This window comes from Barbus barbus, assembly GCF_936440315.1.
Source record: "Barbus barbus genome assembly, chromosome: 28".
Taxonomy (NCBI): Eukaryota; Metazoa; Chordata; class Actinopteri; order Cypriniformes; family Cyprinidae; genus Barbus; species Barbus barbus.
Window position 1 is genome coordinate 11,211,559 of NC_136756.1, and position 66,909 is coordinate 11,278,467.

Here is a 66,909-nt window from a genome sequence, read left to right on the forward strand (position 1 = left end):
GTTCCCTTATTATTTCTCTTGTGGCTCCTACAGTGAAAAACATGAGAAGAAACGTATTTCGCGATAAACAGGTTGTTTTTAAAAATCGGTGCATGAAATAAAGCTTCTCTGAATTGTCATTGATGACTGCAGTGTTAATAATTTTAATTATAGGCCTATAATTCATTGTATAAATTAATAGACCTGTTTTTAAAAATCAAAAGTTTTTATTGAATTGAAAAAGGAAAAAATCCCAACTTTCTCTCTTTTCTATATTCATTCATAAATTATATTACTTTGTAAGTGTCCTATTTGGCAGTTGGCATTATTACTAATAACAGTGGATAAGTTTAATACCACAGAAAAAAAGTACAATATGCCTTTTTTGAAGCTGTTGTATAAAAAAAATGATGTTCATTACTTTCTCTCCGGTCCAGTTTCATAAACAGGGTTTAGGCCATAGTTCAATTAGGACATTTAAGTAATTTTTATAAACATGCCTTAGAAAAGAACATTACTGGTGTGTATCTTGAGACAAAACAAAGGCACTGACATGTTTTAAGATCAGTCAGTGCAAGTTTATTTTTCAGTTGAAACAGCTCAGATTTACATTTTAGTCTAGGACTAGGCTTAAGCCTTGTCTGTGAAACCGGGGGTCAGTTTAATTAGTTTTTTAGCACCTCCTCTGAACTGTTAAGCCCCCCCTAGCACCCCCAACAAAAAAAAAAAAATCCTGGAGCCGCCACTGCTCAACAACAGTAGCCCAAAACTAGCCAATTGCATTTCAACCAGGAAAAAAAAAACGCGTTCTGGGGGTAAAATACACGTTTTTGGGCAGAGTTCCTCCGTTAAAGTTCGCATCCCAGGAGCTAAATATGTCACGTTATTGGGGTCGCTTCAACCCGCGGCAACAGTGTTAAAGTAGCCTAGGCCAGTTCCGCGGGAAAGCCGCGGACTTGCCAACACTCAGGTGAAGCAGGTATTTGGACCAAAACATTGTGAGGCAAGGGAGGGGGAGACTCAAAACCTTTCTAAACTTAAAACGCATTTTTGCCCCGTTTGTATTGCTTTACTACTTGCAAGTTATTTAAAGGATTGTTTTCTTCTTATTTACAATACAATTGTTATTATTTACAATGCTACAGTGTTAACATTATTTACTATGTTATTTACAATACCCCACCCCCTGGGATTTCCGCCTATGGAGGAGGCACAGGTGTATAAGAGCGCGCTCTTGTGTGATGGGATGGAGTGTTCGAATTCTACGCGCACGTGCCAGACTGACTCCTCAGGATGCTGCTGTCTTTGCTGTCGCTGCTGCTGTTGCAGCAATGCTCGTTACCGAGTGGAGCCACCGATCCGTAAGAGCCTTTATGATTATCTTCACAAACACCAGATAACACAAGGTAGAGAGTAACGAGGAAAACCGCAGGTCGAGGACCAGACGAATGTCTTCCACAACTAGACACTGACGAAAAGTTAGTCTAGGGCCACTTTTTAGCCCCAGTCCACCCCTGCATACAAACACAACACCATCTGTATCACATATAACACTAATTAAAGGTAAACTAATAGCTAAGAATACAAAGTGGTATCAAATGTCAAGGTTTGTGCAGGGAATATGCCCAATAAATGATGACACTTTACCTCTTATTAGTTTGCTCTCCAAGACTGCATCAAATTCAGAAAAGATGATAATATTGTGAAATATTATTGCACTTTAATAGATCTATTTTCTATTTGAATATATTTTAGAATATAATTTATTTTGATGCCAAGTTTAATTTTCAGCAGGATTAAGCAATTAATACTTGAGATTATATTGATCTTAATACTATTCTGAAACGTAAGTTTATCAAAAGTGTCCTCTGTTTTCTATTTCCATTAAATGCTGCTCTTAAGCTTTCTGCTCATCTAAGAAAAAAAGCATGTTGAACTGCAATACTATATTTTTAATAGAGCACCGATAGTTAATAAACGATTGATTTTTGAAGGGTCATGTGACACTGAAGACTGCAGTAATGGCTCTTGAAAGTTACCCTTTGCCATCATAGGCATAGTTATTTTAAACCATAATACAATTTTGTAATATTACTGTTTTTGATCGAATAAGTGCAGCCTTAGTGACTGACTACTTTTCAAAACATTAAATCATTATTTCCAAACTTTTAACTGGTAGTGCAAGTAAAATATAAATTTAAATTGTTTTGTAACATGACACTTTAAACGCATTGCCTGGTTAATTTTTTTTCTATGTTCTAAGGTAATTGATAATAGTGCCACATTTATACTGTACCAGCCACTCTCACAAAGTTTTTAATTTTTTTTTATTATATTGTACTGAGTGCACTTCCATAAAGGCATCCAGTGAAGATTCTAGACTCATTCATAGAAATTCCAAGTCACTGCCTCAACTGTGTATTAACCCAAAACAAACCTAGGCTCATGTAACGCTCAACTTATGCTTTTAAAACACTTTATTGTCATTGGATGGTTTATGCGAGTCTCTAAATGCATATCATTGTGTTTTGTCATCTTTCAGCATATACCTGGTGACCGTCATGTCCCAGGTGGTGGGTGGCAACACAGAGACTCTGTGTGCACACATCAATGAGCCCAAAGAGATTCTTTCAATAGTGGTAACTTTGAGGACTAACAATCGCAACCTGACCATTCTACAAGAGAGAGCCAATAATTTCAACAAATGCGTTCCTTTTAAGGTCAGTGCACTCCATATACTGTATCACAATGTATATGACCTTAAGGTTAAAGGGCTTTTCCATAAGATGTATAATAGTTAAATTGTAAGTAAAACCCTAAAACTTGCGTTATCATTCATCTTGCATGTTTTTCACTACTGAATTGTTCAGCGACCCCTGCATTCTTGATGTTGCTTTCAAACTTGCGGTCTATAAGTGGAGTTATACATTCAATATTTTCTTGATGTGTTTTCCAGGTCCCTGTAGTCACTGTGGAGTCTGTGGCATCCATCAATGTTGCAATCCGAGGGACCAAAACATCCCTGAGCAAAGCCACAGACATCCTCATAAATCCCCCCAAAAATCTTCTTTTCATACAATCAGACAAGCCGATCTATAAGCCCGGACAAACAAGTAATGTCTTTGTAAATTTAATACAAAACCGTTAAGGTTGTCAGTACTCGTTTGTTCTTAATGCGAGCTTGAGTCTTTCTGCATTGCATATTATTAATTGTTTTGTTTTTCTTCCCCAGTTCAATTTCGCATCGTGTCTCTGGATACCAATCTCTTGCCTCACAATCAAGTGGTAAGGTTAATTAAATTTTGAATTCTTCTTTTTTTTTTTTTTTTCTTAAAGTGCTGGCAAAATCTTTTGTTCTTTTGATCCAACTAAAATCATCTGTCTTACTCTTGCAGTTTGGAACTGTAGAACTCCAGGTAAAACCCTTTGAAGCTGTTCATTATTTGTTACTAAAGTGCATGCTGATTCCACTGTAGGCTTTTTCATAATGTGCTACTCTTTAGGACCCTTATTCAAATCGCATTGGTCAGTGGTTGAATCAGACGACAAGGATTGGCATTTTGGATCTGTCCCACTCCATGTCTCCAGAAGCCGCTCAGGGTTACTACACGATCACCGCTTGGGATGATAAGAACCAACAAATATCACACAGCTTTGAAATTAAAGAATATGGTCAGAACCAGGATTTAACTTGTCGGTCCAAGACCGATCCGCTTTTTAAAGTGTGCAATATTATAAAGTCCCCCTCCCCACGTCTCTTTTAGTTCTGCCAAAATATGAAGTGAACATCGATTTTCCATCCGTTATAACCGTCCAGGACAAAGAGGTCACTCTGAAAGTTTGTGCAAAGTAATCATTTTTGTTGTTTTCCCCCATTTCTTTGCAGATAAATGAGATGTTAGTGAGGTTCAGCGTGGCTTTATTTTTCTTGTCTTTAGATACACTTATGGCAAGCCTGTGCTGGGGTCTGTGAATGCTGAAGTGTGTGGGCACAGCTATAATTACTATTGGAGGAGACCTTACCCTGGTCCTGACCCTGGTGTGGTTAATGTATGCAAGAAATATTCAATGATGGTGCGTTACCCTTTGCGCGCACACACAACTGTTACATTTTGGGCTTGTAACCCTAAAAACACTAATTAGCATCTATCCTCAACATCCTTTAAATATCATAGGGTCCCAATTACAAGAAATGACAAGCTGATATTACTGTATTTTAATATTCAATATTAGTGTATGTATTTTAGGGGTACTCCTTATGTGCCAATGTTTAAACCCATATTCGAATTGCATTTAGGCAACTTCCATAATGCTTGTGTGCTTTTGGCAGTACTCCAGTACATTATAGAAATCAACACTTTTAGCAAGGATGCTTTAAATTGCTACAAAAGATTTCTATTTCAGATATGCTGTTCTTCTGAACTTTGTTCAAAGAAACTTGAAAAGTGATACTCTGCCGTTTTCAACAATAGTGATAATACCCTTTATTTTTTTTTATAAAAAAAAAAAGACTGATTAATGAAGGATCATGCTAAAAATTCAGCTTTGAAATCACTGGAATAAACCAGTTTTAAAATGTATTCAAAGTAAAGCTGTTTTATATAGTAATTTCAATCTTACCGCTTTTTCTGTACTTTGGACTTAAGCAGCGTAAAAAATCTTCCTGGTCAAACTTTTGACTGGTGTGTATTTCTGTAATGAGTACTACTTTGACATTACATGTATGCCAACGTGTACTTTCTCACAAGTGTCCATACTGCAACATTTTAGAAGTCCATAACATTTTCTTTTTGTTCTTTATTCATTCAGACTGACAAGACTGGCTGTGGGTCTCGGGTGATGCATGTGACGGAATTTGGAATTAGTTTCAATGGGTATTTTGAAGTGAATTGTAATGTGGAAGAGACTGGAACAGGTGAGTGTAAAACAAACGACCATTTTGACGAATAAAAATGAACCGTAATGAAAGATGGTCTTTTGTTCCTCCAGGGATAACTATGCAGGTTTCTGCCTCGGCTGAGTTTACCAGGAGTGATGTCCGTGTTTACTTTGAGGACACACCAGATACATACAGACCTGGCATGCTCTTTAAGGGAAAGGTACCAGCTAGCTTGAAGGTCATAAGCTTTGCTACTAATTGAGCGAATGCTCCAAAAGTAACTTTACAGTCCACGTGTTTTTATAACCATCTTCATAAAAGGTTCATAACTGTACCATAACTGATTGACTTTGTCGACTTTGTAAAATGCAACATTTAATAAACCAATCTGTTTATCAGTGAAAGCAGTTATCATAGCCATGCTGTGTACAGGAAGTTACTTTTGTTTGTGAGGTAATTATTGGCTTTTATTTATTTTTTTTTTTTTAAACAGTGTGTGGTCACTAATTCACAGTCCAGACCAATGAAAAATGAGCCAGTGGTTGTATATGCATATTATGGTGATAAAAGTGTCAATGTGACCCTGACGACAGACATCAGTGGTACTGCCCACTTCTCCTTCAACACTCTGGATTGGTCAGAAAAACCTGTGCAATTACAGGTTAGTGGTGTTTGTTTTCTAACATGTTTATTATTCGGGTATAGATTTTCAATATTAATTTACTTTTTTAATAATAGGTCCATCGTGAGGGAGAACCGACTGATTTCCAGGACTATGCACATTACCCATCAGGCTATCTTTACGTAAGACCCTTTCACTCCAAAAGCAAAAGCTTCCTGATGTTGATAAAGGCTCCGGGGAAGCTCAGCTGTAACAGTGATGCAACCGTGATGGCCAGTTACATCATTCAGGGCAATGCACTGAAAACGGGCCAGAAAACCTTGGCTTTCTTCTACATTGTATGTTTAAATTTAATATTTTTTGAAGCATGTACCATATTTGTTATTAGTCTATATTAAATATTTATTTTATTTAATCTATGTGGGTTTATATTAGAACCTTATGTATAACTTGTATGCTATTTAATGCCTACTTGCATTTAATTTTTAAAAACTAAAAAAAATGTAGTAATGCTGATAAAGGTGTTTTTTTTTTTTTTTTTTTTTTTTAAGCAAATGTCAGTTTCATACTGAACCTCATTACTACACTTTAATAAAAGTTATTTAGACCAATAGGCCAGACTTTTAATATTGACCATTTACTGCTGCCATAGTATGAAAATAATTAGCAGGACTGGACAGAATTTAGATCTGTGGTTTTCTTGGTTTCATAAATCTTGTAGACATAATCGCACGTGAAAAGATTAAGTCACAATGCAAGAAGATTTTTATGCATTACATTGTCATCCAGTAATCATCTACCTGCACTCCAGGTCTTGTCCAGAGGCACCATGGCTCAGAATGGTAGACTGTCTGTGAGTGTGGATGCTGAGAAAGGTACACAGCTCTGTTAACAATCACTTTGTTGTCTAAGTGTATTTTTATGGTTTGTGTATATTGTGCTTCAGCATGCATCTGTTTCCACATGCTCTCGCTTTCATAAAAGAAAATGAAGGAGAACTGACTTTCACAATCAAGAAGACTGCAGCTCTGACTCCATACGCTCAGGTGGTGGTTTACACAGTTCTACCCAATAGAGAAGCTGTAGCAGACAGTATGGATTTTCCCATTGAAGAATGTTTGCCAAACAAGGTCAGAAAATCCCACATGAAATCTCATTTCAGAACTCTTGTGCCTTTTTTTTTTTTTGTGGCTTTTTGTGATGAGCGCATGCCTGTGCTCATATAGGTGTCCTTAAAGTTCTCGTCTCCCACTGCGCTACCTGGAGAGAAGACATCTCTTAGCCTGGAAGCCAGCCCTGGCTCCTTGTGCTCCGTGCGGGCCATTGATCAGAGTGTGCTGCTGTTGAGACCAGAGGCCGAGCTGGATGCAGCCTCTGTATGTTAAACCATAGTCTACATTACAGCTATAACTAGTAGATGAGGGTTTTTTTTTTTTTTTTAAATGGGTCAGGGATGCAGCACTACAAGTATCATTTTGATTTAACTTGCAAAAATGAACCATTTAACCACTTCAAATTTAATTCACAATTTGTTAATCTACATGTATCTCTTTAGAAATGGTGTAAATAGAAATCTTTTATTTGAGAAGGGAAATTCAACAGTTCGACGCTTTTTAAAAGAAATCATGGTGTTCAGATAGATAACCCATTTTAGTTTTAATGTCATGCGCTAGGTACACCACGTGACATTAGAAATATTTTTATTTAATAACATTTTAACATTGCTTCACTGCTTGGTAATATCTTGAAAAACAATTCATATTGTGTAACGTTATTCAATTTTACTTTGTGGATACCACGTGACATTTTTAGACTCACTAAATCGAATTATCATTTATTGTTTATTAGGAAATTGCCTTGTCACTGCTACAGCTCAATATCTGTTATTATTCTACAGGTCCTTGGAATGTTACCAGTTCAGATTTTGTCAGGTTACCCATACAATGTTGAGGAGTGGGAGCCTAACCCCTGCCCATATCCCGGGGGGATAATTCCATTTGCTGAACGCGCAAGACGCAAACGCTCCCGCTTCTATTATCCTCATTACAACAACAAAAATGATGTCTACAACATCTTCAGAGTAAGATGCACAACATGTTCCATTTCTTATTTCAGTGCTCCTCCAGTTTCTTCCTGTACACAATCTTAAACACACCGTAACATTTGCTTTTTCTTAGGGAGTTGGAATCAAAATTGCTACCAACTCTGATGTGAAAGCACCTGTTGTTTGTCATGAGACTCTGATGAGGGAACGTAAGTGCAACTTTCTTTTTTTTTTGGGAAATGCCCTTTTTATGATTTGTATTTACGAACTATCGATTCAAGCAGCCTCTGTGGATTTGGTCGTGCCAGAAATGGCATTTGGTCCAAATGTGGAAAAACTTACTCGGAAGATACGCAAATTCTTTCCAGAAACCTGGATATGGGATCTTATACCTGTGGGGTATGTATCTTGCATTATGGCATTACTGTGTGTATAGGGTAAACATGCCTATTAAGCTCACCAAAATCTACATTGAGAAATTTAGATATTGGTTTCGGTACAAAGTTATTTTATTTTAAAATGACAATTATTTAAGAGATGCAGTGTTGGGCCCCTTCCTGATTATTTTTTTGGATGGCACACTTTAATATTTAAATTAGTTTGCTCTGAAACAGTAATCAAAGATAATCAGTAAACAAGTTTTTGAATGAATTGTTTTTTTTTTTTTTTTTTTTTTTTTTTACGACAGGTTTCTGATGGATGACATGCCTCTTTCATCTTTAGGCATAAACTATAGTTGTCTATTGTCATAAAGCTAAGTTATTAGACATTTTATAAATATTAACTGATGGTTAATGAGAGAACACTGAGCTTAATTGGAGGAGCAACAACTTTTAATATTTCATGTAGTAATGACAAGATTTGGCTAAATAAGTGATCTAGTTCATGTATTAAGTTTATACATTATTTTAATATGAACTAACAATCTCTATGAAAAAAAAAAACCCTGCTTCAGTGTGACCAAGTATAATTTTATAGTGCACCCTTTAAGCTCATCTTAAAATATGAAATCTTTACAAATTATAGCACTGTAAAATGACAGACCAGCAATAAACTGTCAATTTATAATATTATGACTGTAAAAGTACAAGCCGGTTAATATTAGCGTAGCACGCAATCTTCTACAGCTAGTCAGCTAACGGTGTTCTGTAGCTGCGCTATGTTACTAAAACTCTTTTGGATCTAATGTAATTTCCCACATCCAAGTTCCAGGTTATGCAAAAGTCTGAATATTAATCTCTTTTACAGTAAGTAGTGAAACTTGCCCAAAATAAAGGCTTGCATATCTAAAAAAAATAGTTTAAAGGGCTCCTGTTTTGGTGAATGTTTTTAGACCGCTTTCAAAATGGCCACCAGACAGTGTGAACACATGGAGACTCATATCTCAGTGTGCAATGATCTGATTGACAAAGTTACAGGAGGTATGTAGTAACCAACAAACCAATTGGTTAAGACATCAAGTAGGACTTCTTTTTTTTTTTTCCTTCCTCATAATCGGAGCTCAACAATGAAAGTGTGCTTAATGGGTACATTTATCCTACTCTATGCATTACTTTTTTTTCTGCATAATTGAGCTTTAAAACTGCTTCAGCACTTTAATATTTTTAATTTTTAAATTATTTTTGTTGACCCAGGAAATCAGGATCTGTGGATGTTGCAAAGACTGTCCCGGACACTATCACTAAATGGGCAGCAGGGGCTTTCTGCACATCCCGTGTGGGGTTTGGAGTGGCCCCCAAGACTGATCTCACTGCTTTCAAGCCCTTCTTTGTGAGCCTCACTCTCCCTTACTCTGTTATTCGTGGGGAGATGTTCACTCTCAAAGCCACTGTATTCAACTACCTCCCCCAATGTATCAAGGTAAGCCCCCTTAATGTGTTTACTACAAACGCTTGCAAAACCGCTCCAGGACAAGCAAGTAAAGGCAGTTCTTGTACAAATCTGTCTTTTTAATAAAGGTGAATATCACGCTGGTAGACTCTCCACAGTTCACCGCTCCGCCGTGCACAGGCTGCACTACTCAGTGTGTTTGTTCTGAAGAGAGCAAAACCTTCCAGTGGACTATTGCACCCTCTCAACTGGGTAAGCCAGATGCTTTGACATCTGTATGAGCAAAAACAATTTAATTCAATTTGGTTCCCTAAACTAAAAATCTTTACATCTGATCATGTTTGTATCAGGACATGATATTATGCTTATAATGAATTGGGGATTGTTCATCCCAAAATGAAAATTGTCATTTATTCACCCTCATTATTCCAAACCTGTATGAATTTCTTCTACTGATACAAAATATATTTTGAAGAATGTTGGTAACCAATCATAGAAAGACATGGAGGTGAGTAACTGACCATTTTGTGTACACTTTACCACATCCTGCCTTGACTGTCACAGATTTGTTTACTATTGCAGGCCCCAGTCGTACTTTGGTTACAGAAGAAACGTTGTCACTGCCCTAGTGAAAAAAATAGCACAAATTAAATGCATTTCAAATACTCGAAGTACACTACGAATACATTTATGTGCATAATAAAAATACCCTTCAATTGTACTTGGTGTACCAGTTTAGTATACCTAAAGTCTGCAAAATTGGAACAAATTTCTAAATGCATTAAGTGTATGCGTGTATATCCTGAAGTTTGATTTGTGCGTGACCATTGCTAGTATACTTTAGGTACACTTTTAAATGGCTTTCATTTTAAAGACTTTGTTTTACAGGAAAGGTGAATATTACAGTGTGCGCTGAGGCAGTGTGGAGCCGAGAACTGTGTGGAAATGAAGCGGTGACATTGCCAGACAAAGGCAAAGTTGATGCTGTGATGCAGAGCGTTCTGGTGGAGGTACGTGACTGTATGTAACTATTTGAGCTTTCAGAAAACGTGTCACTCTTTAATATCAGCTAACAAGTCAACAGGAAATAATGTACTATAATTACTTGATGCGTATTTCTGGTCATAACTGCATTGAAATGGTGCAAAGTATTCAAAAGAAAAACACTTGGCTATTTAATATAGCTAATAGACATTTTACCCAAATAGCTGTTAAAATGGCTATATTGTTTTCAGTCTTAATTTATCTATCTGTAAATGTCAATTTTATTTTTAAAGCAAAACAGCACACTGTTGTTACTTGCATTTTCTCAGGCAGAGGGAACCAAACAGTCAGTCACTCAGAATGAACTCCTCTGCTTAACAGGTTTGTGTTGTCTATTAGAAGAATAAATTTAAATTATTCCAGAAGCTGACATGTCATTTTACCATACCACAGATAATTTTGACTTCAGTGTGTAAAATTGAAGCAAAAATCATTTACAGTAATGCATTTTAACGAAGTCTATGATGCAAGGTATTGCACTGGATAAATGATACAATTCTTAACATTTCAAAAAGGCTTCCTTTTTTTAATCTGTGAATACACGGGGTTTAAAAGCTGGATTTGGAAGCGTGTTCCATTTTTAATTTATTTTTTTATAAAGTACATGATTTTTACCTGACGTTTTTTGTTCCATTAGACCGTCCACAGGAGAAATCCGTCTCTCTCACTCTACCCAAAGACTTTGTCGAGGGTTCTGCCAAAAGCTTTGTTACTGTTCTGGGTGAGCCTAAAAATATGCTGGCAAATTTCTCCATAATACAAGTATAAATGCTTAATGCTCTGTAATCTGTAGTATTGCTCTCATTGAGTAGTTCTCAGGTTTTAATATGATGGTTATTGCTTTTTTTTTTTTTTTTTTTTTTTTTGACCATAGGTGATCTGATGGGTCGTGCTCTGAAGAACATCGGTGATCTGGTGGCCATGCCGTATGGCTGTGGAGAGCAGAACATGGTGCGTTTTGTCCCCAATATCTACGTCCTTCAGTACCTGGAGAGCAGCGGGCAGCTCACTTCTGAGATTAAAAACCGAGCCATAACCTTCCTGGAGAGTGGTGAGAATAGTTTGCTAGGAAGTAGTTTGTATTACAGAAAAGCATTTGCATTTCCAAATAGCATTTGCTGTAATTACTGGCAAAAATATTAACTGGGGAAATTAGTTTAGTTGAACTTGTAATTTCCACATACCAGACAATGGGTGGGGGGGGGGGGGGCTTAAACTAAAACTAACTCACTGCAGAGCTGATGACTGATTGATCAGTTTCAAAGCTACGTTTATTAAAATGAATCTACCAGAGTTCAATATTTCTCATTAAATGACTATGTAATTAACTTGCGGGTTTTTATAAAAAAACAAGGTCCAGGTGTCTGGCTTTTTAGCAGCTCTGCATATGATGGTTTAAATGTATTTATTGCAGGCTATCAGAGAGAGCTGACATACAAGCATGATGATGGATCTTACAGCGCTTTTGGGAAGACTGATCCTTCTGGTAACACCTGGTGAGTGTGCTACTGAGAATGAAACCATTTGGTCTCTAAATTTATCTTAGTCCACATGGAATTACTGAAAAGTATTGAGGCAGATTTACTGAATTATGGGTATTTGCCAGCAATTTCTATTGCTTGTGTGTTCAGGTTAACTGCCTTTGTGATGAAGTCTTTTGGTGGGGCAAAGAAGTATATATTTCTAGATCAGGCCAACATCGACCAGGCAAAGGATTGGCTGGGTCGACAACAGCAGGAGAATGGCTGCTTCGCCTCTGTGGGGAAACTCTTCAACAACATGTTGAAGGTGAGGATCCTCTTAGGTCCTAATTTTGTGGTTTTAACTGGTCTCCTAGCTTAGTCAGGCTGGTCTGGTTGGCTGGTTTAAGGGAGTTGAATTGTCAGGCTGAAAGACCAGCTAAAGACTAGCTTGGTCAAGCTGGAAGACCAGATGAAAGGCCAGGTAGACCAGCTTAAGCTAGACCAGGGGTGAGTTCCAGAAAGCAAGGTTAACTTGCTTTCTGGAACCCTAACCCTAAACACTCGGTTGATTAACCCCTAACCTTGATTACTGGAGGCATGTTGGTTCCAAAAACGCACTGGGGAGTTGGTCCATGCAACAGGTTCCTGGTTAACACGCAAGGCATCCTCAACGGTGTGACTAATCGATGAGTCTCTATGGAAACTGATGCTAAGAAAAAGCGTGCCATACTGCTACTACACTGTAAAAAATAATAAATGGGGCGAACTTAAATTTAACTAGCTTCAGCAGTTTAGGTTTATACAAAATGGAGATTTCCTAAGAGTTGGGAACTTAAATATGCTGAAGCAGGTTGCCTTAAACTTTTTATGTTTTATTGTTCAAAGGCCGTTTGCATGCTTGGTTCATATCGCCACCTAACTGGTTGGGAAATTTATTTATTTTTTTCTCTCTGCTTAATCTTTAATCCTTTGGAATTAGAACTGTTTTATGCTGACTTTATATATAGTAAGTCTCATCAGATGAATTTAAGTAAGTGCATTATAGCAAATGCTGATCCATGATGTGAAATGAAAAAGAGGTGTGTGAAGAGTTCATTAGCAAAAACCGATAACGAATATAGCAAAACCGAACCAAATAAGTAATGCTTGGACACCCTTTTGCCACTTATTTAGTCTATGAAGCTCTAAGGCAATAAACCGTGCAAGGGACCTAGACACTGGGAAAAACTGAGATGACATGAAATGAGGAGCACCTATGAGAAGCTGTCACAGTGTTGAGTGGAATGAGAACTAATGGAGCAGAGTCATTTATGGATCGGAAACTGCTTGGTCTGGTGGTCCTGGATTTCACAGTTTGGAAATGTCTGTTAGATGACAAAGTGAGGAGATTGAAAGTCTCAGGGTGGGAACGATCTATATTGATGCACTCTTGCATGTCTAAATGTGTTTTTGCCTTGCTCCTGCTTTCCCAGGGTGGTGTCAATGATGAAGTCACACTCTCTGCGTACATCACTGCTGCGCTGCTGGAGTTAGGCATAAAGAAAACTGTAAGTAAACCCCTCTTTATGGGTCCTAAGATGGTCACATAAATTTAAAACCGAAGTCAATAGAGATGATGTGACGAAGGAAGGAAATATTCATCCAGTCTCTGTGTGCTTTGCAAGGATCCCATGGTGGCTAAAAGCCTTGCATGTCTGAAGGAATCTTATCGTAACATCGACAACACTTATATGACCGCCTTGCTGTCCTTCACATTCACTCTTGCTGGAGATGCACAGATGAGACAGAACCTCCTCACCAATTTGGACAAGCAGGCCAAGAGAGAAGGTACCATTTTAGACTAAAGACAAATCACAATACTAAATTACTTCACTTTAAGGATGTGCAAAATGTGTATTTTATATATTTTTTTTATTAAATATAAAGGACTTTATGAACCTTTTATATATGTATGAGCTATTGTTTGCCAAATTAAATTTAGCTTTTAATGTTTACGTTCAGAATATAACGGATTAATTTCTGTATATAGTACAGAGCCCCACATGTCAGCTGGAAAAAAAAGATTGTGGCCATGAATTAAAATTTACTTTATTTTTTTTGGGCCTTTTTATTTTCTCGTTTTAAATTATGGCCACTACTTGCAAATTAGTTTACATGGTTTTTTTTTTTTTTTTTTTTTAAGTCAATTTGTCTGGGCCCCAGTTTGAAAAGCCCTGATCTAGATTATTTTGCCACTTTTAATAAACAACCACCATCCTTCAATGTTCCAGTTTTCTTGTCCTGGTTATTTCAGGTGTTGGACGATATTGGACTCTGGCTAATAATCCACAACTGACGGGGTCTGTGGAGATGAGCGCCTATGTGTTGCTGGCGCTGCTCTCGGGACCCTCACTGTCTGGATTTGGACTGAACTACTCTGCTGGCATCGTGCACTGGCTAAGCAAGCAGCAGAATGCATATGGAGGCTTCTCCTCTACACAGGTAATGTTTATCTCATGCAGCTTTTTTTAGATCCTCTAAGTCTTAACGTGTTTCATTATTGACCTAAGTGTCGCTCCCTCTCTCTTTGTGAACAGGATACTGTAGTAGCACTCCAGGCCCTTGCTAAGTACAGTACTGCCACCTACAATGCAGAAGGATTCATTAGCGTAACCGTGACTTCCCCCTCAGGCCAGAAGAACCAGTTCACTGTGAACCAGAACAACAGGCTGCTTTACCAGGAGAAACCGCTGCAGGAAGCCACTGGCACATGCAAGCTCAGGGCAGAAGGCAAAGGCTGTGTGTTTGTGCAGGTCTGTGCACTGTTCCTTGGACTCGATGTGCATCAAAAGAGGCAGTTCATCTAGAAATTAAAGTTTGCGTTTACTCAAGCTCATGTCATTCCAAAATTGTGACTTTCTTCAATGGATCACAGAAATAAGTCTCAAAGATTTGGAGTTGCATAAGGATGTGTACTGTATGATGTGTATTAAGTGATATAAATTACCTTTGTCTTTGACCATTTTTATTTTTGTCTCAGTTTGCGTTGCACTACAATATCCTGCCTCCTCCAGACTCTTTGACCTTCAAAATCAGTGCAAATACTGGGGTTTGCAGCAACACAGGGAACCCAGCTTTTACACTAACCACTACTGTAAGGTGAGTCACCTCCGTTTTAAAAGGAAAAATTACTAGTTTTCATTCATGGAAACGGCCATTATGTTAAACTTTCAACTTCATTTATTTTTGTAGTACAAATGTAATATAATTTATAGACTTGCTATGCATGCTGCCATTTATTTAAAGGGTCACTACCATGTCCTTGCAAATATGTATGAGACTGTCTCCCCTGGAAAAGAGCTGTGAAGATTTTAAAATCACTTGTTTCATACAAAAATAACTATATAAATGTGTTTTTTTTAAAGTACTTAATCATTTTAATACTATAAACTTGTAAATTTAATTGGACGTTTGAAAGAAAGTACACCCACAAACACTTTTGTTCAAAGTTTTGAGGTCAGTGATAGCTAGTTAGTTGGTATTTATTTATTGCTTTTACTCTGCGGATGAGTAAGATTTGCATTGCTCAAAATTGACTAAAGACATTATAAATGTTACAAATGTATTTTTCAAATTAAAGAACAGCATTTATTCTTTCTATTCAAGAATCCTGGAAAGAGCATTACACTAAGCACAGTTGTTTAATAAATGTTTCTTGAGGGTTAAATCAGCATATTAAAATGACTTCTGAAGAATCATGTGACACTGAAGACTGACGTAATGATGGTGAAAATACAGCCTTGCCATCACAGGAAGAAATTGCACTTTTTTTTTTTTTTTTTTTTTTTTTTTTTTTTAAATCATTGCTGATTTTGCTGTATTTGATCACATTCTTGGTGGGAATACGAGACTTGGACACAATACCAACCTCCCCAAACTTTGAATGGTAATGTCTATAAAAACTAAACTTGTATAGAGTAGTCATGCAGACAGCTGTAACTATTTTTCTCTATAAAGAGAATGAATACGGAGTCAACCTACTTTATGGCCTAATGGACTCTTTGCTGTCAGAACAATGTGATTGTGAACTGTTTGTGGTTGTTGAAATGATTGTATGACAGGTATAGCGGCACACGAGAGGAGACCAACATGGTGATCATTAACGTCAGGCTCCTGTCTGGGTTTAAGCCTGATGAGACGTCTCTGCAGGCTGTGAGTGTCACTTGAAGGGCTCTGGTCCTCTTTTGATCAAGTTGTGTAGCCAGCATTTGATTCGTTCTCATTCGCTCCTGTCTCCACAGCTAAGAGGAGACCCCACCATCAAACATGTGGATCTGGATGAGGATCATGTCATTTTCTATTTGGACCGTGTAAATATTTTATTCAGATACCTTGAGGGGTACAAAACCTTTTTGGGATGGCAGATATTTTGACAATATAAGGGATAAACTGACCCTGTTTACTTGGAGGAATTGTTCACCCAAAAGCGGGCTGAACATGTACTCTCGCTCAGTCCAATCAAGATATGTTTTTCTTCATCAGAACAGAGTTGGAGAAATGTAGCATTACATGACTTGCTCTGCAGTGAATGGGTGCCATCAGAATGTCCAAACAGCGGATTTAAAAAAAAAAACAAACAAAAAAAAACTTTACAATCCACACTACTCCAGTCCATCAGTTAACGTCCAGAGTAGTGAAAATCTGCATGTTTGTAACAAATCCATCCTTAATCTGGAGTCATATGGATTGTCATGGTTTTTATCAGCTTTTTGGATTTTCATTCTGATGGCACCCATTCACTGCAGAGGAACCACTGGTGAGCAAGTGATGTCATGCTAAATTTCTCAAACTTTCTATGAAAAATATTTTGGCTTTTGGGTGGACTATTCCTTGAACCCTCTTTTGTCCATGACCAATAGAAAACAAATCTCTCCGTAGTCATAATGTAATGACTTTCTCTTCCATTCCAGTTGAAAAAGAATGAGAAGTCCATCAGCCTGAAGCTTGTGCAGGAAGTACCCGTGCAGAAACTGAAACCAGCTGTAGTGAAAGTCTATGACTACTACAAGATCAGTATGTGTTTATTCATATGCACTCTGAAAAGTCTGAAAGATCCTTGACCACTAAACCAGTCAAAAGTAGTACGGGTATGTCTGTAGCAATAGCCAACAATACATTAGATTAGATTAGATTCAACTTTATTGTCATTTATGCAGAGTACAAGTACAGAGCTAATGAAATGCAGTTAGCATCTAACCAGAAGTGCAAGAATATAGTGTTTTATATACATATAAGTGCAGAGTAAATGAAGATAAGATTTACAGAATGTACAGTGGAATTGCTATATACAGTATTGAGCAGAGTATATACAGAATATAAAATAGGAATGCAATGTAGGGATTGTATGTACATATGAACAGAGCAATGTAGATTATATAGATTACAGATTATATATACACATTATGAACAGCAGAAACGTGAGAACAGTGGTAATAAATAAATACAGCTGGATGAGTGTGCAAAGTATTGATAGAACAATGTATTCTATGCAAAATAGCAGTAGTGCAATATTTTAGAAATAGTTTACTGTGCTTGTACAGTAACAACTTTAGACAGTTTATAGTGTAATGACTTTGACAATGTGCAGTCTGTGCAAAATATGAGTAGTGCAAATGCATGTGTGTAAAGTACTGTGACCAGTGCAGTAATAAGCAGGTGCAGGAGTTAGATTAGTGGTGTGGCGTTCAGAAGTGTCACAGCTTCGGGGAAGAAGCTCTTCCTGAGCCTACTAGTGCGAGAGCGTAGGCACCTGTAACGCCTGCCGGATGGAAGGAGGGTGAAAAGTCCATGGTTAGGGTGAGAGGCATCCTTGATGATGTTTCTTGCCCTGCCCAGACAGCGCTTATAATAAATGTTCTCAATGGAAGTTAGCTGGGTGCCGGTAATCCGTTGAGCAGTTTTCACCACCCGCTGGAGTGCTTTGCGGTCAGATGCGGAGCAATTGCTGTACCATACTGAGATGCAGTTCGTGAGTATGCTCTCAATGGTACAGCGGTAGAATTCCACAAGGATCCTGGGATTCAGGTGAACTTTCTTAAGACTCCTTAAGAAGTAAAGGTGCTGCTGTGCCTTTTTGACCAGAGTAGAGGTGTTATGGGACCAGGTGAGGTCATCAGAGATGTGGATGCCAAGGAACTTGAAACTCGACACACGCTCCACTTCAGCTCCGTTGATGTAGATGGGTGTGTGTGCATGACTCCTAGTCCGCCTGAAGTCCACAATGATCTCCTTTGTCTTCTGGGTGTTTAGCTGTAGATTGTTGGTGGCACACCACACAGCCAGGTGCTGCACCTCATCCCTGTAGGCTGACTCATCGTCATCCTTGATCAGACCTACCACCGTGGTGTCATCTGCAAATTTGATTATGGTGTTAGAGCCATAAACAGGAACACAGTCATGGGTGAAGAGGGAGTACAGGAGAGGGCTCAGTACGCAGCCCTGTGGCACGCCGGTGTTCAGGGTGATGGAGGAGGAGAGGTTATCTAACTTGACGGACTGAGGTCTGTTAGTCAGAAAATCTAGAATCCAATTGCAGATGGGTGTGCTGATTCCAAGCTGGCTGAGCTTGGAGATCAGCTTGGAGGGGACCACTGTATTAAATGCAGAACTGAAGTCCATGAACAGCATTCTCACATGTGTGTTTTGACAGTCCAGGTGGGTGAGGGCAGAGTGAAGCGCTGTTGAGATGGCGTCCTCTGTTATAGTACATTTATAGTATAGTACATAATACATTGTATGGGTGAAAATTACAGACCCTTATGACTGGTTTTATGGTCCAGGGTCAGATTTTTATAAATCCAGCAAAATGGAATAAAAAATGAATAGGTTTTCCCAGTTGTCATTTATTTCCATTTTAATGTTTAAGACTTTTTATTATTTTTATATATATATATATATCTATCTTGGGCTCAGAGCCTAATTACCCAATGCTTGTATCATGATGTCACTGTATTTAATAAAATGAGTGCAATATACAAATAGTGCACAGAAACAACCTAGTGTCTTTGTTCCTCCAGGTGATTTGTCTGTGACGGACTACACTTCTCCATGTCCATAAACGCCGCTGTAAGTACAATCACTTTAATATATACTAAGAGTTTTAGATAAAATGGTTTCAAACTTAATGTACTTGTAAGTGTCTTTATGGATTTGGGTATTCAAATTTAAATGTTACAATCTTTTAAACGTTCTATTCATAATCCTGGAAAAATCTACATTTTCTAAATAGTTTTTCTTGAGCGCCAAATCATTAATCTGTCTTTTGTACGGTCTAATGTTATATAAATGTGTTGCTTGATAAAAGGTTAATTGACCTATTGTTTTTCAGGCAACGAGCAGACGTGCTAATGGCTGAAGAACTGTAAACTAGATGGATTTAATACTGATTTGTTCCCAAATTGTTTAATAAAAAAATAAAAGCACTTCTGTGTGCAGTTTAGTTATTGAACAGTTTGACAATTTCTGCATCTGAAATGTTTCCGTGATTTTATTATTCCTGTACATGTATGTCTTATAAGAATAAGCTATAGCATGGTGAAATATTGATGTAGCCCTATGGGAATTTTGGGGTATTTCCTAAAAAGCACTGTTTTTATTTTGGTTATTTTCTTTTAAATGTACATTTCATGTTTGTTAAAAAATGTTTAAATAATGTTTATGTGTGTTAGAAAATAAGTTAAGTTAAAATTCACTTACCTAGAAGAAAGATCCAATCGGGGGTCAGGGTGAGAGGTCGCGAGGAAGCAAAAAGATAACGTTGGGAGAACGAGACCGGGAAAAAAAGGAGAGAGGAAGACATGACTGAGAATTGCGCTGTGACTGCCACGTTAGAAATTGGTAAACACCAAAAGTTAATGCGTGTATAGTAAATGTAATTGTAGACTGCACGAAGAGTGAGTTACAGACATTTGACTAAGTTTACAGTGTAATGGTTGATGGTTTATAAAAACTCGGTTAGAGTTTTCAACAAGGAGACAGAGTGGACGGCTAGTCAGCACGATTTAGCTGCAAGGACTTTGCCAGTGAGTAGCCGGCTCGGTTGCCCTTTATGCATCGTCTGAAAAACACTTATCTACAGAGCCATTCCCTGCTTAGCTGTCGGACGACGTTTTCAACCACCAGCATCGCCAGTACCCGCGTTGCCGCGGCAACGCGACGACTACCAGCACTACTACAGCCATTGTTTTGTTCGCTGCGCCACTGCGCGAAGCAACCATTGTGCTTTTAAGGTCTCTCCGCTCCCCAAGCCACGCTACAGGCCTGCAACGTGTCCTCCTCTGACTGTTTGGGTATTTATTTTATTTCATTGAGTGGCCACTTAGTCATTTGCCGGCTTAGCTTTAATTTTGGGGAATTGAGTGGGTTGGTATAACTGGTCATTGGACTGAATTGTGTTTCATTTGAATTTTACTTTTGATATTTGAACCGTGTATATGTAAATACTATATTTTCAGTAAATGGTGTAAACGTATTTCTGTTGAAGATTTTCATTACATTGGGTTTGTGATATTGATAATTTTGATAGGCCTACTTAAAGTCAGATAATATTATTGAGTTAACAGTAGCCTGGTTTAAAGTGAAAGTGTTTATTAGCGCTGATTAAGATAGCCTATAAGTGACATTTCAATTGATGCTTATTGCGCTTATAGTATTGATAGCTGCATACAATTAGTGTTTCACTTTCATTTAGCTATACAGACACGTTATTGCCATTTTGCATTCAGTTAAAAATTACTATTAAGGTAACCGCTAACAACTAAATAATAATCAGGGAATTATAGTAAAGCATTAATTAATATTAGAGAGAGAGATCTCTCGCTACATAGGAATTCGGGGAGCGCACTCCACACTAATAGCTAGACACGCTAGAGGGCGCTACATAAAATGGGGGCTCGTCCGGGATTTTAATTAATGCAATTAACTAGTTTGTAGTTTGATACTAATAGCCGTTAGCAGTAGCAGTTAAATTTTTGTTAGTTTCTCAAAAAATAATTCAAATAGTTTAAGCTAAAACCCTAAAAGAAAATGGAAGCTAAGTGTAGCGCTGCAGACTTAGTTCAAGAGCTCAAAGACTGGTGCAGAAGAGAAGAGTTGGATGATGCCCATTCCCTCATGGTACTGATTTCTGAAGATGTTGCAAATGCCCAGATTGAAGAAGCCCTAGGAACTATCAAAGCCTTAGGCCGAGTGCGAGTGAGAGGACGGACAGTTAGTCTGAGGCTGGATAGTCACAGAGTGTTATGCGAGTGCAAAGAGACGGTGGACCCCTCCAAAGTCCCTCCTGACCTGTTGCCAGAGGGCCAGACAAAAAAATGGATGATTGTTATTGCTTCGGAAAGTCCTGCTCCTCCGAGTCCGTTAAAGAGTTTGCCGGGAGACCTGCCAGAGGGTGGCTCGGCAGAGTCTATTATTCGTGCGGTGGGTGATTTGCTAGATAAGATGGGGAAACCATCAGGTGAGAACAGCAGTTACCGTCGTCTGAGAGTATTCTCCGGTACTTTGCCAACTCCAGTTGGAGAAGAGTCTCTTGAGCATTGGTTAGAACATGCACGCCTGATGGTCGAGGAGAGCGAGTGTTCCACTAAGGAGAAACGACGACGTATCATGGAAAGTCTGAAAGGTCCTGCGTTAGCTGTAGTAAAGGCTGTGCGGACTACTGATCCAGAAGTTAGTCCTGCTCTGTGCTTAGAAGCCATTGAGAGTGCTTTTGGGTCTGCCGAGACAGGTGAAGACCTGTATTTTGCCTTTAGGTTGCTACAGCAGCAGCCAAAGGAAAAGTTGTCTGACTTTCTGAGGCGCGTAGAGTTGTCGTTGACCAGGGTAGTTCGTCGTGGAGGTCTCCCTACAGGCCGTGCTGACCGTGCTCGAGTGGAGCAGCTGCTGAGAGGTGCTGTCCACTCCGATATGATGCTTGTCCAGCTCAAACTCAGGGAAAGGAAGGAAAACCCTCCATCATTCTTGACACTGCTGAGTGAGATCAGAAGTGAAGAAGAGTATGAGTCATCAAGGATGAGGCTGAACACCTCTGTCCAGAGAGTTCACACAAATCCTGCTACCGACAGCAGACAGGATGATGTTGAGCGTTTGAGAACCGAAATTCAAGAACTCAAGTCAATGTTCACTGCCCTGAGTACTTTGCCTAGCCAGGTGGTAGCAGATAGCAAAGGGCCTGTGTCAAGGACAAAGATGCCCACGCCCGAGACAGGTGGTGATAGTGAGGTAGCTGTGTTAAGAAAACAAGTGAAAAACCTGCAAAAACAAATGACAGGCCATAAGCTTAAAGTCTCTGAATCCCCTCTTTCAGTTCTTCGAGTAGAGCCATCAAGACAAGCCCAGAGTGAGAATAGAAAGCAACCATCTAACGACTCAGATGGGAACTTTTGTTATCGCTGTGGTGAAAACGGCCATTACTCTGCCAAATGCCAGAATGCAGAGAATCAGGCCAAAGTGATTCAAAAGCTGATACACGCTCTAAAGAAAGCTAAACAGGGTGATCCATCTTCTCAAGCCTCAGGCGGTTGTCAAACAAGGTGCTCAACTAAGAAAAGTGAAGTAACCACCCTTGAAAGAGGCGTTCCTCAAGGACTGATCGGCCCCTGTTCAATCATTCCAGTGAAGATAAATGGCCAGCACTGCGATGCACTTCTTGATAGCGGCTCTCAAATCACGATTATCTTTGAGACCTGGTACAAGCACCACTTACCTGATGTCCCAATCCAGCCAGTGTCCGGGTTGGCGATATGGGGTTTAAGCGACACCAGTTAGAGTTCCTTGCGTTGAAATGGGCTATAGTTGATAAATTTCACGATTACCTCTATGGAGCCAAGTTCACCGTATGCACCGACAATAACCCTTTGACTTATGTACTTACCACGGCCAAACTCAATGCGACAGGTCATCGTTGGCTTGCAGCCCTGGCCACCTATGACTTCGACGTAAAGTATAGGCCTGGAAAGACAAACATTGATGCTGACTTGCTGTCTCGCAACTTGCCTGAAGACGGGGAGGGGGATGGCATGCCTCCGAACGTAGTGAAGTCCATATGTAGGCGGGTGGAAGTGGATGTATCCCCAAATTCGTCCCCCAGATATGTGGAACAATTAGGAGCTTCGCCAGCTTGTATACCAGAAGTGTATTCCTTTCCATCTCAGTTACACCTCAGCTCACTGGAGCAACTATCGAAAGTGGACTTGATGGCTGCCCAGAAGAGGGATGCTGTGATCAGACGCGTGATTGAAGCATTGAAACAGGGAGTCTGGCCTAGAAACAAAGACTTAGACCCAGAGATGCTACTGATGAAGAGGGAAGTTGGCAGACTCGTGATGAGAGATGGACTTCTGTACAGAGCAAGCAAGCAAGCTGCAGAGGAGGCACTACAGCTGGTGCTGCCTGCTGAGTTCAGAGAAGTGGTGTTGCACTCTCTTCATGACGACATGGGCCACCTAGGTGTGGAGAGGGTAACTCAACTACTAAGAGTAAGATTCTACTGGCCCAAAATGGCTCATGACACCGAGGAATATGTGCGGAATTGTGGACTGTGCATCACTCGTAAAACACCTGCCAAGAAAGCTGCTTTCCTACACCAAATCACCAGCAGTGGTCCTATGGACCTGGTGTGTATTGACTTTTTGTCAATGGAACCCGATTCCAGAGGCATTAGTAACGTCCTGGTTGTGACCGATCACTATACAAGATATGCACAAGCCTTTCCTGCAAAGAATCAGAAAGCCCTGACAGTAGCTAAGATCCTAGTTGAAAAGTATTTCGTTCACTATGGCTTACCTGTTAGGATTCATTCTGATCAGGGAAGAGATTTTGAGGCGAGACTGATAAGGGAACTGCTGACAACCTTGGGTATACGGAAATCACGAACGACTCCGTATCACCCTCAGGGGGACCCCCAGCCGGAGCGTTTCAACCGTACTCTGCTCTCTATGCTGGCTACGTTAGGCCAAGAGAAGAAGAGATCCTGGAGTCAGCATGTAGCCTCATTAGTGCATGCGTACAACAGCACAAAAAGTGATGCGACGGGATACTCTCCTTACTACTTAATGTTCGGTAGGGAAGCCAGACTGCCTGTAGACCTGTGCTTTGAAACGTCAAAAGATGGAACTGAGGAGAGGAACCATTTCCAGTACGTCGAAAGCCTAAAACGGGACCTGCAAAGAGCCTATCGACTGGCTAGTTATGCTGCTGACAAGACTCACTTGAGGAACAAGAGAGCATATGATCAAAAGGTTCGTTTTCAGAACATACAGGAGGGAGACCGAGTTCTTCTGAAGAATCTAGGACTTAAAGGGAAACACAAGCTGGAAAGCCGATGGGGTTCCATACCCCATGTAGTGGTAGGAAGGATGCCGAACTTGCCTGTATTCCATGTGAGACCTGAGGGAGGCAGAGGCGGCGTAAGAACCATCCATCGTGACCACATCTTACCTATTGGGCAAGCTGTGAGGATCCCAGTGGAGCAAGCCTGTGAAGAAAACCCAGGGAGACTAAGAACACGTTCAGTCCAGCCAAGACAAAAACAACCAATCATGAGTCAAAGAGAAGAAGTCCCAGAGATGACGGATTCCTCCTCGGATGGGGAGGGTGACCATTCCAGTAGACCATACCGGGAGTACGTGGAACGTCTACTGAAGAGGAGAGAAGTGTCCGATGGAGTCTCAGAGCGTGCACAGTATGAAGACGCCATAGAACCAAATCCTGTGCAGTCAGCAGAAGAGCTAGAGTCCAATATAGAAGATGACGAAGAAGGGCAAGCGGTGACAGATTCGGATCCTTATGATTCCGGAACAGACCTGGATGATGGAAGAAATTCTGTATACGCACCTAAAGGAAAACTAAGCTCTAAAACAAAAGTTAATAGAGTACTAAGACCAAGCATAACTGAGAAAAGACGAATAAAACCAGTATTGAGACTTACCTATGATGAACCTGGAAAGGCAAGTGAGCAACCACTTACCATAGTTCATAGAGGAGTAATTATTAAACTAGGAAAACACTAGGTTTTCACTTAGTTCCTAAGTAGGAGCTCATAGTTCTAAAAAAAAAAAAAAAAAAAGTTAATTTCTCTACATAGCTGCATTGGGGAATAATGTTTTATGTCTAATGAGGACATTTAGACATTTAGTAAGGGGAGGATGTAGCCCTATGGGAATTTTGGGGTATTTCCTAAAAAGCACTGTTTTTATTTTGGTTATTTTCTTTTAAATGTACATTTCATGTTTGTTAAAAAATGTTTAAATAATGTTTATGTGTGTTAGAAAATAAGTTAAGTTAAAATTCACTTACCTAGAAGAAAGATCCAATCGGGGGTCAGGGTGAGAGGTCGCGAGGAAGCAAAAAGATAACGTTGGGAGAACGAGACCGGGAAAAAAAGGAGAGAGGAAGACATGACTGAGAATTGCGCTGTGACTGCCACGTTAGAAATTGGTAAACACCAAAAGTTAATGCGTGTATAGTAAATGTAATTGTAGACTGCACGAAGAGTGAGTTACAGACATTTGACTAAGTTTACAGTGTAATGGTTGATGGTTTATAAAAACTCGGTTAGAGTTTTCAACAAGGAGACAGAGTGGACGGCTAGTCAGCACGATTTAGCTGCAAGGACTTTGCCAGTGAGTAGCCGGCTCGGTTGCCCTTTATGCATCGTCTGAAAAACACTTATCTACAGAGCCATTCCCTGCTTAGCTGTCGGACGACGTTTTCAACCACCAGCATCGCCAGTACCGCGTTGCCGCGGCAACGCGACGACTACCAGCACTACTACAGCCATTGTTTTGTTCGCTGCGCCACTGCGCGAAGCAACCATTGTGCTTTTAAGGTCTCTCCGCTCCCCAAGCCACGCTACAGGCCTGCAACGTGTCCTCCTCTGACTGTTTGGGTATTTATTTTATTTCATTGAGTGGCCACTTAGTCATTTGCCGGCTTAGCTTTAATTTTGGGGAATTGAGTGGGTTGGTATAACTGGTCATTGGACTGAATTGTGTTTCATTTGAATTTTACTTTTGATATTTGAACCGTGTATATGTAAATACTATATTTTCAGTAAATGGTGTAAACGTATTTCTGTTGAAGATTTTCATTACATTGGGTTTGTGATATTGATAATTTTGATAGGCCTACTTAAAGTCAGATAATATTATTGAGTTAACAGTAGCCTGGTTTAAAGTGAAAGTGTTTATTAGCGCTGATTAAGATAGCCTATAAGTGACATTTCAATTGATGCTTATTGCGCTTATAGTATTGATAGCTGCATACAATTAGTGTTTCACTTTCATTTAGCTATACAGACACGTTATTGCCATTTTGCATTCAGTTAAAAATTACTATTAAGGTAACCGCTAACAACTAAATAATAATCAGGGAATTATAGTAAAGCATTAATTAATATTAGAGAGAGAGATCTCTCGCTACATAGGAATTCGGGGAGCGCACTCCACACTAATAGCTAGACACGCTAGAGGGCGCTACATTAAATCCTAATTTCACGGTTTAAGTCTTTCCACCCAATTATGTATTTTGGAAAAAAATGGTATACATCTGCCAGTTGCAAATGTTTACAATAGTATGTCAGTTTTCCAAAATGGTGCATTTAAAAGCGCTTGATATTTTAGAAATGTAGTTGAACTGATGTTGGTGTGGATCAATTCAACTCTTCTAGTTTAGTAACTGAAGTTTTATCCCCAACACATGAAAGCTGCACAATCAAACTTTCCAAACCACTCGGATGCTTTATCTCTGCTTAGCAATCTGTTAAACACTGCAACAACATAACTCAAGTACTGAATCAGTCAGATTTATGCATTAATCATTTATGTTTTGTGAACTGAGTCAACCATTGCATTGAAAAGCATGCAACTGATATGCAGACTGATTATTTCATGAAATCAGACATCACTCCTTCCCTCATAAACTCATGAATGCAACAAAGACAACTAGATAATTTTTTTCTTTTTTTGGTCCAAGACTTACATTTTGGTCTGTTTCTTCCACAAAGCTATTGTATGATTTTGGAAGACTTGGACTTTATGATACTGTACATTGAACTATACCTTTAACAATCATATAAAAGGCCAAAATGACATAAAACCAATGAAACTGATACAGCTTGACCGGCTCATCTAAACATATAAAGCTCTGAAACTCTACTACCTCTATTCCACTCTCACATCTCCTCCAGCAGCCAAGATGGACAGCAGTATCTGCATGTGTTGGGTAGAATAAAGAGCCAATATAAAAATGGATTTACTGGTGTCTTCCACAGAGCAGATGTTGGCAGGACACGACGTCATTTGACTTGTAAAAGTCGAGTGGGAAGACAAGGATCTGGTGCAAATAATAATAAATAATACAAAACAGCTGTATTAAAAAAATAAGTTCACTTTATGGCTCTTCCATGCCCCCCCCCCCCCCCCCCCCCCATTAAGACAAACAATGGAATTACAATGAACTGAAGGCCTATGCATCTACTGTAATGCATCCACACTCTAAATAACTCTCTGTGCTCCTGATTCAGAGATGCTGCTATTTCCTTCATAAAAACCCAACAGGTAATTCCATGGAATGAGCGTCTAGGAATTTGCACCAGATCCTTGTCTTCCCGCTCAACTTTTACAAGTCAAATGGCGTCGTGTCCTGCCAACATCTGCTCTGTGGAAGACACCAGTAAATCCATTTTTATATTGGCTCTTTATTAATAATATAAAAAAATACAAAATAATTTTTTGCTCAATAACACACATTGTTTGTTTTTTTATTTATCTATTTTTATCATTTAATTTAAAAGCCTTTTTTATTTTATTTCTGTACTGTAATACATAATGCAAAATAATACTATATATAAATATATATAATTAATTTTAATACAAATATTTTCTAGTAACAGTGTGCAGTTTAATTATAATTTATGTATTTTATAGGTTTCTAATTGTAGAATTTTGTTTTCTAACAAAATATTCATATTTTTAAAATATTCACGGTTCTAGATATGTTTCTAGAGTTATGCATTTTATTTTGCTTTAAGAAAAAGCATTGTGAGGTGATTGGTAACACGACAAAGTGTGTGCACATTAAAATGTCATGCCAAAGAGCGACCGGTCAAGTTTTCAAAATGTCTCCTTTTGTGCTCTCCAGAAGAAAGAAAGTCATATAGAATTGTAATGTGAATGTAAGTAAATGACATTCATTTTTGGCTATTCTTTCCTTATCCAATCTCTCACACAAACATAAACCTTCTTGGTCCTGGGGGATAGCACAGTTTACTTTTTGAAACCTTTCCTCTCACCCCTTGTTTGCATTGGCGCAGCATCTGAATCTCATTGGCTTCAAAGTCAGTGGCAGAACGAGGCGTAACAATCAGTTACAATATGAGCCACAAGCATCAGAGATACAGGGCGATCTGATTTCACAACATATGGCATCACCTGTTCTCAAGCATATCGCTCATCCCAGCGTATCCCACTCAAACATCTGTGGCCAATTTATCATTCTCACATTAAACAGAGGATTTTTCAGATGCCTGACTGAATCTGTTCTCAAACCCATAATGCACTAAATCCTGTTATATATCACTCACAGCATATCTCAGCTTGTCATAGACAGCAATGTAATATGACACCGTATTTTTGACCCAGTTTACAGAGGGTGGGTTGGTTAATGTATTAATTAAATGCGTATTTGATTTTCTCAGAGCTTTGAACCTGCGGATCAGATTTTATATGAGTTAAAACATAGGGGAAATTGGTACAAGTTGTCACACAGGGAAGTTATAATAAGGAAGTTGGAAATTGTTACAAAGTCTCAGTATATGCTATTAGACCATACTAGTATATATTCAAAAACGTGTCAAGTTATCAGATGTTTTCAATGTTATAAATTTAAATTTAATTTATTTGTAATATTTTTATACAAAAATAAGATTTTTTTAAAGTCAAGTCAAAGTCAAGTCAAAGTTTATTTATAAAGCACTTTTTTTTAAAAACAACAAGTGTTTATCAAAGTGCTGTACATGCAAGAAGTAATAAGAAAAATGATACAACCAGTGACACTAAAAAACACTAAGAGACAATAAAACAATAAAAAGAAGCAGCTCTCACATAGCGTTAAATGCCAAACTATAAAAATACGTTTTTAGGCTAGATTTAAAGACAACAAGTGTTTGAGCCTGTCTAATGTAGAGGGGCAAGCTGTTACAGAGCTTCGGTGCCGCCACTGCAAAAGCCCGGTCACCCCTGCTCTTTAGCCTTGCCAGCGGGACAACCAAAAGCAAATGGTCAGCAGACCTAAGTGCTCTTAATGGAACGTATGGCTTAATCAAATCGGACAGATATGTAGGTGCTACCCCATTAAGAGCTTTAAAAACAAAAACTAGAATCTTAAAATTAATCCTAAAACGGACAGGTAACCAATGAAGGGAAGCCAGAACCGGGGAGATATGTTCCATCTTTCGTGTACCAGTCAGCAGACGAGCTGCCGCATTCTGGACCATCTGTAGTCTAGAAAGAGAGGCCTTACTAATGCCTATATAAAGGCCATTGCAGTAATCCAAACGAGTTGAAACAAAGATATGTAAAATTCTTTGAAAGTCTTTAGGAGACAGCAAAGATTTTACCTTGGTAAGTTGTCTCAACTGGAAAAAACTAGATTTAACTACAGAGTTAATCTGTTTATCCAATTTAAAATCACTATCCAAGATAACTCATAAATTTTTAACATAAGGCTTCACAAATGGATTCAATTCACCAAGGTCCAAACCAACTGAATCACAGATACCTCCCGGAGTAAACAGCATAACTTCAGTTTTGTTTTCATTAAAATTTAGGAAATTTAGTGCCATCCAGGCCTTAATTTCCTCTAGGCACTGCATTAGAGGCGCTAGAGAACTGATATCTTCTCGTTTCAATGGCAGATACATTTGCGTGTCATCTGCATAACAATGAAAGGAAATACCAAACTTCCTAAAAATCTGTCTCAAAGGAAGCATATACAAGGAAAACAAAATAGGCCCCAAAATGGAGCCCTGGGGGACCCCACATGTGAAAGAAGCAGTTGAGGAGACAAACTCTCCGAACCGAACTGAAAAAGTTCTTTCATGCAAATAGGATCTAAACCATCCCAACGCAGTACCCTTAATTCCAACACACTGTTCTAAACGTGTAATCAAAATATTATGATCCACAGTATCAAATGCAGCCGTGAGGTCCAGTAAAATCAAAATCGCATTAAAGAAATGAATAGGTTTTTATAAGGACTTTTATTCAGTGAGGATATATTAAATGATCAAAAGTGACAATAAAGCTATTTATAATATTCTATATGATAGTTCTGTAAGGTTCTATTTCAAATATAGGCTGTTCATTTACATTTTCTAAAATAATTCTAAAATATATATATATATATATATATATATATATATATATATATCTCACAATTCCCAAAAATATGAAGCAGCACAACTGTTTTCAAAAGTGATAATAGTAAGAAATGTTTCTTGAGCAGCAAATCAACATGTAAGAATGATTTCTGAGGATCATGTGACACTGAAGACTGGAGTAATGCTGCTCAAAATTCAGCTTTGCATCACAGGAATAAATTACATTTTAAAACATATTCAAATAGAGAAAAGTTGTTTAAAATTAAAATTATATTTGAAAGTATCACTGTTTTTATTGTATTTTTGATCAAATAAATGCAGCCTTGGTGAGTCTAAAAGACTTATTTCAAAAACAATAATAATCATACTGACCTTTTTCATGTTTCTTAAATTGTTTGCTGTTCAAGTTTTGATGAAAAGCCACAAACTACTCAATGAACTGTATCTTTTTTTTTTTGCTGGGCAATATTGGTGTAAATATTCAATAGTTAACCCTTTAAGCTACGTGTAAAAATAACTTTCACAAATAAACCTCAATACCACGACTGAGGTGAGACCCTTGAGCAAGAACCACCGAACCCCCAACTGCTCCCCGGGCGCCGCAGCAATGGCTGCCCACTATGTTCAATACTGTGTGCACACTTGGATGGGTTAAATGCAGAGCACAAATTCTGAGTAAGGGTCACCATACTTGGCTGAATGTCACTTCACTTCACACTTGGATGGGTTAAATGCAGAGCACAAATTCAGAGGAAGGGTCACCATACTTGGACACACACCATTCCCTTTCCCTTAAGAAATATTCACTTGATTAAGAAATGTGACAACTAGCCCTTTATAAAACTAAAAATGTCCACCCACAAAATTCAACTGAGCAATGCATCACAAATATAAAAATAAAAGAAAATAGTTGCTCATGTGTGTCATTTGAAAAAACACTGTGGGCCAGATGAAGGCTTTTACTTAAGGCCTCCGCCATATCTTTTAGAATTTCCCTTGCACAGGAAATTAGTCTTTAGTGATAGAATATATGAATTTTTGTGTGTGAAAAAGCTAAAATTGATGCAATAATAATTCTGCAGTATTGGCTGCAATAAAACTCTATAGCATACTATTTATTGCTAGAGATTCAATGTCGTTTTACTTTTTAAAAAGCTGTCCAGAAACATGTTCATTTATAGAATGAGTGAAATTATGCATTTTATTAGAAATTTGTGGTGTTCAAGAGAATAAAAGAATGATTCCAGCAAATGATTTTAGTTTTATGGCAGAGCAGATGCCCTTGGGGACTGCTGTTGTTAACTGCCTTTTCATAAGTATTTTCCCAATGTTTAGAGCAATATTACGTTTTGATATAATTCCGATAACTCATGGCTTCCAGGCAACTGGAATCGCCTTCATCTAGAGAGAGAGAGCAAGAAACAGGGAAAATATCTCAACAGTCCACTGCTTTCCAAACAAATGAAAGTCCATTTCTGCAGAGGAATAACACGCATTTCAGCAGGGCTGCTGAGAGCAACATATTCGGTTTTCTTGTCTCTTATATTAAACACAAACAGTCCAAAGCAGCATCAAAATTCACATCTTTGATGGTTTTCTATGTTTCAGCTCTTTTCAGTTCTAACAGATTTCTCTCTCAGTTATGTTGCATATATTAACTTCCAACTGAATTTAACACTAGTGGTGTTAAAGTACCAACAACTTTATTTTTTACACATTGATTATAATGACAGTTTATTAATAGAAACTTATTCCATTTTGTTTCTTGCACAATATATGACCTCAAAACATGATTTCATTACATAACCAGCTCCATGGCTTTCTGATATAGTAAACTTGCTCAGTAGATCACCTGATAAAGTACTGCACTTGAAATGCAGAGTACTTGGGTACGAATGAAAAACAAGTCACTATAAAAGAGCTCAAAGACTTGTAGAAACAATCTAAAATGGCTGGACCACAAACAATGTAGCCTAACATCTTTTTCCACACAGTCACTAGCTGGACAGGATGTGCTTGATCACATCTCGCATTGCCGTTTGTCACATGGTTAAAAAAAATAAAAAATAGTTTGGACCGAGAAAAAAAAAAAAAAAAAAAAAGAAGTCTCTAGACAATGCCCTTTTCTTTCCACTGCCCTGCGTCTCACATTTTTAAACAAATTGTGTAAATGGCCCCTAAGGGCTACTTTCCTCATCGGTTTATGTAAACATGACAATTGTGCTGGCGTTTCATGTCTTACAGTTTTGTGAAAGATAGTTCTAAAAAAAAAAAAAAAAAAAATGCAACAAGTCAAAATTAGTTCCGTTTTTAAAAACCATGTCTTGAGACATCAAATAGAGAAGACTCATACATTGAGAAACTATTGAGATGGAGGTTGTGTGTGAGATCCATATGAAAATAACATATGGATGCAGCATTTATCAAATTACGTCACTTCCTTGCAACTTACTTTGATTGTAGACATTTAGAGCACTCGATTTAAAAAAAAAAAAAAAAAAAATTATAGTGAGGTCCAAACTCACTATAATCGGTCGTTAATATCTAAAGACATTCCTAAATGAATAAATGTAAAACTTTAAAAAAAAAAAAATGCATTTTTGCTCGTAACTTCATGAAACATGCATAGGTTGTGGAAAATTACACTTAAATTCTCAATTAAAAGCCCAAACTATCCATCATTTAGATCTAAAAATGGTATTCCTTATGTTGTAATGCATAATTTTCTTAAATACCAATTCTAACATGATATTATTGAAGTTAACAGCATTTTAAAAGATTATTTATTTGCTAAGCAGAGATAAAGCATCCGAGTGGTTTGGAAAGTTTGATTGTGCAGCTTTCATGTGTTGGAGATAAAACTTCAGTTACTAAACTAGAAGAGTTGAATTGATCCACACCAACACCCGTTCAACTACAGTTCTAAAATATCAAGCGCTTTTAAATGCACCATTTTGGAAAACTGACATACTATTGTAAACATTTGCAACTGGCAGATGTATACCATTTTGTTCCAAAATACATAATTGGGTTGGAAAGACTTAAACCGTGAAATTAGGATTTAATATTTCACCATGCTATAGCTTATTCTTATAAGACATACATTTACATACATGTACAGGAATAATAAAATCACGGAAACATTTCAGATGCAGAAATTGTCAAACTGTTCAATAACTAAACTGCACACAGAAGTGCTTTTATTTTTTTTATTAAACAATTTGGGAACAAATCAGTATTAAATCCATCTAGTTTACAGTTCTTCAGCCATTAGCACGTCTGCTCGTCGCCTGAAAAACAATAGGTCAATTAACCTTTTATCAAGCAACACATTTATATAACATTAGACCGTACAAAAGACAGATTAATGATTTGGCGCTCAAGAAAAACTATTTAGAAAATGTAGATTTTTCCAGGATTATGAATAGAACGTTTAAAAGATTGTAACATTTAAATTTGAATACCCAAATCCATAAAGACACTTACAAGTACATTAAGTTTGAAACCATTTTATCTAAAACTTTTAGTATATATTAAAGTGACTGTACTTACAGCGGCGTTTATGGACATGGAGAAGTGTAGTCCGTCACAGACAAATCACCTGGAGGAACAAAGACACTAGGTTGTTTCTGTGCACTATTTGTATATTGCACTCATTTTATTAAATACAGTGACATCATGATACAAGCATTGGGTAATTATGCTTTGAGCCCAAGATTAATAAAAAAAAAAAAAAAAAAAAAGAAATAAATGACAACTGGGAAAACCTATTCATTTTTTATTCCATTTTGCTGGATTTATAAAAATCTGACCCTGGACCATAAAACCAGTCATAAGGGTCTGTAATTTTGACCCATACAATGTATTGTTGGCTATTGCTACAGACATACCCGTACTACTTTTGACTGGTTTAGTGGTCAAGGATCTTTCAGACTTTTCAGAGTGCATATGAATAAACACATACTGATCTTGTAGTAGTCATAGACTTTCACTACAGCTGGTTTCAGTTTCTGCACGGGTACTTCCTGCACAAGCTTCAGGCTGATGGACTTCTCATTCTTTTTCAACTGGAATGGAAGAGAAAGTCATTACATTATGACTACGGAGAGATTTGTTTTCTATTGGTCATGGACAAAAGAGGGTTCAAGGAATAGTCCACCCAAAAGCCAAAATATTTTTCATAGAAAGTTTGAGAAATTTAGCATGACATCACTTGCTCACCAGTGGTTCCTCTGCAGTGAATGGGTGCCATCAGAATGAAAATCCAAAAAGCTGATAAAAACCATGACAATCCATATGACTCCAGATTAAGGATGGATTTGTTACAAACATGCAGATTTTCACTACTCTGGATGTTAACTGATGGACTGGAGTCGTGTGGATTGTAAAGTTGTTGTTTTTTTTTTTAAATCCGCTGTTTGGACATTCTGATGGCACCCATTCACTGCAGAGCAAGTCATGTAATGCTGCATTTCTCCAACTCTGTTCTGATGAAGAAAAACATATCTTGATTGGACTGAGCGAGAGTACATGTTCAGCCCGCTTTTGGGTGAACAATTCCTCCAAGTAAACAGGGTCAGTTTATCCCTTATATTGTCAAAATATCTGCCATCCCAAGAAGGTTTTGTACCCCTCAAGGTATCTGAATAAAATATTTACACGGTCCAAATAGAAAATGACATGATCCTCATCCAGATCCACATGTTTGATGGTGGGGTCTCCTCTTAGCTGTGGAGACAGGAGCGAATGAGAACGAATCAAATGCTGGCTACACAACTTGATCAAAAGAGGACCAGAGCCCTTCAAGTGACACTCACAGCCTGCAGAGACGTCTCATCAGGCTTAAACCCAGACAGGAGCCTGACGTTAATGATCACCATGTTGGTCTCCTCTCGTGTGCCGCTATACCTGTCATACAATCACAAACAGTTCACAATCACATTGTTCTAACAGCAAAGAGTCCATTAGGCCATAAAGTAGGTTGACTCCGTATTCATTCTCTTTATAGAGTCAAATAGTTACAGCTGCCTGCATCACTACTCTACGCAAGTTTATTTTTTAATAAACACTACCAACCTCCCCAAACTTTGAATGGTAATGTCTAAGTCTCGTATTCCCACCAAGAATTTGATCAAATACAGCAAAATCAGCAAAAAAAAAAAAAAAAAAAAAAGCAATTTCTTCCTGTGATGGCAAGGCTGTATTTTCACCATCATTACGTCAGTCTTCAGTGTCACATGATTCTTCAGAAGTCATTTTAATATGCTGATTTAACCCTCAAGAAACATTTATTAAACAATTGTGCTTAGTGTAATGCTCTTTCCAGGATTCTTGAATAGAAAGAATAAATGCTGTTCTTTAATTTGAAAAATACATTTGTAACATTTATAATGTCTTTAGTCAATTTTGAGCAATGCAAATCTTACTCATCCGCAGAGTAAAAGCAATAAATACCAACTAACTAGCTATCACTGACCTCAAAGCTTTGAACAAAAGTGTTTGTGGGTGTACTTTCTTTCAAACGTCCAATTAAATTTACAAGTTTATAGTATTACAATGATTAAGTACTTTTAAAAAAAATTGACTAAACCACAAGCTTAAAAAAACAAAAATTTATATAAGTGATTTTAAGATCTTCACACAGCTCTTTTCCAGGGGAGACAGTCTCATACATATTTGCAAGGACATGGTAGTGACCCTTTAAATAATGGTAGCATGCATAGCGAGTCTATATAAATTATATTACATTTGTACTACAAAAATAAATGAAGTTGAAAGTTTAACATAATGGCCGTTTCCATGAATGAAAACTAGTAATTTTTCCTTTTAAAACGGAGGTGACTCACCTTACAGTAGTGGTTAGTGTAAAAGCTGGGTTCCCTGTGTTGCTGCAAACCCCAGTATTTGCACTGATTTTGAAGGCCAAAGAGTCTGGAGGAGGCGGGATATTGTAGTGCAACGCAAACTGAGACAAAAATAAAAATGGTCAAAGACAAAGGTAATTTATATCACTTAATACACATCATACAGTACACATCCTTATGCAACTCCAAATCTTTGAGACTTATTTCTGTGATCCATTGAAGAAAGTCACAATTTTGGAATGACATGAGGTTGAGTAAACGCAAACTTTAATTTCTAGATGAACTGCCTCTTTTGATGCACATCGAGTCCAAGGAACAGTGCACAGACCTGCACAAACACACAGCCTTTGCCTTCTGCCCTGAGCTTGTATGTGCCAGTGGCTTCCTGCAGCGGTTTCTCCTGGTAAAGCAGCCTGTTGTTCTGGTTCACAGTGAACTGGTTCTTCTGGCCTGAGGGGGAAGTCACGGTTACGCTAATGAATCCTTCTGCATTGTAGGTGGCAGTACTGTACTTAGCAAGGGCCTGGAGTGCTACTACAGTATCCTGTTCACAAAGAGAGAGGGAGCGACACTTAGTCAATAATGAAACACGTTAAGACTTAGAGGATCTAAAAAAAGCTGCATGAGATAAACATTACCTGTGTAGAGGAGAAGCCTCCATATGCATTCTGCTGCTTGCTTAGCCAGTGCACGATGCCAGCAGAGTAGTTCAGTCCAAATCCAGACAGTGAGGGTCCCGAGAGCAGCGCCAGCAACACATAGGCGCTCATCTCCACAGACCCCGTCAGTTGTGGATTATTAGCCAGAGTCCAATATCGTCCAACACCTGAAATAACCAGGACAAGAAAACTGGAACATTGAAGGATGGTGGTTGTTTATTAAAAGTGGCAAAATAATCTAGATCAGGGCTTTTCAAACTGGGGCCCAGACAAATTGATAAAAAAAAAAAAAAAAAAAAAAAAAAAAAAAAACACCACCAAATTAAAACATGTAAACTAATTTGCAAGTAGTGGCCATAATTTAAAACGAGAAAATAAAAAGGCCCAAAAAAAATAGTAAATTTTAATTCATGGCCACAATCTTTTTTTTCCAGCTGACATGTGGGGCTCTGTACTATATACAGAAATTAATCTGTTATATTCTGAACGTAAACATTGTTTGCCAAATTAAATTTAGCTTTTAATAGCTCATACATATATAAAAGGTTCATAAAGTCCTTTATATTTAATAAAAAATATATAAAATACACATTTTGCACATCCTTAAAGTGAAGTAATTTAGTATTGTGATTTGTCTTTAGTCTAAAATGGTACCTTCTCTCTTGGCCTGCTTGTCCAAATTGGTGAGGAGGTTCTGTCTCATCTGTGCATCTCCAGCAAGAGTGAATGTGAAGGACAGCAAGGCAGTCACATAAGTGTTGTCGATGTTACGAGAAGATTCCTTCAGACATGCAAGGCTTTTAGCCACCATGGGATCCTTGCAAAGCACACAGAGACTGGATGAATATTTCCTTCCTTCGTCACATCATCTCTATTGACTTCGGTTTTAATTTATCTGTGACCATCTCTTAGGACCCATAAAGAGGGGTTTACTTACAGTTTCCTGAATGCCTAACTCCAGCAGCGCAGCAGTGATGTACGCAGAGAGTGTGACTTCATCATTGACACCACCCTGGGAAAGCAGGAGCAAGGCAAAAACACATTTAGACATGCAAGAGTGAAAGTCTCAGGGTGGGAATGATCTATATTGATGCAATCTCCTCACTTTGTCATCTAACAGACATTTCCAAACTGTGAAATCCAGGACCACCAGACTAAGCAGTTTCCGATCCATAAATGACTCTGCTCCATTAGTTCTCATTCCACTCAACACTGTGACAGCTTCTCATAGGTGCTCCTCATTTCATGTCATCTCAGTTTTTCCCCAGTGTCTAGGTCCCTTGCATGGTTTGCCTTAGAGCTTCATAGACTAAATAAGTGGTGTCCAAAAGGGTGTCCAAGCATTACTTATTTGGTTCTCTATGATATGCGATATGAACCAAGCATGCAAACGGCCTTTGAACAATAAAACATAAAAAGTTTAAGGCAACCTGCTTCAGCAGATTTAAGTTCCCAACTCTTAGGAAATCTCCATTTTGTATAAACCTAAACTGCTGAAGCTAGTTAAATTTAAGTTCGCCCCATTTATTATTTTTTACAGTGTAGTAGCAGTATGGCACACTTTTTCTTAGCATCAGTTTCCATAGAGACTCATCGATTAGTCACACTGTTGAGGATGCCTTGCGTGTTAACCAGGAACCTGTTGCATGGACCAACTCCCCAGTGCGTTTTTGGAACCAACATGCCTCCAGTAATCAAGGTTAGGGGTTAATCAACCGAGTGTTTAGGGTTAGGGTTCCAGAAAGCAAGTTAACCTTGCTTTCTGGAACTCACCCCTGGTCTAGCTTAAGCTGGTCTACCTGGCCTTTCATCTGGTCTTCCAGCTTGACCAAGCTAGTCTTTAGCTGGTCTTTCAGCCTGACAATTCAACTCCCTTAAACCAGCCAACCAGACCAGCCTGACTAAGCTAGGAGACCAGTTAAAACCACAAAATTAGAACCTAAGAGGATCCTCACCTTCAACATGTTGTTGAAGAGTTTCCCCACAGAGGCGAAGCAGCCATTCTCCTGCTGTTGTCGACCCAGCCAATCCTTTGCCTGGTCGATGTTGGCCTGATCTAGAAATATATACTTCTTTGCCCCACCAAAAGACTTCATCACAAAGGCAGTTAACCTGAACACACAAGCAATAGAAATTGCTGGCAAATACCCATAATTCAGTAAATCTGCCTCAATACTTTTCAGTAATTCCATGTGGACTAAGATAAATTTAGAGACCAAATGGTTTCATTCTCAGTAGCACACTCACCAGGTGTTACCAGAAGGATCAGTCTTCCCAAAAGCGCTGTAAGATCCATCATCATGCTTGTATGTCAGCTCTCTCTGATAGCCTGCAATAAATACATTTAAACCATCATATGCAGAGCTGCTAAAAAGCCAGACACCTGGACCTTGTTTTTTATAAAAACCCGCAAGTTAATTACATAGTCATTTAATGAGAAATATTGAACTCTGGTAGATTCAATTTTAATAAACGTAGCTTTGAAACTGATCAATCAGTCATCAGCTCTGCAGTGAGTTAGTTTTAGTTTAAGCCCCCCCCACCCATTGTCTGGTATGTGGAAATTACAAGTTCAACTAAACTAATTTCCCCAGTTAATATTTTTGCCAGTAATAAAAGCATTTGTATTTCCAAATAGCATTTGCTGTACTGTAATACAAACTACTTCCTAGCAAACTATTCTCACCACTCTCCAGGAAGGTTATGGCTCGGTTTTTAATCTCAGAAGTGAGCTGCCCGCTGCTCTCCAGGTACTGAAGGACGTAGATATTGGGGACAAAACGCACCATGTTCTGCTCTCCACAGCCATACGGCATGGCCACCAGATCACCGATGTTCTTCAGAGCACGACCCATCAGATCACCTATGGTCAAAAAAAAAAAAGCAATAACCATCATATTAAAACCTGAGAACTACTCAATGAGAGCAATACTACCGATTACAGAGCATTAAGCATTTATACTTGTATTATGGAGAAATTTGCCAGCATATTTTTAGGCTCACCCAGAACAGTAACAAAGCTTTTGGCAGAACCCTCGACAAAGTCTTTGGGTAGAGTGAGAGAGACGGATTTCTCCTGTGGATGGTCTAATGGAACAAAAAACGTCAGGTAAAAATCATGTACTTTTTATAAAAAAAAATAAATAAACACGCTTCCAAATCCAGCTTTTAAACCCCGTGTATTCACAGATAAAGAAAATGATAAAGCCTTTTTGAAATGTTAAGAATTGTATCATTTATCCAGTGCAATACCTTGCATCATAGACTTCGTTAAAATGCATTACTGTAAATGATTTTTGCTTCAATTTTACACACTGAAGTCAAAATTATCTGTGGTATGGTAAAATGACATGTTAGCTTCTGGAATAATTTAAATCTATTCTTTATTCTTCTAATAGACAACACAAACCTGTTAAGCAGAGGAGTTCACTTTGAGCGACTGACTGTTTGGTTCCCTCTGCCTGAGAAAATGCAAGTAACAACACTCAATTTTATTTTTAAAGCAAAACAGCACATTTACAGATAGATAAATTAAGACTGAAAACAATATAGCCATTTTAACAGCTATTTGGGTAAAATGTCTATTAGCTATATTAAATAGCCAAGTGTTTTTCTTTTGAATACTTTGCACCATTTCAATGCAGTTATGACCAGAAATATGCATCAAGTAATTATAGTACATTATTTCCTGTTGACTTGTTAGCTCATATTAAAGAGTGACACGTTTTCTGAAAGCTCAAATAGTTACATACAGTCACGTACCTCCACCAGAACGCTCTGCATCACAGCATCAACTTTGCCTTTGTCTGGCAATGTCACCTCTTCATTGCCACACAGTTCTCGGCTCCACACTGCCTCAGCGCACACTGTAATATTCACCTTTCCTGTAAAACAAAGTCTTTAAAATGAAAGCTATTTAAAAGTGTACCTAAAGTATACTAGCAATGGTCACGCACAAATCAAACTTCAGGATATACACGCATACACTTAATGCATTTAGAAATTTGTTCCAATTTTGCAGACTTTAGGTATACTAAACTGGTACACCAAGTACAATTGAAGGGTATTTTTATTATGCACATAAATGTATTCGTAGTGTACTTCGAGTATTTGAAATGCATTTAATTTGTGCTATTTTTTTCACTAGGGCAGTGACAACGTTTCTTCTGTAACCAAAGTACGACTGGGGCCTGCAATAGTAAACAAATCTGTGACAGTCAAGGCAGGATGTGGTAAAGTGTACACAAAATGGTCAGTTACTCACCTCCATGTCTTTCTATGATTGGTTACCAACATTCTTCAAAATATATTTTGTATCAGTAGAAGAAATTCATACAGGTTTGGAATAATGAGGGCGAGTAAATGACAATTTTCATTTTGGGATGAACAATCCCCAATTCATTATAAGCATAATATCATGTCCTGATACAAACATGATCAGATGTAAAGATTTTTAGTTTAGGGAACCAAATTTAATTAAATCTGTTTTTGCTCATACAGATGTCAAAGCATCTGGCTTACCCAGTTGAGAGGGTGCAATAGTCCACTGGAAGGTTTTGCTCTCTTCAGAACAAACACACTGAGTAGTGCAGCCTGTGCACGGCGGAGCGGTGAACTGTGGAGAGTCTACCAGCGTGACATTCACCTTTATTAAAAAGACAGATTTGTACAAGAAATGCCTTTACTTGCTTGTCCTGGAGCGGTTTTGCAAGCGTTTGTAGTAAACACATTAAGGGGGCTTACCTTGATGCATTGGGGGAGGTAGTTGAATACAGTGGCTTTGAGAGTGAACATCTCCCCACGAATAACAGAGTAAGGGAGAGTGAGGCTCACAAAGAAGGGCTTGAAAGCAGTGAGATCAGTCTTGGGGGCCACTCCAAACCCCACACGGGATGTGCAGAAAGCCCCTGCTGCCCATTTAGTGATAGTGTCCGGGACAGTCTTTGCAACGTCCACAGATCCTGATTTCCTGGGTCAACAAAAAAATAAAAAATGAATTGAAATAAATTAAACTGCTTCAGCACTTTAAAAAAAGCTTTAAAAATATTAACATTATGCATTACTTTTTTTCTGCATAATTAAGGACTACAGTAGGATAAACGTACCCATTAAGCACACTTTCATTGAGCTCCGATTATGAGGAAGGAAAAAAAAAAAAAAGTCCTACTTGATGTCTTAACCAATTGATGTGTTGGTTACTACATACCTCCTGTAACTTTGTCAATCAGATCATTGCACACTGAGATATGAGTCTCCATGTGTTCACACTGTCTGGTGGCCATTTTGAAAGCGGTCTAAAACCGTTCACCAAAACAGGAGCCCTTTAAAATGTGTATTTTTTTAGATATGCAAGCCTTTATTTTGGGCAAGTTTCACTACTTCCTGTAAAAGATTAATGTTCAGACTTTTGCATAACCTGGAACTTGGATGTGGGAAATTACATTAAAACCAAAAGAGTTTTAGTAACATAGCGCAGCTACAGAACACCGTTAGCTGACTAGCTGTAGAAGATTGCGTGCTACGCTAATATTACTCGGCTTGTACTTTTACAGTCATAATATTATAAATTGACAGTTTATTGCTGGTCTGTCATTTTATAGTGCTATAATTTGTAAAGATTTCATATTTTAAGATGAGCTTAAAGGGTGCACTATGAAAAAAAAAAAAAAAACCCTGCTTCAGTGTGACCTCAAGTATAATTTTATAGAGATTGTTAGTTGTTCATATTAAAATAATGTATGAACTTAATACATGAACTAGATCACTTATTTAGCCAAATCTTGTCATTACTACATGAAATATTAAAAAAATGTTGCTCCTCCAATTAAGCTCCGTGTGCTCTCATTAACCATCAGTTAATATTTAAAATCCAAGTTAACTTTATAAAATGTCTAATAACTTAGATTTATGACAATAGACAACTATAGTTTATGCCTAAAGATGAAAGAGGCATGTCATCCATCAGAAACCTGTCGCATTTATAAAAAAAAAAAAAAAAAAAAAAAAAAAAAAAAACAATTCATTTAAAAACTTGTTTACTGATTATCTTTAAGGTTTCAGAGCAAACTAATTTAAATATTAAAGTGTGACATCCAAACAGTGTTAATTTCGTTGACTAAGACGACGACGAAAAATATTCGTCAACTAACCTTTTTTCTGTGACTAAGACGAGACGTTGACGAGCTAAAACTAATATCTGATGATAAAAACTATGACGAAATTTATGCGCGTCTTCGTTAACAAGACGAGACGGGACTAAAATGTCATTTGAGGACTACCGGACATTCAAAATACATCCTATAGGCAAAGTTAACTGTCTTGTCTTTCAAAATGTGCGTCTCTGTCATTGGATAAGGGGCGTTTGCATATCTAGTCTCAGTATGGCAGCCGCAGTGGACGGATAGGCTACCAAAACGCGAACTATAGCGATCTGAAACAATGGCCTCAGCAACCGAAGGGTTAGGGAGTGGGTGACCAGACGTCCCGTTTTTCCCGGGAGTCACAATTCATTGTCGATTAACTTAGTCAGTGAAGGTGCGATAGGCGGAAACGCGCTGATAGAAGTGCTCTCTCGCGCACGCTCCACTTCTTCAGTTCTCATACAGCGCGCGATCAGTTCTCAGTGCTCAAATACACACACAGCAGTCCAAATGTCTCTCATGTAGAGTATCTCACGGAAATACAGTCCGTTATGGTTTAAGTGAGCTTAAACAGGTGGGTGAAAACTGAATGTAATTCAGTAGGCTATTACATGCATACCTTCCGTCTTAAATGGACAGCATTCCTAATTATCTGTCATAAATGTTAACCACCAAAAGATGTTAAATAAATGTATACTTGTTAAGTAAACCTGTATCTGAAAAATTAGTTTAATTTATATTTCTACCAAAAAAAAAATGAACATTTATTCCAGTTTTTCCAAATTCAATCCTTGATTCAAATTTCTCATAACTAAGCTTAATTGATTTGGTCTAAAGAGAGAAGAATTGATGACTATTTTTGTTTAAATACTACATAAAATAGCTACCAAAATAAATGTTGGTAACTGCAGTTTGACTAAAAGTTGACAAAAATGCAATGACTTTTCGTCGACTAAAACTATGATAGACTCAAATGACTAAAATGTGACTAAGACTATTAAGCATTTTCGTCTCAATATAAAGACTAAATCAAAAATGCCTGCCAAAATTAACACTGCATCCAAAAAAAATAATCAGGAAGGGGCCCAACACTGCATCTCTTAATCTCAAATAATTGTCATTTTAAAATAAAATAACTTTGTACCGAAACCAATATCTTGTGCACGAAATTTCTCAATGTAGATTTTGGTGAGCTTAATAGGCATGTTTACCCTATACACACAGTAATGCCATAATGCAAGATACATACCCCACAGGTATAAGATCCCATATCCAGGTTTCTGGAAAGAATTTGCGTATCTTCTGAGTACGTTTTTCCACATTTGGACCAAATGCCATCTCTGGCACGACCAAATCCACACCCCCACCATTGCCCACAAAGGCTGCTTGAATCGATAGTTTGTAAATACAAATCATAAAAAGGGCATGTCACAAAACAAAAAAAACAAAAAGAGTTGTACTTACGTTCCCTCATCAGAGTCTCATAATGACAAACAACAGGTGCTTTCACATCAGAGTTGGTAGCAATTTTGATTCCAACTCCCTAAGAAAAGGCAAATGTTACAGTGTTACGGTGTGTGTGAGATGAAGTGTACAGCAAGAAACTGGAGGAGCTCTGAAACAAGAAATGGAACATGTGCATCTTACTCTGAAGATGTTGTAGACATCATTTTTGTTGTTGTAATGAGGATAATAGAAGCGGGAGCGTTTGCGTCTTGCGCGTTCAGCAAATGGAATTATCCCCCCGGGATATGGGCAGGGGTTAGGCTCCCACTCCTCAACATTGTATGGGTAACCTGACAAAATCTGAACTGGTAACATTCCAAGGACCTGTAGAATAATAACAGATATTGAGCTGTAGCAGTGACAAGGCAATTTCCTAATAAACAATAAATGATAATTCGGTTTAGTGAGTCTAAAAATGTCACGTGGTATCCACAAAGTAAAATTGAATAACGTTACACAATATGAATTGTTTTTCAAGATATTACCAAGCAGTGAAGCAATGTTAAAATGTTATTAAATAAAAATATTTCTAATGTCACGTGGTGTACCTAGCGCATGACATTAAAACTAAAATGGGTTATCTATCTGAACACCATGATTTCTTTTAAAAAGCGTCGAACTGTTGAATTTCCCTTCTCAAATAAAAGATTTCTATTTACGCCATTTCTAAAGAGATACATGTAGATTAACAAATTGTGAATTAAATTTGAAGTGGTTAAATGGTTCATTTTTGCAAGTTAAATCAAAATGATACTTGTAGTGCTGCATCCCTGACCCATTAAAACCCCCCCCCCCCCCCCCCCCCCCCCCCCCATCTACTAGTTATAGCTGTAATGTAGACTATGGTTTAACATACAGAGGCTGCATCCAGCTCGGCCTCTGGTCTCAACAGCAGCACACTCTGATCAATGGCCCGCACGGAGCACAAGGAGCCAGGGCTGGCTTCCAGGCTAAGAGATGTCTTCTCTCCAGGTAGCGCAGTGGGAGACGAAAACTTTAAGGACACCTATATGAGCACAGGCATGCGCTCGTCACAAAAAGCCACAAAAAAAAAGGCACAAGAGTTCTGAAATGAGATTTCATGTGGGATTTTCTGACCTTGTTTGGCAAACATTCTTCAATGGGGAAATCCATACTGTCTGCTACAGCTTCTCTATTGGGTAGAACGGTGTAAACCACCACCTGAGCGTATGGAGTCAGAGCTGCAGTCTTCTTGATTGTGAAAGTCAGTTCTCCTTCATTTTCTTTTATGAAAGAAAGAGCATGTAGAAACAAAGAGATGAATGCTGAAGCACAATATACACGGACCATAAAAATACACTTAGACAACAAAGTGATTGTTAACAGAGCTGTGTACCTTTCTCAGCATCCACACTCACAGACAGTCTACCATTCTGAGCCATGCTGCCTCTGGACAAGACCTGGAGTGCAGGTAGATGATTACTGGATGACAATGTAATGCATAAAAATCTTCTTGCATTGTGACTTAATCTTTTCACGTGCGATTATGGCTACAAGATTTATGAAACCAAGAAAACCACAGATCTTAATTCTGTCCAGTCCTGCTAATTATTTTCATACTATGGCAGCAGTAAATGGTCAATATTAAAAGTCTGGCCTATTGGTCTAAATAACTTTTATTAAAGTGTAGTAATGAGGTTCAGTATGAAACTGACATGGAGATTTGCTTAATTTTTTAAAATCAGTATTACTACATTTTTTTAGAGTTTTTAAAAATTAAATGCAAGTAGGCATTAAATAGCATACAAGTTATACATAAGGTTCTAATATAAACCCACATAGATTAAATAAAATAAATATTTAATATAGACTAATAACAAATATGGTACATGCTTCAAAAAATATTAAATTTAAACATACAATGTAGAAGAAGGCCAAGGTTTTCTGGCCCGTTTTCAGTGCATTGCCCTGAATGATGTAACTGGCCATCACGGTTGCATCACTGTTACAGCTGAGCTTCCCCGGAGCCTTTATCAACATCAGGAAGCTTTTGCTTTTGGAGTGAAAGGGTCTTACGTAAAGATAGCCTGATGGGTAATGTGCATAGTCCTGGAAATCAGTCGGTTCTCCCTTGTGATGGACCTATTATTTAAAAAAAATTAATATTGAAAATCTATACCCAAATAAACATGTTAGAAAACAAACACCACTAACCTGTAATTGCACAGGTTTTTCTGACCAATCCAGAGTGTTGAAGGAGAAGTGGGCAGTACCACTGATGTCTGTCGTCAGGGTCACATTGACACTTTTATCACCATAATATGCATATACAACCACTGGCTCATTTTTCATTGGTCTGGACTGTGAATTAGTGACCACACACTGTTTAAAAAAAAAAATAAAAGCCAATAATTACCACAAACAAAAGTAACTTCCTGTACACAGTATGGCTATGATAACTGCTTTCACTGATAAACAGATTGGTTTATTAAATGTTGTATTTTACAAAGTCGACAAAGTCAATCAGTTATGAACCTTTTATGAAGATGTTATAAAAACACGTGGACTGTAAAGTTACTTTTGGAGCATTCGCTCAATTAGTAGCAAAGCTTATGACCTTCAAGCTAGCTGGTACCTTTCCCTTAAAGAGCATGCCAGGTCTGTATGTATCTGGTGTGTCCTCAAAGTAAACACGGACATAACTCCTGGTAAACTCAGCCAAGGCAGAAACCTGCATAGTTATCCCTGGAGGAACAAAAGACCATCTTTCATTACGGTTCATTTTTATTCGTCAAAATGGTCGTTTGTTTTACACTCACCTGTTCCAGTCTCTTCCACATTACAATTCACTTCAAAATACCCATTGAAACTAATTCCAAATTCCGTCACATGTATCACCCGAGACCCACAGCCAGTCTTGTCAGTCTGAATGAATAAAGAACAAAAAGAAAGTGTTATGGACTTCTAAAATGTTGCAGTATGGACACTTGTGAAAAAGTACACGTTGGCATACATGTAATGTCAAAGTAGTACTCATTACAGAAATACACACCAGTCAAAAGTTTGACCAGGAAGATTTTTTACGCTGCTTAAGTCCAAAGTACAGAAAAAGCGGTAAGATTGAAATTACTATATAAAACAGCTTTACTTTGAATACATTTTAAAACTGGTTTATTCCAGTGATTTCAAAGCTGAATTTTTAGCACCATTACTCCCGTCACATGATCCTTCATTAATAAGTCTATTTAAAAAAAAAAAAAAAAAAAATTATATTATCACTATTATTGTTGAAAACAGCAGAGTATCACTTTTCAAGTTTCTTTGAACAAAGTTCAGAAGAACAGCATATCTGAAATAGAAATCTTTTGTAGCAATTTAAAGCATCCTTGCTAAAAGTATTGATTTCTATAATGTACTGGAGTACTGCCAAAAGCACACAAGCATTATGGAAGTTGCCTAAATGCAATTCGAATATGGGTTTAAACATTGGCACATAAGGAGTACCCCTAAAATACATACACTAATATTGAATATTAAAATACAGTAATATCAGCTTGTCATTTCTTGTAATCGGGACCCTATGATATTTAAAGGATGTTGAGGATAGATGCTAATTAGTGTTTTTAGGGTTACAAGCCCAAAATGTAACAGTTGTGTGTGCGCGCAAAGGGTAACGCACCATCATTGAATATTTCTTGCATACATTAACCACACCAGGGTCAGGACCAGGGTAAGGTCTCCTCCAATAGTAATTATAGCTGTGCCCACACACTTCAGCATTCACAGACCCCAGCACAGGCTTGCCATAAGTGTATCTAAAGACAAGAAAAATAAAGCCACGCTGAACCTCACTAACATCTCATTTATATGCAAAGAAATGGGGGAAAACAACAAAAATGATTACTTTGCACAAACTTTCAGAGTGACCTCTTTGTCCTGGACGGTTATAACGGATGGAAAATCGATGTTCACTTCATATTTTGGCAGAACTAAAAGAGACGTGGGGAGGGGAACTTTATAATATTGCACACTTTAAAAAGCGGATCGGTCTTGGACCGACAAGTTAAATCCTGGTTCTGACCATATTCTTTAATTTCAAAGCTGTGTGATATTTGTTGGTTCTTATCATCCCAAGCGGTGATCGTGTAGTAACCCTGAGCGGCTTCTGGAGACATGGAGTGGGACAGATCCAAAATCCCAATCCTTGTCATCTGATTCAACCACTGACCAATGCGATTTGAATAAGGGTCCTAAAGAGTAGCACATTATGAAAAAGCCTACAGTGGAATCAGCATGCACTTTAGTAACAAATAATGAACAGCTTTAAAGGGTTTTACCTGGAGTTCTACAGTTCCAAACTGCAAGAGTAAGACAGATTATTTTTGTTAGATCAAAAGAAAAAAATATTTTGCCAGCACTTTAACTGAAAAAAAAAAAAAAAGCAAAATAAAAGAATTCACAAAATTAAATTAACCTTACCACTTGATTGTGAGGCAAGAGATTGGTATCCAGAGACACGATGCGAAATTGAACTGGGGAAGAAAAACAAAACAATTAATATGCAATGCAGAAAGACTCAAGCTCGCATTAACAACAAACGAGTACTGACAACCTTAACGGTTTTGTATTAAATTTACAAAGACATTACTTGTTTGTCCGGGCTTATAGATCGGCTTGTCTGATTGTATGAAAAGAAGATTTTTGGGGGGATTTATGAGGATGTCTGTGGCTTTGCTCAGGGATGTTTTGATCCCTCGGATTGCAACATTGATGGATGCCACAGACTCTACAGTGACTACAGGGACCTGGAAAACACAAATCAAGAAAATATTGAATGTATAACTCCACTTATAGACCGCAAGTTTGAAAGCAACATCAAGAATGCAGGGGTCGCTGAACAATTCAGTAGTGAAAAATATGCAAGATGAATGATAACGCAAGTTTTAGGGTTTTACTTACAATTTAACTATTATACATCTTATGGAAAAGCCCTTTAACCTTAAGGTCATATACATTGTGATACAGTATATGGAGTGCACTGACCTTAAAAGGAACGCATTTGTTGAAATTATTGGCTCTCTCTTGTAGAATGGTCAGGTTGCGATTGTTAGTCCTCAAAGTTACCACTATTGAAAGAATCTCTTTGGGCTCATTGATGTGTGCACACAGAGTCTCTGTGTTGCCACCCACCACCTGGGACATGACGGTCACCAGGTATATGCTGAAAGATGACAAAACACAATGATATGCATTTAGAGACTCGCATAAACCATCCAATGACAATAAAGTGTTTTAAAAGCATAAGTTGAGCGTTACATGAGCCTAGGTTTGTTTTGGGTTAATACACAGTTGAGGCAGTGACTTGGAATTTCTATGAATGAGTCTAGAATCTTCACTGGATGCCTTTATGGAAGTGCACGTAGTACAATATAATAATAAAAACAAAAATTAAAAACTTTGTGAGAGTGGCTGGTGCAGTATAAATGTGGCACTATTATCAATTACCTTAGAACGTAGAAAAAAAAAATTAACCAGGCAATGCGTTTAAAGTGTCATGTTACAAAACAATTTAAATTTATATTTTACTTGCACTACCAGTTAAAAGTTTGGAAATGATGATTAAATGTTTTGAAAAGTAGTCAGTCACTAAGGCTGCACTTATTCGATCAAAAACAGTAATATTACAAAATTGTATTATGGTTTAAAATAACTATGCCTATGATGGCAAAGGGTAACTTTCAAGAGCCATTACTGCAGTCTTCAGTGTCACATGACCCTTCAAAAATCAATCAATCGTTTATTAACTATTGGTGCGCTATTAAAAATATAGTATTGCAGTTCAACATGCTTTTTTTCTCAGGATTCTTAGAGGAGCAGAAAGCTTAAGAGCAGCATTTAATGGAAATAGAAAACAGAGGACACTTTTGATAAACTTACGTTTCAGAATAGTATTAAGATCAATATAATCTCAAGTATTAATTGCTTAATCCTGCTGAAAATTAAATTTGGCATCAAAATAAATTATATTTTAAAATGTATTCAAATAGAAAATAGATATATTAAAGTGCAATAATATTTCACAATATTATCATATTTTCTGAATTTGATGCAGTCTTGGAGAGCAAACTAATAAGAGGTAAAGTGTCATCATTTATTGGGCATATTCCCTGCACAAACCTTGACATTTGATACCACTTTGTATTCTTAGCTATTAGTTTACCTTTAATTAGTGTTATATGTGATACAGATGGTGTTGTGTTTGTATGCAGGGGTGGACTGGGGCTAAAAAGTGGCCCTAGACTAACTTTTCGTCAGTGTCTAGTTGTGGAAGACATTCGTCTGGTCCTCGACCTGCGGTTTTCCTCGTTACTCTCTACCTTGTGTTATCTGGTGTTTGTGAAGATAATAATCATAAAGGCTCTTACGGATCGGTGGCTCCACTCGGTAACGAGCATTGCTGCAACAGCAGCAGCGACGACAGCAAGGACAGCAGCATCCTGAGGAGTCAGTCTGGCACGTGCGCGTAGAATTCGAACACTCCATCCCATCACACAAGAGCGCGCTCTTATACACCTGTGCCTCCTCCATAGGCGGAAATCCCAGGGGGTGGGGTATTGTAAATAACATAGTAAATAATGTTAACACTGTAACATTGTAAATAATAACAATTGTATTGTAAATAATAAACAAACAATCCTTTAAATAACTTGCAAGTAGTAAAGCAATACAAACGGGGCAAAAATGCGTTTTAAGTTTAGAAAGGTTTTGAGTCTCCCCCTCCCTTGCCTCACAATGCTTTGGTCCAAATACCTGCTTCACCTGAGTGTTGGCAAGTCCGCGGTTTTCCCGCGGAACTGGCCTAGGCTACTTTAACACTGTTGCCCAATAGCGACCCCAATAACGTGACATTTAGCTCCTGGGATGCGAATTTTAACGGAGGAACTCTGTCCAAAAACGTGTATTTTACCCCCAGAACGCGATTTTTTTTTTCCTGCTTGAAATGCAATTGGCTAGTTTTGGGCTACTGTTGAGCAGTTCAGAGGGGGTGCTAAAAAACTAATTAAATTGACCCCCGGTTTCACAGACAAGGCTGAAGCCTAGTCCTAGACTAAAATGTAAATCTGAACTGTTTCAACTGGAAAAAAAAACTTGCACTGACTGGTCTTAAAACATGTCAGTGCCTTTGTTTTGTCTCAAGATACACACCAGTAATGTTCTTTTCTAAGGCATGTTTATAAAAATTACTTAAATGTCCTAATTGAACTATGGCCTAAACCCTGTTTATGAAACTGGACCGGAGAGAAAGTAATGAACATCATTTTTTTTATACAACAGCTTCAAAAAAAGGCATATTGTACTTTTTTCTGTGGTATTAAACTTCTCCACTGTTATTAGTAATATACTAATGCCAACTGCCAAATATGACACTTACAAAGTAATATAATGTATGAATGAATATAGAAAAGAGAGAAAGTTGGGATTTTTTCCTTTTTCAATTCAATAAAAACTTTTGATTTTTAAAAACAGGTATATTAATTTATACAATGAATTATAGGCCTATAATTAAAATTATTAACACTGCAGTCAGAGAAGCATTATTTCATGCACCGATTTTTAAAAACAACCTGTTTAACGCGAAATACGTTTCTTCTCATGTTTTTCACTGTAGGAGCCACAAGAGAAATATTAAGGGAACAATTTAGGACAGTTATATACCGTTATCAGTTTCGTCCCTCGTTGTCTCAGAGAGAATATGCGCCGTTAATGCAGCGTTGGCCGTCTGTTTTTTAAATTTTTTACTTTCTCTATGACCTTCACCGTCTTGCGCAAAGTTTGCGCGTTACTTGCTTGAGTTGCTTGCCCCTAGAGATGGGGAGTCGACTCCAAAAGAGTCGATTCCTCGACTCTCACTAGCCCTAGTGTCAGAATCGACTCCAGGTCAGGAATCGACTCCCAGTGTCGAGTGTTTTCAAGTTCAACACAGCAACAGTTCATTATAACGAAAAGATTATAATGAATGTAAAGATACAGAAATTAAAACAAAAAGATAAAGAAATGAGAGGAAAAAATAAGTAATGCCAGGAAAACAAAGAACAATAATGTATAGATAGTTTTTTCTGTTGGGTCTGTTTTGCGGCTCAATCAATCATGATGTGGTTCAATACAGTCAATTGGTTGTGATTGGCACAAAACACTGCAGTAGGTTTTACGAACCAATCATGTACCAGTCCTCAGGATGAGAGTGGGACATGCCCATAATTGGCAAGTGGTGGTTGATTGAGTGATACTGTTGAGTGATGACTGTTTTTGAATCCAGTAACGTTAACTTATAATGGCAACCCCGACCTCAACCGTGTGGAAATATTTCAACCAGACCGAAGACAAAACTAAAGTTCGTTGTGATATTTGTAAACGTTGTTATAAGGTTTAGTTGATTAAACATTTTAGTATAGGAAACATTTGTATCCTCGCTCTTGACTCCTCAGGAAGCCTCCTCGTTCCTCGCTCTCCTCCCGGTGGAATTAAAGAATTTAGATGTCCTACAGGAGAGCGGATCTCGATCGGTTTCAGGGTCGTAGGACATACGAGCGAGAAGTGGGGAAACGAGGAAGCATATTGAGACGTACCTTCTGAATCCTGACCCTATTTTAATTCAAAGTAAATAGAGTCGAGGAGTCGATTCCACCGACTCCAAAATTAGGAGTCGGAGTCGACTCCAAAAAAAACGGAACCGAACACCCCTACTTGCCCCCACTCCCATAATATAAATTATTTATAGACCACATATTAGGCACTTTTTTTTAGGTTTTTAATGTTTATTTTTCAATGTTAATGAGTTAAAAAACAGGAAAATCATTTGGAAATCCTTGGGGGGGCTACAGCCCCGTCAATCCCCGCCCTAGCGCCGCCACGCTTTTGAGTAGCAATTGGACGGGTCTTGTTGCAAAAACTTGGCAATCCTGCATCAACCTACACACACACACAAGTCCGGTGAGAGAGAACAAAGTCAATATTTGTGGAACTCCAGTAGGCTGTCAAAGCTATTCACCACACATTGTTTAATGTGGTAAATTCAAGATTCAACATTCTTTATTATTGTCACTATACTAAAAGTACAGCGAAATTAGAGCAATCCAGTGCAATAACAAATAAATTAGTGCAAGATAAAAATCTATATATAAAAAAATAAATAAAAAAAATAGTAGAAAACGAACAGTCAGATATTGCACAGGAATATTGCACAGTCAGCAGAAGTGCTGCATGATTGCACACAATAAAAGAGAGGTATGTGCAACAGAATATACGCACAACACAAACAATATACGATGTAAACGTATACTAAAAGACACACCGAGAGGTATAAATAGGGTGTTGTTAACCTAAATAAATGTGTACTTGATTTTCTCAGTGCTTTGAACCTGTAAGCTATGTGTAAAAATTACTTTTGCAAATAAACCTTCCTAAAGAAATATTCACTTGAGTAACTAGCCCTTTATAAAAATATAAATGCCCACCCACAAAATTCAACTGTGCAATGCATCACACACATAAAAATAAATAAAAGCTGAAATAAGAAAATAGTTGCTCATGTGTGTCATTTGAAAAACACAGTGGGCCAGATGAAGGCTTTTATTTACTTAAGACCTCCACCTTTTATGGCTTGTATCAGCATCACCTGGCATTGGGTGATGTCATCAGGCCGTTTTCTGAGTGACTCTTAAAGGCATTAGTTAGAATAATAAATGTAAGTGCATGTTATGGGTTCAGGTTATGCGTTGTTTCCTCATGTTGGGTCTGGAAAGGAACAGGGCCAGAACAGGAAACAAATGATTAGTGTTTTTGGCAGATATTGTACATGCACTCTGACCTTGCACAGGAAATTAGTCTTCAGGGATAGAATGTGTCAATTTTTATGTGTGAAAAAAGCTAAAATTGATGCAATAATAATTTTGCAGTATTGGCTGCAATTAAACTCTATAGCATACTATTTATTGCTAGAGATTCAATGTTTTTCTTTTTAAAAAGCTGTCCAGAAATACAAATTCATTTACAGAATGAGTGAAATTATGCTTTTTATTTTAAATTTGTGGTGCACAAGAGAATAAAAAAATGATTCCAACAAATGATTTTAGTTTTATGGCAGAGCACATGCCCTTGGGAAAAAAGTATTTTCCCAGCGCTTGGAGCAATGTGATACGTTTTAATTTGATTCCGATCACTCTGGGCTTCCAGGCAACAGGAATCTCCTTCATCTAGAGAGAGAGAGCAAGAAACAGGGAAAATATCTCAACAGTCCACTGCTTTCCAAACAAATGAAAGTACTTTTCTTCAGAGGAATAACACACATTTCAATCAAGGTCTGGAGTCTGGAGGAAGACTGGAGAGGCAAAGAATCCAAGCTGCTTGAAGTCCAGTGTCTAAGTTTCCGAAGTGATGATTTGGGGTGCCGTGACGTCTGCTGGTGTTGGTCCATTGTGTTTTATCAGGTCCAAAGTCAATGCAGCCATCTACCAGGGGATTTTGGAGCACTTTATGCTTCCATCTGCTTGATGCTTGATTGGCCAGCCAACGTACCTGACCTGAACCCCATATGGAATCTATGGGATATTTTCAAGGAAAAGATGAGAAACAGTAAATCCAACAATCCAGACGAGCTGAAGGCTCAATAGTGCCACAGGCTGATCGCTTCCATGCCACATCTCACTGATGCTGGAGTTTGTGCTAAAGGAGCCCCGACCAAGTATTGAGTGCATAAATGAACATACTTTAAAGAACTTGAACTTTTCTGTTTTACAAATCCTTTTTTTGATTGATTTTAGGAAATATTCTAATATTTTGAGATACTGGATTTTTGACTTTCATGAGCTGTGAGCTCTAATCATCAAAATTAAAACAAAACAACTTTTGAAATGTTTTACTTTACATGTAATGAATCTAGAATACATAAAATGTTCACTTTTTTGAAAAGTGAATTTTGAACTTTTTCACGATATTCAAATGTTTTGAGATGCACCTGTTAACTTCCAACTGAATTTAACACTAGTGGTGTTAAAGTACCAACAACTTTAAATCCTTTTTTACACATTGGTTTTAATGGCAGTTTATTGATTAATAAAAACTTATTCCATTTTGTTTCTGCCAAAATATATGACCTCAAAACATGTTTGCGTCACATAACCAGCTCCATATGTACAGTATGCTTTCTGATATAGTAAACTTGCTCAGTAGATCACCTGGTAAAGTATTGCACTTGAAATATGAGTGAAACACAAGTCACTATAAAAGAGCTCAAAGACTTGTGGAAACAATCTAAAATGGCTGGACCATAAACAATGTAGCCTAATAACAAAAATCTTTTTCCACACACTGTCACTAGCTGGACAGGACGTGCTTGATCACATCTCGTTTCATTTGCATTGCCGTTTGACACACAGTTCTAAAAAATTCAAAGATGTTTGGAAGAAGAAGAACAATTGAAAAAAAATAGTTTCTAGAATATATTTGTCAGTCAATGTCAGTCAAAATATATTTGTATATGCTAGACACAGAGAGTCAACTGTAGTCAGTTTATCCTTAAAAGTGACGTTTTAAAAATATAAAATACTTAAAGTAACACTTAATTATATTGACCAAGTTTTTGGTTCAAGAAGTCACCCCTGGACCCATATGAAAATAACATATGGATGCAGCATTTATGTCACTTTATTGCTTGCAACCTGCTTAGTGTCACACATTTGGACTGTTTTGTTGTGTTTTCATCCCTCATGTATTCAGTGTGTGACCTAGTTTCTGTCTCCCTTTGATTTCATCATTTGATTCACCTGTGTCTCATTAATTATCCTCATGTGCCTCCCTATTTAAATTCTAGTCTGTCCTGTGTTCTCTTTTCCGGTATTGTAGATGTCGATTGTGGATTACGTGTGTGCTTGTCTTCTGAGGATTTACCCTCTGTGGATTTATTAAAAGACTGTTTGCCTTCATTCATGTTCTTTGTGTTAATTTCACACTGTATCTATAATTTAGATTGTAGATCTATAGACTGCATTATTTAGAACAGATTCTCCTTATTAAAAAGTCCAAACTCTCTGTAATCCATCAATAATATTCCTCATGAATTTATAACACACATAAAACTGTAGACAACATGTAGCTTAGCAAAACAAAATCTAAGGTAGCTTTTGTGTGGCGTTTTCGCTTGTAACTTCATGAAGCATGCATATAACATAGAAAATGGCGCAGCATTATTTTCAGAAAATTCTTTAGATTATAACGAGTCAAAACTCACCATAATCCATCATCTAAAAATATTCCTCACAGAGCTATAACACATAAAACCAGACTGGCCACAAGTGAGGCCCAGCAAAAAAAAAAAACAACTGTACCTTTCACGTGGCATTTTAGTTTGTAACTTCATGAAACATGCATAGATTGTGGAAAATTATTTTCAGAAAATTGAGTTAAAAAGAGTCCAAACTCACCATAATCCGCCATTTAGATCTAAAGATATTCCTTATTTTGTTATAACATACATAACACCGCTAAAACAAATAATTTAATAAGTTAACAGGCATTTTAAAAGATGAATTATTTTTGCAAAGCAGAGCAATCAAGCATCTGAGTGGATTGGAGACCGTTTTTAACTGTGCTACGTTTAAACACTTATTGGGTGTTACAACAGCAAACAAAATGTCAGAAAGCAGCTTTCATGTGTTGCTGATAAAACCTTGTTTAAAACTTCAGTTTCTAAACCAGTAGAAGAGTTGAATTGATCCACACCATCATATCAGTTCTACTACAGTTCTAAAACATCAAGAGATTTGAAATGTGATCATTTGGATTACAGAAAACTGACATACTATTGTAAACATTTGCAATTGGCAGATGCACTTTTTTTTCAAAATACATAATTGGGTTGGAATAGATTTAAAACTTTAAATTAGGATTTAATATTCAACTAATGTGTGCTAATATAAGGTATAGCTTATTCTTATAAGATTCAGATATTTGCATATGTACAGTAATAATAAACCTAGATCGTAAATAATCACCGGACACAAATATTTCAGATGCAGAAACTGTCAAACTGTTCAATAGCAACTAAACTGCATTTTACAGAGATGCAGTTTTTTTTTTTTTTTGTAATTTAAGAAAATTTTAGAAGAACAGAAAAACTGTCAGTATTAAATCCATTTCGCCATATATCCCAGTTTACAGTTCTTCAGCCATTAGCACTTTGATTATTTCCTGAAAAACAATAGGTCAATCAATCAATCTTTTATCAAGCAACATCACACATATCTATTTATATCATAATATTACATTCATATCTGTCTTTTATACATCATTCTAATATGATGATTTGGTGATCAAGAAAAAAAATTGTATTATTTATTTGAAAAAAAAAGTTGATTTTTGTAACATGTAAATGTCTTTATAGATTCGGGTATTCAAATTTAAGAGTACAATTATTAAAATATACTAATAGAGTTTTGGATGAAATTGTGTTTAAAACTTTACTTACAGTGGTGTTTATGCACATGGGGAAGTGTAGTCAATCACAGACAATTCACCTGGAGGAACAGAAACACAACCTATTTGTTTGGTGCACTACATTCTTGAGCTTGCCTTAGTAAAATGAAAATGCATTATGGTTAAGATTAAATACAGGCTCGTAAAGCACAATTACACAGTGCTTATATCACGATGTCACTAAGATTGATAAAAAATTGAAAGTCTTAAACATTAAAATGGAAATAGATTTTCCCAGTTTTGTTATGATTTATTTATTTAATTTTGATTTATTATATTTTGCTGGGTTTACAGTAAAAACCTTATATTGTATTTTATTGAATAAGTATGATTAAACACATACTGATCTTGTAGTAGTCATATAGACTTTCACTACAGCTGGTTTCAGTTTCTGCACGGGTACTTCCTGCACAAGCTTCAGGCTGATGGACTTCTCATTCTTTTTCAACTGGAATGGAAGAGAAAGTCATTACATTACGACTACGGAGAGATTTGTTTTCTGTTGGGCATGGGCATAAAAGAATGTGTGAAAGGAATAGTCCACCAAAAATTTTAATTTGAAAATGTAGACACTCTTGTACCATGATGTATGAGTTTGTTTCTTCATAGAAACAGTTTTGGAGAAATTTAGCATGACATCACTTGCTCACCAGTGGTTCCCCTGCAGTGAATGGGTGCCGTCAGAATGAGAGTCCAAAAGCTGATAAAAACATCACAATAATCCACACGACTCCAGATTAAGGATGGATTTATTACAAACATGCAGATTTTCACTACTCTGGATGTTAACTGATGGACTGGAGTCGTGTGGATTACTTGTGGATTATTGTACAGTTTTTAACAGCTGTGTGGACATTCTGATTCTCATTCTGATGGCACCCATTCACTGCAGAGCAAGTCATGCACTGCTACATTTCTCCAATTCTGATGAAGAAACAAACTCATCAATATCTTGACTGGACTGAGCGAGAGTACATTTTCAGCCCATTTTCATTTTTTGGGTGAACTATTCCTCCAAGTAAGCAGGGTCAGTTTATCCCTTATATTTTCAAAATATCTGCCATCCCAAAAAGGTTTTTAACCCCTCAAGGTATCTGAATAAAATATTTACACTATCCAAATAGAAAATGACATGATCCTCATCCAGATCCACACGTTTGATGGTGGGGTCTCCTCTTAGCTGTGGAGACAGGAGCGAATGAGAACGAATCAAATGCTGGCTACACAACTTGATCAAAAGAGGACCAGAGCCCTTCAAGTGACACTCACAGCCTGCAGAGACGTCTCATCAGGCTTAAACCCAGACAGGAGCCTGACGTTAATGATCACCATGTTGGTCTCCTCTCGTGTGCCGCTATACCTGTCATACAACCACAAACAGAGTTCACAATCACATTGTTCTGACAGCAAAGAGTCCATTAGGCCATAAAGTAGGTTCATTCTTTGCTTATAGAATCTAATGGATATGTTACAGCTGTCTGCATGACTTCTCTACATAAATTATAATATTTTTTTTAGAAACATTACCATTCAAAGTTTGGGGTTATTGTTGTTTTTTAAGTTTCTTATTATCACCATGAATTTGATCAAAAATACAGCAAAATCAGTAATGGTTATTACAATTTAAAATAACTGTTTTATATTTGAATATTTTTAAATCTAATTTATTCCTGTGATGACAAAGCTGAATTTCCAGCATCATTACTTGTCACATGATTCTTCAGAAATCATTTTTAATATGCTGATTGGAAGCTCAATAAACATTTCTTATTAATATTTATATTGAAAACAGTTATATTTTTGTTGTGTAATGTTTTTGTTCTGGATTCCTTGATGAATAGAAAGTCTGAAAGAACAGCATTTATTTGATATAAAAATATTTTGTAACATTTATAATATCTTACCATAGTATGATTACCATAGTAATCATGGCTGTGCCCACACACTTCAGGATTCACAGACCCCAGCACAGGATTGCCATAAGTGTATCTAAAGACAAGCAAAAAAGTATTTCATCAGGCTGAACATATTACTCTAACACAGGTATGCATCTCATTTATCTGCAAAGAAATAAAAAAAAAGATTACTTTGCACAAACTTTCAGAGTGACCTCTTTGTCCTGGACGGTTATAACGGATGAAAAATCGATGTTCACTTCATATTTTGGCAAAAGTAAAAGAGACGTGGGGAGGGGGACTTTAAAAAATTGCCCACATTAAAAGCTGATCAGTCTTGGACTGACAAAAGTTAAATCCTGGTTCTGACCATATTCTTTAATTATGGATTTTCGCCGCATTTTGGGACAGGATACACACACGGCAGTGGTCTACGGCAAATAAAAGAGCTTTAACACCGCTAAACGTCGTCTGTATGCGTGTGCAAATAATTAACTGCACTTGAAGCTTTCATAAAATGAAAAATGATACAGCCAAAACTGTATATGCAACCCGGTCTCATATAATTTTTTTAAAAATGATTAATATACGTTAAGTGTTTCCTATTTAAAAAAATTACCTTCCCTTCACGTCGAAAAGTGACGCGAAAGGGGTACCTTGAGCGTCAAAAAGCGACGCAAAAACCAAGCGTCAATATGTGACGAGTTGGGATGAGACTGTGTTAGTATATGGCATCATCGCGAAGACAAACTATATACGTGAAATTCTGGAGGGGACGTCGGATGGCATCACGTGATGACGTGTGCCATTATTCGATCTGTGTACTAAAACATGTAAAACAGGAACATGAAAGGATTATTCTAAAAGCAACTCATGTAAACACCTTAATCATAATATTGTCTTAATCAGAATAAGGTTAATAATTAGATTACTGATGTTCAATCGTAGTCAATGAAATGTGTTGTATATCATGAGAAACAGCATGTCTTCAGTATCAGCACGAGGGCTGTTGAATATGCTGGAAGGTCATTTAGCTCACTCTATGTTCCACTGTTTTATCAGTGATTACATCAGAGGAAGACTTCCGACAATGCAGGAGGAGAACAAGAGACCAGTTACATTGCCAACATTGTTTAAAGATCCCAACTAGCTTGACCCAGTAACAGCTCAACCACTGGTGTGATCTATTTGACTGACCAATGACAGCTTGTACAATTGTTCAGGGAAACCTGTTTGAAAATAGTCATTATTTTTTTTTGCATTTGGTGACACTAGTGGCACTAAGATTACACTCTTCACCTAGGATCCATGTTTCATCCACATTGCTTATTTTATTAGCCAACTCTGGGACATTGATTAGAATATATTACCTCTTTACCTTGTGTTTATTGTGCTTGTTTGACCCCGTCATTCCCAGCATGCTGAAAGAGATACTTTCACAGCTGAGTAACTTGGATCACAAGATTTTTTTACAGCGCTACGTTGCCTTCAATGGTGCTTAACTCAGTCTGGACAGCACGCAAGAGTTGATTATTCTGGCATTTGACAGCACGCTTTGTGTGCGCATGTGTTTGTGTGGATGGATGGGTGATTGAGCGTGTGTTTGTGTGTGCAGAGTGTGTATTTTTCTTGGCCGTTTGCCTCACCTTTGTGTTAAAGCGAGCAGCTGGGTAACCCCGTCGCCCCATTTTGTTACATGTTTTTGGTCTTTCAAGCGCCATTGCCCACACTGCTCAATCAATAAAAATTTTGTTTTTGCATCAAGTTTTATGTGTTTTGTCTTTTTTGTTTCTCCTCTAGTGTGTCATCGCTCAGTGTGTCTGGAAGTAATCAATTCTGCATGTGTTTGTAAGTTTACTTTTTACCGTACATGGAAAAAGTGGAATTTTTCTTTGGAAAGTACAAAATAAATTTTATTTGTCAAAACTTTCCTTGTGAAAAATAAGTGTGCCAAATTGTATTGAACTAAAAGGCTACTGAAGTGTACTTAGAGTAGACTTTTCTGACTGTTTCTTTAGACTTAAGTACACTTTTAAAAAGTGCACTTCGTAATAATGCCAGATTAAATGTTTTACTTTAAAATACATTTTAAATTAATTTTTTAAGTACAGTTAAATTGATGTGCTGTCTAGCATATTAAAGCACATGTAAATTACTTGATTATAATTTTAATTACCATTAAAGTTAATTTTGGTGGCCATAGATGCTTGCCAGTATATTCAACAGTACACTTTTAACCATATTTCAAAGACAATAATAGAAGTAATTATGAAACTACATGTAAAGATGCACTTAAGTTGTACAAGTGGTTCAATAAGCAAGTTCCACGAATTGTATTTAACATGAATTTAAATTAGAATACAATTTAATTAGAATATGCAATCAAGTGTCCAAAAACATTACATTCAATTCGCACTATTCTTTTAAAATATTACATTTGCACTAAGTACTCTTTTAAAAAATGATGCTAGTGTACTTCTTTTTCACAAGAGTTATCTCACATTCATAGTTATAAATGTATTTTACCCCCAAAAAATAAATTAATTAATGAAAAAAATGAGCCTGACCTCTTTTAAAAATATATATCGCCACATACTTACCATGGGAAAGGATTTCTATTGCTTTCTAACATAGATTTATTAAGTGGTGTAATGCTACTTTGTGGCAAATGTGCCCCTTGTGGTTCAGCGTATTAAGATGTATGTTCTTAGCTTCCTGTTCATGACCCCTCTTGTCATTTCTGTTTCCTCTCAGTTTGAGACTTTGAATGCAGTAGGTTAGCCCTTGTGACTGTAGTTTACCTCAGTCTAAATATGTTGAGCTTTTTCTGTCACAACACGGGTCATTATTCTCTCTCTGGGCTCTCTTCCCGTTGATGACATTTACTCTAAATGAAGAGAAACTATATTAATTCAGCTTCCTGTTGCAGCTGAAACTCTCAGCAGTGAGGTTGATGAGTGTTACACTAAGGCCCACTCAAATACAGTGCTCTTTATATTTGAACAATCAAGCTACGATTCCCAGGCATTTTCTGAGCCCATGTCACAAACAACATGACTTGGGTCGGCTGTATTTCTTGTCAGGCTCAGTGTAAGGAACGGTTTCTTCATCCATATTTCTGCTTTTTATTTCAGGCAGTGATGTATGAAAGTGATGACAGCATTCAAAGATTTATCTGGACATAAATCTCTCTTTTGTCATGATGAGTGGGACCTCTGAATTCCTCTGGCTCTTCACATTTGACTCCATTGGTTCTAAAGACTGCATTGTGTTTTTTTGCAATGGCTTCCTACAGTGTCCATTCAGTATGTGTGTGTGTGTGTGTGTAAGTCACGAGGGCGACTTCTTTGCTGATTAGGGCTGTTCATACAGTACCCCTCACATCCTGTTAGCAAATGCTTGCACACACGACAGGACACATCAAATACTTGCCATCTATTACTGAAAGAGTCTAGCTTCACTCACTCCTTTTTTGAGCACAGACTTTAATCAGTGTTGCGGATTCTATTTTGAAACATGTTTTTCAAGTTTTTATAGCTTTATATATATATTTTATAAAAAGGGAACAGCACTACAGCGACTTAAGTGGGGCCATGCTTTTTTATAAATTGCAATGACATAATGTATTACTTAATCTGAACCTACAGTTACTGAGACAAAATTTAATTAAATTACTTATGAAAATGTTAATGATTACAAACGGAATATTTTCACTCACACACACACACACACACACACGTTTGTTTTTGTGAAAAGTGGGGACATCCCATAGGAGTAATGGTTTTTATACTGTACAAACTGTATGTGCTATTGCCCTACACCTACCCTACACCTAAACTTAGCCCGCACAGGAGACTGTGCATTTCTACTTTCCCCAAAAAAACCTCACTCTGTATGATTTATAAGCGCTTTGAAAAGTGGGGACATGGGTCAATGTCCTGAAAAGTCACCTTCACCTTGTAATACCTGTGTCAAACCTGTGTCATTATACAAATTTATGTCCTCATTTGTCACAAAAACGTGCGTGCACACACACACACACACACACACACACACACACACACAGATTTAATTGATTTCTTTCCCAAGTTACATTGACTGACTAAAATATGAGACACCATGTTTCAGGAGTTTAGGACAGAATAGGGCACGTGCTTATTCAAAAACTTTTATTTCCTATTTGGGTTTATTTTTTTATTTTATTTTTAAGATTAACTGTTTTTCCAAGGCATTGTTAGATGCCAGTGTTTCCTGTCATATCTGTGCAAAGATTTGATTTCAAAAACAGTATCATGCTATTAAACTATTTCTTGTTTTGATTTTAAATCGATATTTAACCTCAGAAGTGCTAAAGTCTGATTTTGTGGTGGCTATGCTTTAAAATGAAATTATTATCATCTTAATTTAAAGGGGTCATCGCATGCCCATTTTCCACAAGTTGATATGAATCTTTTGGGTCTTAATGAAAAGTCTGTAACATAGTTTAAAATTCTCAATGGTAGTGTTAAAACACACCTTTTTAAATCTGAAAAAAAAAACAGCTCTTGTCAGAGCAAGCCATTTTGTAGCATTTTCCTTTAAATGTTAATCAGCTCTGCTGACCCTGCCCCTCTCTTCCAAGCCGCTCTCTGAAGGACTGTTTACTTTAGCCGCCTGTTTACTTTATTCATGAAACTTGCTAATTAGCACATTATTAGGAAAGGCCATTTGCAAAGATTCATTAAAAACCCTTATACTCAATTCTTCTGTAGGTGAAGCGGGATCACGAAGGTTTCATGCAAAAATAGACACATTTAGGTAGATTGGGGGCAAATTCAAATTCAAATTCAAATTTTATTTGTCACATACATATACATACGTAGTACGACATGTAGTGAAATGTATTGTACGACTGTCCAACAAATTGTCCAACAAAATTAGAAAAACCTCAAGTTTACAAAAATACAAATAGAAAAAGTACAGTAAACATATATACAGAATAAACTAGCAATAAAATAAAATAACAAATAGATATGAGAATAAAAAATAGAATATGATTCTATATAGATTCTATAAAAAGTAAAGTGTATGTCAGTGATAAAGTGTCCGTGTGCTGTGCTGTGCAGTGCAGTAAAGTGTATAAGTGAGTAAAAGGATACTAAAGACAAAGACAAATGGCATGTAAGTCCCACTCATTTATCCTTTCGTAACCTTCTACAAATTAGTGCAGATTGTACTTGAAAAATGTGCAAAGTGGAAGTGTGGGGTGATGTGATTAGAGTGGAGAGTGGTTTAGACTCCGAATGGCCTGCGGGAAGAAGCTCCTCCTCATTCTCTCTGTGTTCGCCTTCATGGAGCGGAAGCGTCTCCCTGAACGCAGCAGAGAAAAGAGTCCATTGTTGGGATGGCTGAGGTCCTTCACTATCTTCCTGGCCCTGGTCAGGCACCGCTTGCTGTAGATGTCCTGCAGGTTAGGGAGCTCGGTGTGAATGGTACGTTCCGCTGAACGCACCACCCTCTGGAGGGCTCGTCTGTCCTGCATAGTGCAGTTCCCGAACCAGGAAGTGATGCTGCCCGTCAGGACGCTCTCGATGGTGCAGGTGTAAAAAGTCTTAAGCACCCGAGAGGGAAGTCTAAAGTCCTTTAAGCATCTCAGATGGTACAGACGCTGCCTGGCCTTCTTCACCAGGGTGCTGGTATGACAGGACCAAGTCAAGTCCTGCGTGATGTGAACACCCAGGTATCTGAAGCTGTCCACTCTCTCCACTGGAGTCCCGCTGATCGTGATCGGCTGGTACGACCGCTCCTGCTTCGTACTGAATTCCCTTCAAAAACAAATGTAATCCTCTGCATCTTCAGCAGCTCAGATGTCAGGAGTAAATGATGACTGCTATTTTCATTATTACATCCAACAACAAAACACCTCAATCGCTTAATCGCAGACATCTTGGCTGTATCCGAAATCACCCCCTATACCCTCAAATAGTGCACTATTTGAGGGGACAGCCATTTTAAGTGGTGTTCGAAACCATAGTGGACGTTCTCGAGTGCACTCATTCAATCCCACAATGCACCGTGAAAACGAGTGTACAACCGCTGTACACTCAACCGCTAGAGATAACCCATAATGAGAGTCAATTCCCGCGTCTCGCCAGAAGATGGCGCCCGCAGCTGAATCATCCATTCATTCATTTTAGAAGCGCTCGTCCACGGCGTAATACAGGTTTTTGTTGTTTAGTACATGATTAAATGATTCAGATTTTTTCAGTGCTACATATGAGAGAAAGAATCATTTAGGATGAATTCACTAAAATGTTTCATTCGAATGTTTCAGACTTTCCAACACTGTGTACGAGGTAGAAGCATCTAGGATTAACTGATTCACTAGAATGATTCATACTTGTAACACTAGGTTTGTCACGCTACGGTGAGATACACACATGAAGGCGGCGAAGATAAATGCAAATAGTCTTTAATAATCCACAACAGCGCAAAACATAGGGTAGACAGGCAGGATCGACACATAGGGACTAAGCAGACCAGATGACAAACAGTGAACTGAACACAACTTAAATAGGAAGGGTGATGAGGGTAATGAATGACACACACCTGAACCAAATGACAATAATCAGACATTAGGGAAAACTAGGTCATAATAATCAGACATGAAGGAAAACTAGCCCTGCGTTCCAGTCGGCAGGGCCCATCCCTATGCCCTAATCCCTTCAAAGGGTTTACCCTCCGGAGTGAGAGCTTCGAAGGATTGAAGGCGGTAGGGGACCAAACAAGTGCCCTTCTTGAAATGCCCTTCTGCGTCATCATCACGCCCACACGGAGGCGCCGTCATCATGCAAAGATTCTGCGCAAAGGATCATGGGAGCCCGAAGTGTCAGTTGTATCCTTCGAAATCCTTCATTCCGAAGGGAAGTGGCTAGTTTTGAGCACTTCGGTTTGGAACGACCCTTCAATATGGCAGCCATGATTGTTTTCGCTCCACAGTGCCTTTCGGAGGGCGATATATCCCATTTGGAATGCACCGTAGGTCACACAGAGCACATGGGGAAGGACACACAAAACAGGGACAAGGGGTTAAGGCTAG

General features: G+C 37.7%; 2 protein-coding genes across 3 annotated transcripts; one reads left to right on the forward strand and one right to left on the reverse strand.

The window, feature by feature from the left end:
* The first annotated feature begins 1,186 nt into the window (after nucleotides 1-1,186).
* On the forward strand, nucleotides 1,187-19,303 carry LOC306848154 (alpha-2-macroglobulin-like protein 1). The gene is made up of 35 exons (XM_079382526.1): nucleotides 1,187-1,340; nucleotides 2,522-2,699; nucleotides 2,936-3,092; nucleotides 3,212-3,264; nucleotides 3,375-3,395; nucleotides 3,483-3,651; nucleotides 3,744-3,828; nucleotides 3,918-4,053; nucleotides 4,789-4,894; nucleotides 4,969-5,078; nucleotides 5,352-5,519; nucleotides 5,597-5,818; nucleotides 6,292-6,355; nucleotides 6,465-6,610; nucleotides 6,707-6,856; nucleotides 7,378-7,560; nucleotides 7,658-7,923; nucleotides 9,159-9,384; nucleotides 9,483-9,606; nucleotides 10,243-10,364; nucleotides 10,668-10,719; nucleotides 11,036-11,119; nucleotides 11,273-11,449; nucleotides 11,813-11,894; nucleotides 12,030-12,186; nucleotides 13,334-13,408; nucleotides 13,526-13,688; nucleotides 14,155-14,342; nucleotides 14,438-14,653; nucleotides 14,881-14,999; nucleotides 15,962-16,052; nucleotides 16,142-16,210; nucleotides 16,811-16,913; nucleotides 18,917-18,965; nucleotides 19,228-19,303. The coding sequence occupies exons 1-34, from the start codon at nucleotides 1,273-1,275 to the stop codon at nucleotides 18,955-18,957; spliced, it is 4,371 nt and encodes a 1,456-aa protein (XP_079238652.1). The 5' UTR covers nucleotides 1,187-1,272; the 3' UTR covers nucleotides 18,958-18,965; nucleotides 19,228-19,303.
* A 14,187-nt stretch (nucleotides 19,304-33,490) lies between these two features.
* Nucleotides 33,491-50,988, reverse strand: LOC306848125 (alpha-2-macroglobulin-like protein 1). Of its 2 annotated transcripts, none has more exons than XM_079382491.1 (36): nucleotides 50,832-50,988; nucleotides 49,450-49,627; nucleotides 49,055-49,211; nucleotides 48,886-48,938; nucleotides 48,744-48,764; nucleotides 48,488-48,656; nucleotides 48,311-48,395; nucleotides 48,086-48,221; nucleotides 47,226-47,331; nucleotides 47,042-47,151; nucleotides 46,621-46,788; nucleotides 46,327-46,548; nucleotides 45,803-45,866; nucleotides 45,544-45,689; nucleotides 45,302-45,451; nucleotides 44,587-44,769; nucleotides 44,404-44,482; nucleotides 44,189-44,324; nucleotides 41,543-41,768; nucleotides 41,321-41,444; nucleotides 40,562-40,683; nucleotides 40,209-40,260; nucleotides 39,803-39,886; nucleotides 39,486-39,662; nucleotides 39,047-39,128; nucleotides 38,755-38,911; nucleotides 37,737-37,811; nucleotides 37,454-37,616; nucleotides 36,779-36,966; nucleotides 36,469-36,684; nucleotides 36,123-36,241; nucleotides 35,094-35,184; nucleotides 34,936-35,004; nucleotides 34,241-34,343; nucleotides 33,829-33,877; nucleotides 33,491-33,566 (listed from the first exon to the last, which is right to left on the reverse strand). In XM_079382491.1, exons 1-35 carry the CDS (start codon nucleotides 50,900-50,902, stop codon nucleotides 33,837-33,839), a joined length of 4,323 nt encoding a protein of 1,440 aa, XP_079238617.1. In that variant the 5' UTR covers nucleotides 50,903-50,988; the 3' UTR covers nucleotides 33,491-33,566; nucleotides 33,829-33,836. The 2 variants fall into 2 exon arrangements, with proteins under 2 accessions (XP_079238617.1, XP_079238618.1); XM_079382492.1 differs by having other exon boundaries at nucleotides 44,189-44,321; nucleotides 50,832-50,963.
* Nucleotides 50,989-66,909: the final 15,921 nt, after the last annotated feature.

Excerpts from the sequence above, each read along its gene's own strand:
- LOC306848154 (XM_079382526.1), top strand. The coding sequence starts at position 1,273 with ATGCTGCTGTCTTTGCTGTCGCTGCTGCTGTTGCAGCAATGCTCGTTA. Across the intron at positions 4,054-4,788 it reads GCAAGAAATATTCAATGATG|ACTGACAAGACTGGCTGTGG; the intron begins GTGCGTTACCCT and ends TTATTCATTCAG. Across the intron at positions 7,561-7,657 it reads ATGTCTACAACATCTTCAGA|GGAGTTGGAATCAAAATTGC; the intron begins GTAAGATGCACA and ends GCTTTTTCTTAG.
- LOC306848125 (XM_079382491.1), bottom strand. The coding sequence starts at position 50,902 with ATGCTGCTGTCCTTGCTGTCGTCGCTGCTGCTGTTGCAGCAATGCTCG. Across the intron at positions 49,628-50,831 it reads CCGAGTGGAGCCACCGATCC|CATATACCTGGTGACCGTCA; the intron begins GTAAGAGCCTTT and ends GTCATCTTTCAG. Across the intron at positions 34,344-34,935 it reads TCATTTTCTATTTGGACCGT|TTGAAAAAGAATGAGAAGTC; the intron begins GTAAATATTTTA and ends CTTCCATTCCAG.